The sequence below is a fragment of the Aptenodytes forsteri genome, unplaced genomic scaffold (assembly GCF_000699145.1).
Source record: "Aptenodytes forsteri isolate BGI_AS27 unplaced genomic scaffold, ASM69914v1 Scaffold70, whole genome shotgun sequence".
NCBI lineage: Eukaryota > Metazoa > Chordata > Aves > Sphenisciformes > Spheniscidae > Aptenodytes > Aptenodytes forsteri.
In genome coordinates, this window is record NW_008795690.1 from 1,796,073 (window position 1) to 1,853,405 (window position 57,333).

At 39.2% G+C, this 57,333-nt stretch overlaps 2 protein-coding genes across 4 annotated transcripts in view; both read right to left on the reverse strand.

Moving 5' to 3' along the window:
- LOC103901893 overlaps window positions 1-17,724 on the reverse strand; it is an 84,884-nt gene extending 67,160 nt beyond the window's left edge. Inside the window, 3 exon segments of the mRNA XM_009282856.2 lie at window positions 16,387-16,454; window positions 17,356-17,492; window positions 17,551-17,724. Coding sequence (XP_009281131.2) covers window positions 16,387-16,454; window positions 17,356-17,492; window positions 17,551-17,724 — 379 coding nt within the window.
- A 5,693-nt stretch (window positions 17,725-23,417) lies between these two features.
- Window positions 23,418-54,521, reverse strand: CDH5 (cadherin 5). Of its 3 annotated transcripts, none has more exons than XM_019473024.1 (13): window positions 54,351-54,521; window positions 43,272-43,350; window positions 36,676-36,877; window positions 34,053-34,341; window positions 33,847-33,963; window positions 32,913-33,077; window positions 32,303-32,490; window positions 30,272-30,525; window positions 29,554-29,696; window positions 28,604-28,728; window positions 27,434-27,542; window positions 26,888-27,133; window positions 23,418-26,063 (listed from the first exon to the last, which is right to left on the reverse strand). In XM_019473024.1, the coding sequence occupies exons 3-13, from the start codon at window positions 36,862-36,864 to the stop codon at window positions 25,570-25,572; spliced, it is 2,319 nt and encodes a 772-aa protein (XP_019328569.1). In that variant the 5' UTR covers window positions 36,865-36,877; window positions 43,272-43,350; window positions 54,351-54,521; the 3' UTR covers window positions 23,418-25,569. The 3 variants fall into 3 exon arrangements, with proteins under 3 accessions (XP_019328569.1, XP_009281133.1, XP_009281132.1); XM_009282858.1 differs by lacking the exons at window positions 43,272-43,350; window positions 54,351-54,521 and adding exons at window positions 42,309-42,372; window positions 43,014-43,053; XM_009282857.2 differs by lacking the exon at window positions 43,272-43,350.
- Window positions 54,522-57,333: the final 2,812 nt, after the last annotated feature.

Genomic DNA, 57,333 nt, shown 5'->3' on the forward strand with positions numbered 1-57,333 from the left:
CGCGGGGTGCTCGGGGCTGTGCACATAGGTGGGGGCCTGACCCGGCCCGGGGGGACTCCTGAGATATCCCGGGGCGGATTAACCCCGGCTCCGCTCCTTTCCCTCCCTTCTGCAGCCCCTGGGGAAAGGGAAGTGTTAGGGACGCTGCAGGGATTTGCTGCTTGGATAAGGAGCTGTAGGCGGATAACGGCTCTTGAAAGCCGAGTCCAGCCCAGCACTTTGGCTAAAAGGGAGGGGACTGCCTGGGAATAAACCCGCGGGGATGGACGGGATTATCTGAGCAGTGCAGAGGAAATAATTCGCCGTGGCTGGATGGGGGCCAGGAAAAGAATGTAGTCCAAGTAAGAGCTAAAACCAGTTTACAGTAGTAAGATCTACTTGTTACCAGGATCTTGGAAACGTTTCTCCTTGTGCATGATAAATGCCCTAGTGCTAGAGACGGAGAAGGTAGGGTTGCAGCGGATATTAAAGAATATAAGCTTTCATAATTGGTTGTTTACCTCTAAGAAAAGCATGTCATTAGCTGCTTAGGTAAAGAATGCAAGAAACAAGGCCTTTTTTGACATGTCCTGTCAGCAGTTTGGATTTGTTTTATGAACCAAGTCATATTGGCACTTTCTTTCTCCCATGTATGCGTTAGTCCTGCAGGCACTTGCAGAGTGGTCCCACTGGTACAACATGTGAGTGAGGGAAATGGAAATGGATGCTCCACGAGTATGTAGGCAGCCTTCTTTACTTCCCTGCTCCCGGTGGCTTTGTAGTCCAGTGAGCCAGTTCTCTCACATTGGAACACCTTTACCGTCAATATCTAGGCGGTTTAATATCTCTTTGATTCAGTAGTGATGGATTCAGAGTTGTAATGAAGTTTGGGGAGGATGTAAAGCTTGTGAACTCTCTGGTCTTTCTGTAAAAAGTTTCCTGATGTCATTGATCACCTTTTTTTTTTTCTTTTCTTTTTAAATCCAGGCAAGCATTAAGTGAGTCTAAGGCAGTTGAAATGAAGGCTTACCGGAAATTTACAAGTACATTTCGTTATGGCTCAGGGATAACTGTACCTTTTGCCAAAACTATAGTAACTTGGTTCTTAATTGACACATCCCTATCCTAAAATCCCTCAAAATGCTGCTGCAAAAGTTATCTTGTGATTAATTTCTTCAACCTCTCAGAATATTTGACTCCTTGAAAGACTCCTCTATCATTTCAATAAATGGAAACGATAATTTCCATTTCAATAAAATGGCTTCATTTTAGGGCTCTTTGTTATTTAGTTATGGCGTGAAGGTGTGCATCTATATACGCATCAGAAAAGCTGATTTTCTTTGTGTTGTTTTTCTGGATATGTGCCCCCTTTGCCTCATTCTGCATGTGAAGATTCATGTACGCATGTAACACTGTACTTAAGGATATTACATTTTAAATTTCAGGAATTTCTAATGTTTAGCACTTCTGCAAATTTTGATGATGGCATCTTTCCCAAATGGCACCTTACATTTAGCCATAGTATCAGTATTAATGTTAATCCTGACAGACTTGGAGTCTTATTTTGACTGAAACATCTACGCTTAGACTGTTACATAAGCTGACAAACTGTGGAAAATATAGAGGCCTTAGTAACTGACTTTGAATGTAGGGGAATTGCTTAGTGTTTGGTAATTCTGAAAAAAATCCCTATGTCAGCCTGGCTTTGGACCCCTTTCTGTGACAGTCTTGTCCTTTATCTCCAGTAGGAATTGCAACTACTTCTGAGACAGAAAACATTTTTTTCTGAGTCAGACAACACAATGTACAATATATGATCCATCAAAGCCTGCAGAAACATTGTCACAGTTAACAATAACTTTCTTGGTACTTATTGGTACTCAGCGTGTTCATCTTGAATCTACTTAAATGTGGTAGGTTTTGCTCACCCCACTAATTTCCAAACCTGCATCACATGCGTATGGAGATGGGGCAGTTTTTTATCCTTTTATCCTGTGTGTTTTCCACCTTTTAGGGGTTCCTTTTTTTCTCATTCAGTTGTGCACCTGAATGAAACCTGGATGTGTTGTGGAATTCAGGCCAGACTCTCGTTTGCACGCTTAGTGCAGTAATTAGTGCAGTGCCTCAGCAGTGATGTGTTGTGTCAGGGTGATATTATGCATAGTTTACATTGCTATTTGTTTCTTTTTGTTGCATCTGTGTTTCTGTTTTGGTAAAACAGATTTGTATTAAAGAAAGTTTTCCATAAATAAATTATTTATTACATAGGAGATTGCTTATGGACTGTATTTGGGAGAGCTGGAACAAAGAAAAGATATTTAGAGTTTGTGCTGCTCATATCTATTTATATTGGGTTAGCTTGTCTTTCTCATAACATCACAAAACAAGGAGGACCAAAGCAGCATCTGTCTCTGGTGGTTTATGGCCTGTGTGTCCAGTCTGAATTCTGTCACTTTCTCAAGAAAGTTTTTTCCCACCCTTTAGAAATAGGGAGTGTCACTGACTAGGAGCTCAAGTACATTTAGGTAAGGTTCAGAATGACATTCCTTATGGATGGAACTGTACAAAGTTGCCGTCCTCACTGAGTGTTTCCCAATTTACTGATAAGGGGAAATCAGTGAGAAACCCTTCCTGAAGACAGGTAACTTTATTCTTGGATGATTTTACATTTTCTTCAATCTAGGGACTTCATTATAAAACTGTACTGTTAGTACAGTCTGCTGAAGTGACAGACCTCCTCAACTCAGCTTACCATCTCCTGTGGTTTCATTTGAGATTCTTGGAGCTCAGTGCTGAACTGATGCTTAAGTGTGGTAGCTGCTATGCTACCCGCGTGGACTTTTTGTGACAGCCAATTTTTGTAAGGCAAAATAAATTTTATTGCTATAATGAGATCTCTTTTTGACTGAGAATTGTTATGTATTAGTAACGAGATGTTTGGGGGATAGTGTTCATCGCATCTTTTTTTTATGGAAAAGGTGGTAGTGAAATAAATGTCAGTTGGATTATACAATTAGTCTTAGATAAAATGCCTGAGGATGAGCAAAATTGATTAATTGTTGTTTATGGGAATAGGAAAGTCTTTTTTTGTGTAGAAAATTTTGTGCCTTGTCGGTGGTAATAGCATTGATCTAGTAGCAGTGGGATTTCATCAGTGCTAGCTGCTGTAGGAGTCTCATAACCAAACGTATGCAGATATATTTGCCTTCATGTTACTTGGCCAGGTCTTACGCCAGCTCAGCTAGCCCTGCACCTGTGCTAGACCAGCAGTGCCAGAAGTGCTGGGCATTCCCAGTGCTCTGCCATTTCTGGGCAAGCTGATTACACCAGGCCCCGGGCTAAGGTAGTACCTTGCTGGGAGTTTCCACTGTGTGGTGGACCAGGCTGTATAAATCTCTGCTTGCTGCTGAAAAAAAAAAAGAGGTCAGGAAAAGAGGGACTGGAATTTGATAGGAAGCATCTCATGCTTTCACATCTTGCTGTGTTCTGAAATGTAATAAAAAGAATCCTTTGAAGGAAAATTTTTTCAGATTATTCTCTTTTGAAAAAAACTCCAAACGTTCATTCTGTTTTCCTAAGAATTTACTTAAAATATGAAAAAAGACAGTAATTTTTGCATGGAGAGTCTTAATGCCTAACTTTTATTTTCAACTTAATTTTTGTGAAAAGCCTCAAAATTTTTGAAAGTGTTTTTCAGGTATTTTTAACATCATTTTCCATTAAATAATGGAGCAGCAGTACAAACTTGATATTTGTAGGCATAAATTTGTGCACTAGTTATTTTTTGCTGTCCTTGCTGCCATTATTCAATTGAAGACCTTTCCCATTGATCTCACAGAGCTGTGGAACAGTGTGGGTTGGTTCTGGAGGTCACCTTGTTCATCCTCTGACTAAAAGCAGATCCAGCTAGGGGAGGTTGTCCAGAGCCTTGTCCAGTTGAGTCATGGATATCTCCAAGGTGGGAGACTCAAATCTCTCTGGCCCCTATTCCTATGATAACTATCCTCATGGTGAAAATTTTTTCCATGTATCTAATCCACATTGTCTGTGTTGTAACATGTATCCATTGCCTCTTATCATTGTATCTCTGGAGAGAGTCTGTCTCCATCTTCTCTATATCCTCCTAATACGTAGCTGAAGGCAGCAGTGAGATCCCCCCAAGCATTCTCCAGGTTGAAAAATCCAAGGCACTTAGTCTTTCCTTGTACAGAGACACTCCAGTCCCCTAATCATCTTGGTTACCCTCCGCTGGGCTCACTCCAGTGTATCGGTGTCTTTCTGGTATTGGGGAGCCCAAAGGTGCCCATACTGATCCAGATGTAATCTTTCAAGTGCTGAATTGAGGGGAATAATCACTTCAGTAGAAGGAAGGCAGGAATCCAGGTAGGTACTTTTTGCATATCACTTTTCTTAAGTGATTTTTTTGATTCAGCTTCAGTTTCGTATTCTCACAGGAGAGATACATTGTGTTTGCGTTGGAACCTGCTTAGATGACCTGAGCCCCTTCTGAAGAGTGTTTTGGAAAGTCTTTTTTCTGTTAAATAATCAGTTTCACACCGAGCTCATTTCTGGAAGTAAAGACCCTTTTAAATTTCAGTATAATGACTATAAGCAATATATATTTTTTGATGTTGTTGCAATATATATTGTTTGATATTAAGTACTGTGCTTACAATTGATGAGCCCACTTGCTGCTGAATTTAAATGGAAGAGGAGCAGTTCTGGCTGATTTCAGGTTCAAGGCAACTCCTATTTGCCTTATGCAAGAAATTGTTTCACTGCCTATGGAGCTACTTGCATGAGTATAGTGAGTAGGATTAGCCTCATGTGGGCAAGGATTTTACTTTATTTTAAATGGGAGAGTCCGAGATATTACATGCATATTGTAGCTTGGATTTTAGCACAACTGCTGTATAATTCCCTTTGTTCAGGCCAGTCTGCATGTGATACTTTTGGATTTCTTGTACCAGTGCCCACATTTTAGTTTCCTCATTTTAATTGTCTTTTTTTTCCCATTTTTATGCTGTTGTTCAAGCAGGGGTAATGGGAAGCAATGAAATCAGTTATGGTTTTGAGATCTGTTGTGAATGGAATTCCTGAAGGGTTAGGATGGGTGGTTAGATTTTTAAATTCATTTCTTTATTTAATATTCACTAAATCACATTTCTAAGAAATCTTAGGATGAAGATAGTTTTCAGGTTAGCAATTTTCAAGCAATGGATTTGAATATGATCAAAGTAAAATTAATTCCCAGCAAGATCCTAAAGATTTTTTGAGTTTGGACGTACTGTAGAATTACTCACAAAAGGCAATTCCTCTGTGCTAAAAGCTGTTTTAATGAAAAGGATGGAATTTTAAATATATAAAGTTACTGCATAACATTTTTCAGCTAGCATTTGTAGGACAGGTAAATTTAGTTTGAAAAATACTTTCTAGAGGTTTAAATCAAGTGACTTAGTTCTTTAGGCATAAAATCTGTCAAGAGGAAAAATAATTTAAAGTTATTAATACAGATGAACCATATCAATAAAAAATATTTTACACCAGCACCAAGGCCCAAAGGCAGAAGTCGTGTTCTTTTACACGCCATGTAAAGAAATGAGATCTAGAATGAAGAGGCTTTTCATTCTGTTTCTATAGTTGCTATGTCAAGAAAGTATTCTATAGGAATTTTATGTCATGCCTAAATTCTCAGAGGCTCTTTTTCTGATTTTTAAAGCTACCAATTGTCTTTTTCTATGGAACAAAAGTTGCTCTTAGGCTTTGGAATGGGGCCAGATTTAGTTTCTTTTTTATTCACGTGCTTGCAGACTTTTGAGGAAGATGGTGAATTATGCTGTTGTTGCCTTCTGTACATATATATTTTTTTGAATATGTATGTAAGCGCTAGGAAATAATTGGGTCCAAGATTGTTATTGAAAAGCCAATAATATTTCCGCTAATTGTCTGTCTGTGATTTCAGTCTTCCTGATGCCAACTGAGTTAATGTTTAAGGATGTAGAATGGAAAATTTGATCTCAGTGTTCTTTTCCCTTTCATTCTGTGACTCCTTAATTAAATTTATGGTTAATTATGCAATTTATTTTGTGTTGACCTTTCAAGGACCTTAAAGCATCTGACAGTGAATGCAGAGTCTCAGGGTTTATTTCCATGAATCTTTGTATGTATTTATCATATATTTTAATGGTACTTTTGGAATTAAAGATGGCCAATGGATTGCTAACAAATAGTAACATATGTGTCCCTGGAGATACATAACTATAGATATACACAAATATATAAAAAGAAATACTGACTTATGTCGTACACAGCATTTAAAATTAGGTAACACCACTACCACCAGTAATAATAGTAATTCTGCATGTCAGAATATTACAAAACATTTTATATGTTGTATGTCCACTCTTTGACATAGTTGTCCCACTCAGTGCTAAAAATCCTGTGTTTGGGTGATCAAATCCACTTGTAGTCCCATAAAACACTGATACCTGTTCCTAAGGCGGGGGGTATCTGTGGTCTCGGGGTGGGGACCATACTTGAAAGCTGGTTCCTCGATGCGGAGGCCACGTCCTATACAGGCAGAACTCGGCTAAGGTGCAGAGCCCCGCTTGCGTGTGTCAGATGTCATGGGGAAGGAGAAAAGGAAAGTGAGGTGAAAGAAAGCTTCATACTACAAACTAGTTTCATGACTATTTAAAAGATTGGTGGTCAGTGTAACCCTTGTGGAGGTTAGGAGTTTTATGACTTATTTCTTAAATTTTACAGATGGACACTAAAGTAAAGTATTTGTCATTTACTATCAGTAATCTTCTTAAAAGAGGCTTTTGATAGAGAGCTCTTGAGGAAAAATAGCATACCCTACAGTATTATTAGTGTAGGCAAGCATATGAATCTAGCAATGCATTTGTTAACCTTAAAAACAAAAGTACAAATGAGAAAAAGCCAGTATGGCAGCAAAAGAAAATGTATATATGACCCAAAATTGATTTTATCTTTCTGAAACTGTTGTGTACTAGCAAGAAATACTTTGTGTGCCTTGGCGAAGTACAAACCCTGTAATTCATTGTCTTTTGTGTTTTACCAATGAATACACAAACCAGTATCTCTCCATTTTATTACTATTTTATTTATGAAGTGTTTGTGAATCTGTAGGACCTCTGGAAGATGGTAAAAAATTTAGAAATACGCAAAGGCGCAAAGTTCCTCACTGGAACTGTGAACGTTTTTCATAATAGTAAGGAAGAAATGCAGACTGGCAATCAAAATGCTTGGGGACGTACCCTTAGGCTCATGAAACCCTTGTGCAACTCAAACCTGGTTTCACTGGCATTGTGCATGCAAAAGTGAGGGTAAAATAAGGCCCTGGAAGTAATGCTCAGTCTTACGTAATGGTGAAGCTCCTGCCTGAGAGGAATTGCTGTAAGAAGCAGAAACCAGTGACAGAAAAGAACTTGCACAGAGGATGATTCAAACGCAGCCAGATTTTATATGAAATGGATTAAAAAAAATGTATCGGCAACCTCCGGGTTGTGTTTCTCCCTGTATCCTGACAGACTGGCACCACTTATGAAGTGAGACATATTTTTTTATAAACTATTGATGGTTAAAGTAAGGATGTAACATATTCTCTTGTTTAATAGTTCTAACCTATTAGGTGCAGTAGGATAAGCAAACTGGCAATTAATTTAAAGCCTCAAGAGCAAGAAGTTCACTTGCTAGGAAAGAGAAGTACAGTGATAAATGATTTGGAGAGGTGGGAAACCGGGGCAGTTAAGTGGCTTATGCAATTCATTTGCAGAGAAATCTAAGGAGGGCTTGGGGACAAAAGGAACAGAGCAAAGCAAAGAAAAAGGAATGGACCCTGAGGGTTTTACAATACAAAAAGATTGTACTGGAACTTAGGATAAAACTTTGTCGCTGACAGCTTGGGCATGGTGTTTAATGCAGTGGAAAGAGCAACAATACTGTGGCACAAACTAGTAAAAAGATATCAAAAAGAAATCAGATGAACTGGGTTGCTGCAGCACTTGAAAGGTTGGTGAGTGAGACCACATATAAGAGATCAGCTGCGTCAATTTCTAGTCGGCCTTTGTGTATCCTTTTGACAAAACAAGGTATTCTCAAAATTGTGGATAAAATTACAAAGGAGCAGTTGTGAATGACCACTCTAGGGTATAGGTGAGCAAAAGCCAGTACAACTGGCTTCTGTCTGAAGAGGGAAATTATGATTAAGTATCAGTGGAGAAAACAGAAAGGAATTGAAAGGAAAGGAAGCCACAAGCTGCTTGAGTTAGTGACTTGTAATCACGAAGGACACTTTTGCGTTCCTTAGTACTATAAAAGGACAATTGACTTTTATCAAAAGCCCAATAGAAAAAATGAAATGCTATGAGCACATGCACCTGAGTTGTGTCTCTGCCACTCTTGCTCTCATTACTTTACATTACAAGCTGGACAGATGAGCATGGCTTTGTTATTAATCCAAATTTGCTCCAAGCTTAACTGAAAATGTACTGACTGTCAAACAGAGACCAAAGAAAGCAAAGGGCAACTAGGCTTTATTGGGTTTTTTTGCTTTTTTGGTTGTTAGCTTGGAAATTGACTTTTTTTTAGTTCCAGTATATGCTTTGTACTTTATTATTTGGAATGGGTTAGTATTTTAGGGACTCCTTTATTCAGATTGTGGAAAGTTCTTATCAGTAACTAGCTGTCATTAAAGATTAAGGTATACACATGAACATAGTGTGCAGATTCCGACCTTAGTGTCAATTAGCTCCAATCCTGCTTTGTTTCAGAGGTCTAACAAAAAAACAGGTCCCAAGGTAGCACAAGTCTACGAAGTGTCCCAAGATGAGCATCTGTTAAATACTGTAAATGAAGTATTCGGTTTACCCTGACAGGCTTCAGCATTGAGCCTTGTTGTCGTCATGATTTGTTAAAAGATTACTTCATTTCTGGAATTTTTGGCTACATAAATCTTTTTTTTCTGTATGATCCAGCAGTTAGCTTTTCAGATCTGCTACACAACAATGTAAGCAAGTGCACTAGGAAAAAAAAGCTGTTGTTCCAGATGCCTGTATTTTTCCTTTCAGATCATTCGGCATCAGAAACAAGGATGTGATCCAGTGTTGATATGACTAGGAGCACAAGGCACCAGTAATACGGCGTTTACTTATGCATTTCTGCTCCACAGCATGAATTTGATTCCAATGCCTTACCTGGATCTCCTCCCAACAGATGAAGCTTGGCTGTGAGGAAAAGTAATGAGGGCTTTCATTACTTCTCCTTCATTTTATTTTTTTCACTACCACTAATAATATTTTAGCTATTGTATATCTAAAAGGCCTTTGGTCTTGGGAGCGTAAGGATGGTTGTCTTGGTAGAAGAAAAAATGGTCCAACAACAAAGATGTGAGGGACGTGGACAGAAATTCTGTCCCCTCTGTTTTCTCGCCCCGCTGCCTCCCCTGGTATTTCCCCAGGCTGTGTGTTCTGGCGGTGGCTGCAGCTGCACAGCTGAGTACAGGCTTGTGAGTGATGCCTTCAGTTAGCATCTCCAGTCAGCATCGTTGTCTTTTCCACTGGTGGATACCTGTGTTTAAGAATATGGGCATACAGAGGGAACAAAACTAAATAAAATCATAGTATGAACTGCTGATTTCCAAGCTAATCTAAAACTACCTCACAGTATTCCCTGCCTGTGCCAAAAAACCACTCAAGAGCCCATTTTGTAATTTCTGAGAGTAAGTCACCTTCGCTCAACCCATCATTACAGAGGAAAAGGACTCAACCTGTGCTGCCTTCTGCTTCTAGATACTGTGTGAGACATTGTAAATGAGTCTGAGAGCCAGTTGTTTTGGTTTGGTTTTTTTTTTTTTTTTAAACCAACACAATTATTCAGGCTTTGGAATATATCGAGAAGGTTGAGTCTTGCTTATTCTGGGGCACTTGGGTTGTTGATACCTCCCAAGTATCTGTAAGGGTTTTTACAGTGACACACCAAGAACTACTGCATTTTACCAAATCAGGTTCCAAAAGTTAAGCTAGTGTGTTCATCTACGTGTTGTCTGTTGGTTATTTCTTTATATCCATACTCACTATGGATAACATAAAACTCCAGGTTCAACTCCTGTTTGAAGTTGGGCTTGTAATATGTTGGCGGCAGTATTTAGGGGAAATCGGCAACAGTCATGTCAGTAGTAAACTGATTTCGGTGCCATCTGCTGGATTTTTTTCCCCCCACCTGCCACTATGTGGTGAATGAACAAAGATCAAGTTTAGCTGGTGCACAAGGCAATGTAAGTCCTGTTGTGTTCAGAAGAAGTTATTTATACAACGGTAGACTGTACTGTACAATTAGGTGTTTTCTACCTAATAAATTCATTGCATGTCAATCTTCTAAGTAATATCTATGGCCAAAATGAAGATAACACATTTATTTTAGTACTAAAGTAAGAGTCAAGACCAAAACCAAATAGCTATTAAATCTTACCATTGAGAAGATTTACTTATTTATATATATATAAAAAATAATGATTCTATATGATCTCTACTACCAGATTTTGAGACAATAGCTATGGAGCAATTGTAGCAGATTGTGCCACTAGAAAGATTGGTTGTAAACTCCCAACTTTTAAGAAGGAAGGATGTGGATTTTGAAGTTCCAGATGCATTTTCTGTCCTGACAAGGAAAATGCATTTCTTGTCTTGTAAATACAACAAACATAAATAACAGAGAAAGAATAAATACAGAGAGTGCAATGTCAATTTATCTAGTCAGTTTCCAGTGACCACACTTTAAAATGGAAGAATATGTCTCCACTCTGCTCTGAAATGTCATATGAAATTGACAAAGATATTCCCATGATAACGGTCCAGAAAATAGCTGGTATCACCACTCAAAGTGCTGCCTTTTGTTGATTTACTGTTATTTTGGCAACATGAAAGCCAGTGCCAGCTGACACACATGTGCATCTGGCATGGAAAATACTGATAAAAAATTCAGCGATAGGGCTTGATATTCAAGTCAAAATGAAAAAAATATCTGTGAATCTATGGAGAGACTGTCTCTGAGAAAGAAGGAAGGTATGAAGAGAGTTGGTGCATGCTAGAAAAAGATAGGAAGCCCTTGTTTATGTTTTATATATGTTGAGATAACACTCCTTGCAGTGACAACGATTGCAGAGTGACCATAGTTGTTGCTTGCTCACTCTTCTCGTGCATCCACCTGAGGAGTAAGCATGTGGACTACAACCTGGTTGTTGCCCAGAGTCCAGCAGGGAAACCTTCTCAAATTGTAGAGTTGATGAGACTGCGGTGTTGGTGGAGCATCAAGGCCCCGGTTTCCCTGAATACTGCTAGTTCTTTGGTGTTTAGTTTAAGTCTCAGGTGAAGCAGGGAGAGTGCAGCCAAAACACACTGAAATTTTTATGTATCGGTGATCGCTTCTCAGGGTGCAGATACTTCCTACTTCACTGAAATCTTCAAAAAGTGTATGCACATTGGCTGTGAAGCTACTAGAATGTATTATCAAAACAATAAATTGAATGTATGAAATGATCACATATTCAGTAAAAAGCACTAGGGAAATGCATTATTTAACACACTGCCTCATGATGGTGTTTAGTCTGGAGCTAAATACAGCTTCAGTTGTAATTATATATGTGCTTTACCGGTGGGGCTCCCATAAATGGATTTCAGAGCCATGCTGAGGACAGTGTTATTACACTGATTTTCTATTACTTTCAAAATCATTTTGTTTCTGACAATGTGAACTGACAACAAAATGAAAATGTGTCCCACCCACTTAGGGTTTTTTCTATGTGCTCTTTCTTTCTTTTCCCTTTAGTTGCCCCATGTGAGGGACTTGATGTAGATCTTACACTTACTAGAAACCAGTATCCAGCTGCATTTAAATTACTGCAGATGTAAGCCTGTGGGGCAGGAGCTGCAATATGAGGGAGAGTAAAGAAGAGCACTCCTTTTATTGATGGAAAGGGATTAGTGTTCCTGTAAAGTTATTTACAGAGTCCGTCTATCCTGAAGCAGCTCTTAGGCAGGCTGTACGTGAACTTGGATTTGGGAACTGCATGGTGCTTCCCTAGAAGGTCTTGTAATCTGCATGGATGAAATGGGCACGAGAGAGAGGGAAGCCCAGGGAAACCGGGCATTGTGAACCATGTCACTGGCATTATTTATGTGGGCTTGCATGTGACTTTAGAAGCTTACACAAGGTACAGTAAAAGTATACCTTTATGCCTGACATTTAATATTTCAAGTTTTATTACGTAAAGACAGCCAAGCCCAGTTAATTCACACAGAAATTCTTATCGAAGTGATCAGTTTATGAAAATTATCTTCCTGCCATTGAATGGAATTAATTGCTAATGCAAAAAAAAAGGATGTAACAAGACACAATACAATATAAAGCTGTCATATGAAGAATGTATTTTTACTGTACTTTGCTAAGTTAAAAAAAATTCGAGTGATCTGACCTTATTTATTCCTTAGAGAAATATAGGCCTACAATCATTACCTATGTTTTAGAATGCTTTGTTAAAAAATAAGCAATTAGTTGAGCAAATAGTCTACCATTATTTGACAGATCATTAGGCTGTTACATGAAAAACAGGATTATTAACAAGAAAAGTCAGAATCCTAGGGAAGCTGTAGCTAGAGATGGAATTAAGCAAAATGTCGTAATATTTAAACATGGTATTAGAGGCTGAGGACAAATGGCAGACAATTGATAATAATGTTTGTATACAAATTGGCTTAGATCATGTCTTGCCATTGAAGATGAGTCAATCTGAACCTTAAAGCTGATTGACACTGAATAGATCTGCCATTTGCAGGTCAAATTTGTGCTATGATGCTCTGTTCTTTTACAGTAGGTACTGCTGTCACCGGCATTTGTGAATTTTATGTAGACAAAGTGGGCTTGATTTCCCTGTAGGCTCTATTGCCCTATCTTCAGTTGTAGAAAGTGTCTCTTTCTTGAGTTAGGTGACATGAAGTAGAATTGTAGAAAAACAAGGCAGATAGGATTTTATGAATTTAGATAGGAGCCTCATGGTATTATTTGTAAAGATGTGGGGAAGTGTGGGTGAGAGAATTGTTTGAGTGGGGAAAAGTGTGACAAGAAGATGGGTTTGGGATCTTGTTTGGAGAAGGTGGAGATGTAAGGGAGGAGAAATGTGTGTGGGAGCATGAAGAGAGGGAACAGTTCCTAGTTTGGGAAAGTAGGATAAAGGGAAAACAAACTTGAAGCTGAGCAAGTCCAAACTGTGTTCTAAGAGGAGATGCCTCTCATTCTTTTTTTGGCATCCCACTGTCTGCTGTCATGGCTGGGAAAACTGTTTCTCTAGGTGACCCCCACTCATACTGTCTTATTCCTTCCTTTGGCTACTTCTGTAGAAATATCTAATGGGTATTTAATTTTCTCAGGCTTCTTGGTAGGGTAAGTGCTGCAGCTCTTTATTACCTAGCAGAAAAGAGTTACTTGGGTGCAGTGCAATCACATGCTCAGCATTCAATAAGAACCCTTCAGTTTCCTCAAATAAATGAGATATGTGAAAAAGATACGCTTATTTTAGATTGAGTGAAGCTCCTCTAAGCTGAATCTGAACTGCAAACAGCAGAAAAAAGGCAATTGTGCTCTCTAGAGATAAAGGCAACTGATAGGTGGAACAGCAGAAAAAACCCTATTAAAATGAGTGCATTGGAAGGAATAAGATCAAGTGCTATAATGTTTTCTATGTTGCAAACCTGCTATTGCAGCTTGAACTGTTCCCATTACAGCAAAACATTATTGAAAGGACTTAAATAGCTTGCCTAGCAGAGCAGCATGTAGTAGTATCACTGTAATTAAGCTTCCACCAGCATTTCTATGACAAACATATCTTCAGGGTCCTATAACCCAGCTTTCAAATCTTTATTTGGTGCTTGCAATATACCATGCTGTGATTTAACATTTGTCCAAAGATTATAATGTGAAACTGTGCTCTCATAGTGGTGGAGCCTTGTTCAGATCAGAGGCGCTTAGAGCAATATATATGTTCCAGAGTCCTATGGACAATGTTGACTCTATGCAGACTGTCCTGCCTGGGGGGAAATGGGCAGCTGAAATGCTGTGGGTATAGTGAAATCACAGTGTTTGTGTTCAGTAAGAGCCTTATCCCTGCATGATTAAGTAGTTGTGCAGTGCTTGGAAGAAGGCAGGAAAATAACAGTGGACTGACAGTCACAGTCTGATTCCTATTTCATCTCCTCTGCTTGAGGCGGAATGTAATCAGCGCCAGTCCCTTTCTCTCCATATGCAGTATTGGAAAGTCTGTCCGGGTTAAGAGAATTCAACAGCCACTGAACGTGCATAAGCACATGTGGGTGGGCAGAAGTTTGGATCTGCTCTCAAAATACTTATCTGATAAGGGACCTAGAGATCGCTAGTTCATTGCAGTGAGAAGAAAGAGACTCAGTAAACTTCAGTTTCTGCACACTCTGGGTGCTTAACAATGACTCAGGCAGGCATCCTCTTTATGAATGTCCTGTCTTTTTTCAGAAAGCAAGGGAGCCTCAGGAAGACTTTAGCTTCTAAAGGCAGCACGTTAACAATACTCTCATACCCAGCGTGTGAATGCAAGGATGCTTTCCTGGGCCATTGAAGGTGCTTAGCATTTTGTGCTGTTTCTGAGAACTGGTGGATGTACAGTTCAGTTTTTCTTCAGGAACTTGCTTAACTACCCTGGAGTTCAGTCCCTCCCATCTCCTTTGGGATTAATATAGATATTTCAGAGTCCCAACAATAAATAAATAAGGTATAATGTTCAGTCAGAGTTTTTGCTGGCCGTAAGTTCAGAGACTTAAACTAAAGTCTGTAGCAATTCTGGACTAAAATTTGCTCATTACTGGGCTTCATATGAATGCTGGTGTGTTAAGGCCTCTCCTTTCCTAGCAAAAAAGAAAAGTTTTGAGACATTGCCTCTTCAATACTGCCTGCTGTAAGCAAGTCTCTGAGATGAGTACCCTGTAAACCGTGCTGGTGTTGCTGTGTTACGGGCATGTCATAGTGATTCTTTTTAGTAGCTTACACAGCCACAGCTTCTATCGCTTCAGTGACAACTAGAAGTAGGTCCTGTTTATAGTGATGCAATTCTAGGCACCTTTGAGAAGCATCAAAATAAAATGCACTGCATAAACACATACAGTGTAGAACCTTGGTTGTGCATGTTACTTTTTGTTCTCTAGCTAATTCAAGTCCACTTTAGCCCCATTTGAAGTGTGTCAGCTCTTAAGTTTAAATTCTACATGCAAATGCTTCCAAGGCTGATCCCTTGGATGTTAGCCCAAGCAGCTGCTGTCATGGAAATGAAAGCTTGTCCAACTGTTCAGCTGTTCTTTGGGGTCTTCAGAACTGTCTTGGGATGAGCTTTCCATGGCCAAAGGAAATATTAACTAGAGGTAAGTGTGTTTCATGAGTCCTTTCCTGTGCTGTAAAGGATTTGAACCAGAGAGCCTCTGAACCCGGTGATTAAAAACATCAGAGGTGGGTAGAAATTAAAAAAGCTTATCTTAGATCTATGCAAGAAAAAAACCTGAGTGTTGATTATTTGTTGTGGTCTAAAATGGGATAATTTGGGCAGCTGCAATAAAGGTCTGATGTAAGTAGTATGAATGGCTAAAATAAACATGTTTCTTAGAGGCAGAATTGAAGTAATGAAAAGGCACTGAAACTTGAGTCCCTTGCCTAAATGTAAGTCTTTTTCCATTCCATATGGAGCCACATGAGATATGTTGGTCATACATTTAGCATCTCATAAAAATAAAATCTGTGCTTTATTTCTCACCAGTGTTTTCTGCATGCAGTAAATACTCTTTGTGGCTATGCCACGGATTTTAAGTGCCTAACATAGTAATTTTAACTTCCAGATGTGTACATGACTGCCTTTCTGTAACTCTCCCTCATATTAACTGTGTTACCCATCACTCTTGCTCACAGTGACCTATGAAATACAGGTTCTACTCACGCCTTCTGCTACAGGTTCTCTGTTAATTGCAATGGGAATAATACTATATACATCATGCAGAGCTGTAAATATGTGCAGGGGAGGGTGTTTTAAATATAAGTCTGTAGATTTTTTGCAAAAATCTCTTGTGCCTAGAAGTGTGCTGTAAAATAATCAATAGTATTAAAGCTTTCATCCTTAAAATGTGTAAGCATTAGAGAATGTTACTTATTCAGAATGCTTTTACGCAAGTTAACTAACCCTTGTGATGATGTGGGTGAGTATGTATGTATGGTTGCTATGGCACATGAAGGGGAAGACAATGGCCAGATAACCTTTCAGAAGGGAGTCCCACTTTGAACACTTGATGTGTAAAAGCAAAAATCTGGGCCTACATGACATACCTGAGATGAAAAGGGAAGTCTGTGTCACAGCTAGGATACGAGCCCAGAATTCTGCTCTTGCAAATAAGCTTTATTAGTGCATATTGTTTATAAGTCACAAATTTCCTCCTGAAATATGTCTGCATCAAAGGCAGTCAGCTTTGCACAGGTCTGTTCAGTGACCATTTAATGTTCTGCCAGATATCCTTCTCTTGGAAGGCCATGTGGTGCTTCCAGTTCACTCAGAAGAGATGTATGTGCCAACAGATGGGTTGTACACAGCTATGCTTTGTACAAGAATGCCTTGTCTGCTTGCCAAGTACTTGCATCAACATCCAAAAAAATCCAGATGTTGCAACAAAATCCAAGAAACAGTTCTGATTAGGGTTGATGCTTAATCATCTATTTATAAGAAGGAATTAATTGTGGAGATTGTTTGACTAGGATTGAAGAGAATCACTTAATTTTTCTAACTAACTCAAAGCTCTTTTAGTAAAGGAAGAAGAGGAGGATGGCTGTGTTCTAACACTTTTTTACGGCTCTTCAGTAAGGGTATAACGTTTTTCACTTACTCAAAGCGATCACTCTGCCTGCCATGAAGAGCAGTTTTGCCAGATCCATGCAGGTACTGAGAGACAGATCTGAATCTGTTCAAGATGTGATTACTCAGGTGACAAGTGGTCACTGCCAAATCAACAGAATGAGATAATGATTTTGTGTCAGCGTGAGACATAGCTCTGCTGCTGGGTATTTCTGACTGCCCTGCGTCTAGCCCTCTGCTAGCTTTCTAGGTGTATTCTTTGATGCCAGCTCTTTTGCACGGTTGACTTTCTTGGTGAATCCCTGCTAGCCTTGCCTTCTGCTTCTGCTGTCGGTTGCTGTTGAGTACTAGAAGGCAGCACAGCCGGACATGGCCATTGTGTGTTTCTGACCCTTGTCTGGGCTGCATTGGTCACAAAGGTTGTGGTTTTTGCTGCTCTGGATCCTTACCTGTCTGCAATTGCAGAGCTCATGTCATTCTCAAGCATGGTACTGTTAGGAGGGTAGTGCACTGCTTGCATCTGCTTACCCCCCGTGTTTGCAATGGCAAAATACTCCGGGTTTGGGAAATTGTCAGACACCCAAAGCTGGAGTAATTAGCAATGACATTTGGGAAGTTTCCGTATCCATGTGGATGGCTCTTACCCAACTGAGTGATACAGAGGAGAGCTTCATAGTCTCCCCAGCTGTGTTACATACTCGTATAATCTCTATCCATCCGCCCTCCTGTTCAAACAGTAATTCCTCAACCAGGAAGCCGCCTGCTCTGCTGTACACCAGGGCATGGTAAATGACCGTGGCAACTTCACTGACATTCATGCTGGCTGGTCTGGGAAGGTGCACAAAACTTCCCCTTGCTGCCCTTTGAGCAGGCCAAGGCTGTGCAAGCAGGGCTGCCTGCAAGTGGTGCAGGACCTACTGACCTGGGTGGAGGCTTCAGGTTGTCACTTCTGCTTGCCAATCTGCCAGGACCGCAGCTTTAGGGAGAAATCCTTGGCTATTGTCAGCTGCACGTATTGGTGAAATGCGCTCTGGTTCTCTAAAGGAGAAGGAGGCCTGGCAGGGTGGGACTTGCGGTCAGTGTGTGGTTTGCTCACAGAGCCCTGGTTGCTGGCTATGTTGCACGTGGCATCTGTGGCAGGAAAGAGGAGCAGATGGCGGCAGGATGGGACCCATGTGTGTCAGGGGAACAGATGTGTGAGCTGAGCAGGCTGAGGTGGCTCAGCTGCTGCTGAGGAATGAGGAAGCCGTGTCCCTCAGGCTAGTCTCTGCTTACAGAGCATTTGCTACAATTTGCTACTTGTATATAACATAACTTTTTGGATTGGAGGGAGAAATAACTTTTTTCCTCTCTCTCCTGTTTTTGACGTACAAATTCAGGTGCTGCTATGTTTCTCTTTCCTTCTCTCTCCTCATCCTAGCAAGATTTGCTTGCTATCAAGGAGCTGTTCTGGAGCATATTCTTATGCAAAGTTTTGCAAAGTCACCAGGCATTCAAGGGCAGGGGTGGTAGTGGGTAGGGAGTGCAGTGGGAGTGCTGGGACTCCCAACTCTCCTGCTGTGCGTGTATTGCAAACTGTTGCTGGCAATGGCAGAGGATCAGGCAGAACGTTGTGTTTGGGGAGCGGAGTATGACGTGGATGGGAGAGCTCAGTCGGTAGCATGGGAAAAAAGTAATTAAGGAGTGATTGAGGTGGGATTGGAGAGGTGGTGGCTGCTGCCAAGTCCTTTGTCATAGTGCTGCCAATATAAGTTGTACAGGTGCTCAAAGAGGTCTGTGCATTTCAACTGGGTCATTCTGCCTGCCTAAGGGAGGCTGGCTCTGCTGAGGCTCTCAATCAGTGTGGTGTCAGTGTAGTCCAGCACAGCTTGTATGTGGTTGTGTGGTGTTGGGGTTGACATGAAATAAGGAGTACCAGGCTTTTTGTGGAACAGGGGGGGCATCACAGCTGCCATTGTGCAGAGAGGGAGGAAGAGAGTGAGGCTGGAGCTGGCTGTAAGAGTGACAAAGGAGTGACCAGGCGAGGCGGTGAACTGAGAAGCAGCTGCTGAAGATGTCTGTGGGAGGCACAGCAGATTGCCAGTGTGCACAATCACTTACTCTGCCATAAACCTTTATCATAACCTTAGCCCAGTAAAATATTATAAACAGATTTTAAACTGGCGTGGGTGTTTGCTCCTATTCTTTGTGACTGACCAGCTTGAGTTTATCCTGAAGATCTGCAGACAGCATTGTTTTGGGTCCCAAAGGCAGAGCCTGCCTCTCTTACCATACTGCACACTGAGATTTGCAGAGCTGGTGGATCAGCAGAGTTACGGTAATCTGTCTAGAGGAGGAGTAGTAGGAGAGAAGATGAAGGCTGATTAAATTACTGATTACAAATACTGAATTAAAGCCACTTGCAAGGAGTCTTTGACTTTCATGAAGCCATTAATCTGTAATTGTGTGACAAGTGATTTCTGTGAATACTTTCAACTTTTAGGTGGTCACTGAAAGGTTCCTGGTACTTTTTTTTCACTGGTTTGTTTGTATGGCTACTTCAGTTTTGCTGCATGGTTATAATATAAAAATAACAAATAATCATAGAATCATAGAATAGTTAGGATTGGAAGGGACCTTTAAAGGTCATCTAGTCCAACCCCCCTGCTGTGGGCGGGGACATCTTCGACTAAATCAGGTTGCTCAGAGCCCCGTGGATAATGACTAGTGGATAATGCATGTGTTCATACACAAATAAACTCATTCAAGGCAAAACCCAACTGTTTTACAAGAGTCACTGAAAATAAAAATTATTTGGTATTGCTTGAGAAAATCCTGATTAGTAGCTGCAGTTTGGTTTGGAAGGAAAAATATTCTAAAGAAGTAGGGTTGGACAATGTCTTTATCATCAAAAACAGATTTCAGTGTCATATGACAAACTAGCAGGACTTAGTATTTGACTCCTTCTGACAAACAGGCAAACATGCCCCAAGTAGAGTGATCTGGACTGATGTTTGAATAAAGGAGACATCTGGAGCTTGCATCCTTTCCCCAAAGCTATTTCCCTGCCCTTTATGCCCTTCAAAACTCTCGCCTGAACAAGATGACTACTTTTTCCTTTATAAATTCAGGCTTTGTATCCTTTCTGGCTTCTGGAAGGGTCTGAGTATTTTTGTGAAGTCAGCGTTAAAGCATGAAACTGATTGAATTAACTTTCTGGAATTGTTAATTTTATTGAACATGAATAAGATGTTCGTGTGAGCTGATATAGCAGAGAATAGAGTGAGAAGTCAATAGAAAAACCAGATGTGTGAGTAGGAGACCGAGCCGCGGCAGGAGCTGTCCTTGCCGGAGAGCTGGGATCGAGTGCCACCAGGCGTTTGCTTGTGGCCATGGCAGCCAGTGGTCCCTGCAGCTGGAGGTTGGATTTTTCATTAGTTCAGTTTATGAAATGGCACAGTACTGACGGCATTAACTCATGCTAAATTTGCTTGTGATTTTCTGCTATTGCACTAGCGTGTGTTTTATACATCTGTGGTGTGGGACATATTGTGTACATTAAGTGCAGCAGTAAAATCTGGCGCTTCAGGTTCCTTTCAGATTTTTTGCATTTTTAGGTTCTTCAGGTTTGCTCTTTAAATGGGGAGAGGAAAGCACGGACAGTTGTTCAGAAAAGACATTTTAAAATGATGGAATTTGGACTCACATTTCAGTCTGTTTTCTCTGTACTGCCCCAGTTGCATAAAAGTAGTTTGTAGTGGCTAGTCATTGTCCCAAGAAATATCTGCAACGTAGGAGGTTTTCTGCAGGTCAGAGCAGCAGATGGCTACATGATGCCTCCTTTTGAACCTTTCCATTTGAGAATGTACTGGTTTGTAGAGGGCATTGCAGGTCAGGCCTTAAGCTCTAGTGAGGCTGCCAGAAGAGCTCCTTGGACCATTTGCAGTCCAGCTGTTATTGACTTTCTGAAAAACCTTATTTGGCTTATTTGTTAGACGTGTTTGCCTCATGAACTCTGCCTTGCTTTGTTCTGCTTGCTTTTGTAACTTCATTCAGAGCACTGGCTTTCAAGTAGAGGTTCCTTTTTAATGAGGAATGAAAGAATTGCAGAGATTTATGATTGATTGTGGCATTGATGAAAGCGTTAACTAGAATGAATTAAGAGTCTTGTGGGAAAGCAGGTCGGGCAGCCCCTCGCTGGGGATAAGTGGAAGGAAATGCTGGTTTTCCCTTTTCTTTCAGATCAGGCAGGAACAAAGTCAGGAAGCTGAGAGAGGTCAGCAAAGATCCATGGGTTTTTATTGCTCATAAAAGAGTTTTGCTGGTTTTGTTTTCTCTTCCTTTTTCTGATGCAGACTAAAAGGGTGGCTTTGCTGTTTTGTTTTCTGTCATGCTTTTTCTATGGACTAGATTTAGGCTAAATCATCCACTTTGATCTGATCAGACTCTTATTCAGTTCCTGGTAAGTCTTGATGACTTGTGCTACAGTAAAATTGTGATAGTTTCTTAAATGGGAAAGGTATCACCTTGGTGATTTCTTTTATTCCAGGAAGCATGTGAAGATAAAACCGCGGTAGTTTTATTTCTTACTCCCTCAAACTTGAAACATTTATTAAAAAAAAAATAGGAGGGAGAATAGGTCAGGAAAGATGGCGATTATTCTGTTTTTTCTGTCCTAGCCCCACCTGAAATATAATGGCCATAAATATAACTATTATTTCTAGCCAAATAGGATAGTATATTTGCATGTTTACTATCACCATGAGCATTTCCCCTGCATATGACATATGCATAGGAGTGAAAACATTTAAAATAAATGCATATAGGTGGATCTGTACTCCAAACTCTAAGCTCCAAAAAACCAGTGTGGCTTTACGTGACTTGCTCACTACAGTTAGTCCTGGCTGGATGACAGTACCTGTGCTTGAGCAGGTCTGATTGCCAGGTTGGCTGGTCCCTTCCGGTGCTATTCTAAGCCCTTGTTGCTGAAAGGAGAAAAGGGAAGAACCCACTAATTGAAGAACAAGAACTCAGAAAAGTTTGGGGTTTTTTTCCTTTTGTAACTAATCCTCCTGTTTTCACTGGATTTGCTGTTATATTCTTCCTGACAGCGTGTCAGTAGGACTGGACTGTAATCGGATAATACCCGATACAATTGTTCTTTCTTTCCATGAACAGTGGAAATTTGATTTGATAACGGGACCTTAGCTCACCTGACCTATCTGGGAAGTGCGACAGTGTGCCAGGTGTTAATATTCAAACAGCTTTTCATTGCTGCTTTGATATGTATCAAGGATTCTGATCACAAGTCATTATTTCATAAAAATTTCTAATGGGATAGGAGTAAAAAACCTTTATTAAATGGCATGAACTTCTGCATCTGAATGTAATAAAATAATAGTATATGATATATTTTTAGGTATAAGAGATTAAAATGCATATTAATTAAAGGAATAATGAATACCTTTATGAAAATCTCAGCTACAAGTTGCAAGTAGCTGTTTAATCAAATTCTTTCTATGGAAGAATGCATTTCATTATAACATAATTAGCACATCTATTGTGTTTTTAATACAACTTGTGCTAAAGTGTGTTTGATCTGGAGTTTGCTCATGGCAATTAGCAGTGAAGGAATTGAACTTTTTTGCTTTATTCCAGGCTTTGTAAATTATAAGTGCCATATCTGGGGAAAATTGATGTGATTTTTTTAAAGCACTAGAATAATCTTGGGAATATATTGGGGTAGTCATTATTAGCAGCGAAAAGAAATGGTAAGAAACTGTGCTATCTAAAGGTGCAAATTTAGGGGTCTTTTTTCTGTCACAGGTGTGTACTGTTCTGTCATGTCATATCTAAATCCTGGACTGTGAGAAAGCTGTAGCTTTTTGTGTACTACAGAGTAATCCTGCTTGCATATGTCTGTAGCAGCAGATCAGAGAGGAAGAAGAAGATAGCAGGCCAGGGGCTGGGGTGGTGGTGCTGGGGGTGTCATCCTTTTTTCCCATTGAGGTACCACTGATAGACCACTCAGGTAGTGGGCGTATGTGTAGTTCCCTCGCATGTGAGTGGTATGTACTGACCCAGGGTGTTAGTACTTTCTGTTCTACAGTGTGTCCTTTACCATTTGAGAGGAGTACTTTTCCAGTAGGAAAAAAGGGCAGGATATCAGTAAACATGGTGGTTCAAAATCACCCTGATGCCTGGCTGCTAAAATACCAAACATCTGCTCGGAAATTGAAAGCATCCTGTAGCACTGGCAGACACGAGTCCTCCAAAGTCCGAGGGTTCAACCTCACCAGCTGCTGAAACCAGACTGCACTGTTGGGGCTTTTCTCTTCCTTACCCCAGGAGCTTTACTGACAGCTTTCCAAAGAGTGGGAGAAAACTTCTTTTACAGAAAGTCCTTTGGTGAATTTGTGTCTAGTCTGAGTTTGCTTAGAGTGTAGATACCAGTGTTTTTATGGTTGAGTTCACTGTGGTACAAAGCCTGGTATTGTCTTCTGTGTGAAACTCATTAATGCACAGAAAATCCAAACTTGAGATTGGCTTTTATGTAGTTAAAAAAAAAATACAGTACAGGAATATAAAAAGAAACTATCCAGTGCAAACATCTTTATGCAGTGAAATTGATACAGTGTTCCTTAAAATAGCTTTATAAAACAGGCTTAAAAATAGTGATTACAGGTAATACTATCTGGATGATGCTTACCAAAGTACTTTACTTACTGCACTAAATAATTTTATGACTAACTTTACCTGTTGATAGCCAATACCTTAGTTACTGATGAAAACCTTAAACTGTAAGTATTATTAGTTAGCATTCTTTATAATATACTAACATGTGAAACCTCAATAGCATACATTGTTGACTGGATTAAGAAAAACAGAAGAGAATGAGCACATTAAAAATAAAACCAAGGCTGTCATCCCCAAAAGTACTTCTTTTATAAAGGATGTGATCCAAAGCTGATTTGACTGATGGGCAGAATTCTACCTAGTTTTCCTTTAGTTCATATTTGAAAATTTGAGTGATTGCATTATTGATGATAGTAGGGTGTTAGTGTCCAGCTAAGTATTGTATTGGATAACTTTTTACAATAGTGAGGACTAATGTGAGACCATATTATAATGCATTGCTGTTTCCTGCCAAGAAAGCATTTTGGAGAAAGGGAGTGTAAATTAGAGATGACATGAATAAGTGAAAAGCAAATTTATGAGGTTCCACTATACTGGTTTAGGAAAAAAAAAAAAAGATTTAGTGTTATTTGGTTAGCTACCAAATTTAAATAATCGAATCAACTAAACTAATATATACAGCTCCAGCACGGATTCTGCAAAATTGAGTATCTGTGTGGTAGGCCTCTGTTCCTGTTGAAGGCAACGGGAATCTGCATTGCCAGAAGCCAGAGACAGGCCATTGTCCTAAGAGACCTGCTTTTTACAAAATGTATTTGGCTGGGTGACTTCCTGCATGCGAAGTTTCATTCTATTCATTCTGTGGCTCTTCGTCAGGTGAGAAACTAAACGCACGCTTACCAGGGACATAGTAGTTGCAACTCCAAAACCTTAGTTATATTTGCGGTTCTTTCATGCAGAAAAATGTGTGGGTGTGTAGCATTCCGGTTTGGAAGTCTACAATATCTTCCTAGGTGGAAAATACCTGTTTTACAGTACCTGCTTAGAAAAAAATCAAAACAGTTTCACAGTAATGAGGCCCTTCATTTGTTTGTCCCTGAAAAAAATACAATTGCTTTAATAACATTGAATAAAAAACCTATTCAACCTCTTTAGAAATCTAGAGAGACCTATGTTGCCATCTAGAGAGATTTACAGTATTGGAGTCTTAACATTCCCCTGATCTCCACATTTCCTGCCCTGCAGGATATGTTCCATTGAGTAACGCCGAGATCCCATTTACAGAAAGAAAAAACAATTTTGCTGCTAGCTAGAGCAAATTCTAGCACGCCAGAAAGGTGCCTGAAATCATCATCAGGCTGTTAAAAATGACAGATGAAACCAGATTGTGCATGTAAAAATCCTGTCTAATTTTATCTTTAGTAACTCATATATGTAGTAGAAGACTATAAAGCAAGAATAATTAATAGATTGGAAAGAAAGAAAAATCATGCCTTTTTTTGAAAGTGATGGAATAATTTCTAATATTAAGTGATAGACCATATGTTCCTCCTCTCCTCTGCTGGGTAAGCATAAGCGTGGAATATCAATAAAGATGTTACAAGAGGGCCAGGCAAACCAGCCGGCTAGAGATACAGGAGGTTATTCAAAACATTCCTTCCCAAAGCCACCGAACGCCTCTGTTCCAGTGGATGGTGACCTTGAATGCAGGTTGATGAAAACAGTACAGGAGGAGAGGAATGAGCGAGAAACTGGGGACAAAACCACTTTTTAAGGAGAAGTGTCTATCTGGATAGGGGGAGGAGTTGTGTCCTAGAAGACTCGAGCAGGTCCTCGAGCAGCAATTTTGGGGAAAGAACTGAATATTAGCAAGGATAGCAGTGCTGGGGGAAGTCAATGTATGTGATCTGTGTGTTTCTTTTTAACCCTACTGCTGTTTGAAATCCTGGTATGGCTTGGGTGAAGAGCTGTGAGTTCTTCTTTGGCCATTGGCAGGCTCTTGATGTCTATCTGTAGTGGGAGGGAGAAAATTCATGGCTAATTTGAACTTAATACACAAAATCTTCACTTGGTTCTGATCCATACAGCTCAGCTAACATTTTAAACCTGGGTCCCCAGTCATTTAGAAAGTCATAATCAATATCTGAGTCTGAGGAGCCTGATTCCAAAGAACTGAGAGATTCTGCAGTGGACTCAGCACCTTCGTAGCCATAAATGTGAAGTGTGTCATATGGCAGCAAATCCCTGTCATTGTCGGCTTCATCCTTCTTAACCTCAATCATCATTTCCATTTCTCCAGCACCAGAAGTTATATTTCCAGGAGGCTTTTGGACTTGTGCATATGGAGAGGGAACTGCTTCCAGCTTTATACCATTCTTGCGGACAGAGTTGAGTACAGATACGTCATAGCTGGTGGTATCCATTTCACCACCACCTTCTTCATCATAAGTGACAAGCTGCTCATGAATCTCTGCCACATTCCTCCCAAGACCGCTCAAATCCTTCTTGTGTCTCTTTCTTAGAAGAATTAGCAATGTGATTACTGCAAAGAAAGCTTAGATGAGCACGTGTAAATAAGAGAAGTAAGGAAGTAAAACAAATTGCATTTAGGATATGTAACACAGTCTGAAGTGTTTTTTTTCCAGAGTGAATTTTTTTTAACACATATTTATTAAAGAAATAGTTTAAAATACTGATTAACTGTAGGATTTGTATGTTCTCAAAGCAGTTCAGTCTGTACAGGAGTTGTACAACTGACTCTTGAGCTGGAATCACAAGTACAAATGCATAGTGTCACAGGTTCATTGAATCAATTACTGCCTTGAACTGGTAAATCTTTTAATGCTAGGCATCAAATGCTACTTACATGGTAATTGCAAACGAGGCCTCTTCTCAAGAAAGAAAAAATACTGCCCCTTCTCTGATAGATTCCAAATACAGCAAATAGGTACTGGTCTGCTGATTTGTTACAGATTTATTTATGTATGTATGTTCACTGTACTGTTTAAAGGGTTTACAGACCAGTTCAGCCTTTGGAAACAGGAATCCTATTGTTATTGCCCCAGCACAAAATTCCTGTTTTATAGCTGCATGTGAGTCTGGTAACAGTAAATCAAGTATATTATGCATACATGCAATAACCTTTCCAGTGACTCAGCCTTTCCAATAGAATGAACAGCTTTGTAGCTGAAACTATGCTAACAGGCCACAGAAAAAGCAGGTGAGAAGAATCAAATAGTTACAGTATTTCTGCCTTTGTGACCATTGTATAGCCACAAAGCTTTTGTAGGTCTCAGTTAAGAAAAAACAAAAGAAAACAATCCCCACATTTTAAGTCAGAGAACATTACAAAAGTCAAATACTCACCAATGATTGTGAAGATACAGATAAAAATTGCCACCAGTGCTTGTATACTAACTCCAACTTGTTCAGCTCTTTCCTCACAAAAAGTGAAGTTGCCTTTTTCATTACACTTGCAGACACTGATGACAAGTGTATTTGTGCTGCTGAGCTCAGGATCACCATTGTCTGAGATGATGACGGGCAGGTAGTGGATTTTGGCAAGTTCACGATTAAACTGTCCATATTTGACAGTGATATTAGCTGTGTTATCTGGAAGAAGTAACGACATCTAATTAAGTGATAATCTCTACCAGATTTTCCTTACAGATTATCAATCAGTTGGTACATCTTCCCCTTAGACAGGGGAAGAGCCAGCCTTTAGGGAACCCAGTGAAACTTGGGTGGCAACAAACACCATTTTTTTTCAGTAAGCTAAGCCTTTAAAAAGAAATTGTTACTTAGGTCAGTTAGACCAATCATAGGTCATTGCTAGAGCTTTTCTCCCCTCTGTCCTAGTGCCTAGTGCCTCACTTTGGCTAGCTGAGAAAATGCATTGCAGGGATACGCTACCGTAGTTCTCAACCAAGGAGAAGTTGCTATCTTCTGTGGCCAGGGAGTATTTGAAGAAACCTCTAGGTGATATTTCATCCTTGTCAGTAGCTGAAATCCTGATGATTACCTACAAAGATGGAAGAGGTCATAATTTTCAGTGTACGTTGCCTCCAGTGATAAAACCGCTTACAGTATTTAAGTTAGAGCTGGGCTGTGTATACTGTATAACCCTTCAGTAAAGGACAGGACAAAAATATCTTCTGATGCTCCTCCTCAAGTTCTTTCAAGGCAAGTAATTTCCTTGTAGGTCTTCAAAAAGAGCAGTCTTGCCCCTTCGTTCACAGGTGGGAAACAAAAGAGGAAATCTTGTGTAATTAAAGCATAAAAAAAGTCTTATGCTCAAAGACATACGGCTCATTTAAATACCTAAGATGGCTGTCTTCTGAAGTGTTCAACTTACTTAGAAGTATGACTCTCATTCATTGAATGTCATTGAGACTGCCACTCCTGAATTACATGCTTGTTTTTGAAAACCTCAACCTGGGGTAGATTAGATGTACAAAATGTAAAAAAAAGTGTATGATTATGTCCCAAAGGTATTTTAAAAATAAATTAAAGGTGAAATAATATCTTGTGTGTTCTAACAGATTCCATCAGAAAGTCCAGTCTGTGACAAAGTCTCTTAATTAAACAAACATTACAGGCTAAATACTTGTGTGTGAGGCCAAACATCTAAAACCACAAATACTAATACTATTGTGCATGCAGATACTTGCACTCTGATGAATACTACAATAATGTTATATGCAGCAGTGTTTCTCTTAGTATTGTGAAATGGTTTCATTCTCAGTATCAAGTATGAACATTTGTGTGATAAAACTGAATTGCTAATTTTTGCTCTTCAAGGCTTGACTGTACTTCACTGTTCAATTGCTAATGCACGTACATACTTAAAAGCTTGGAGGGAGAGGAACTGTGCAGCCCATGTGCGTAAGCAGATAAAAGCCAATATTCCAACAGTGTGTAGTCCTGAAGAGAGATTTCTGACCACTGACATTTTGGAAATCAGTGAAATGATCAGGTGCTTGGGTATGAAAACTGAGACTAACTTTTATTAAAAGACATCTTTTGCTTGAGCTTGCAAGTAGATAATTCAGGTTTAAGGGAAAACTCTTCCTCCTGTCTCACCTTTCCTGGTGCAGCATTTTCACACACTCTGGGTTCCTCAGGATAAACAAGTTCTGGAGCATTATCATTTTCGTCAGTAACTATTACGTGAACTTGGGCATGTGATTCTCTGTCAGAAAGATGGCCTGAAATGACAACAACAGTAGTACAGGTCTCTGAGATGTCTGGAATCTCAGTGCTATCTAGCCCCCCCTTTCCACTGTTTGTGTCCACCTCTGTGCCTCCTGCATGCTGAATATGGAGAGTTTCCATCATTAATTTAAACTTTTCCTTTGACAGATTCAGATATTTTCCTAAAAACTCTCCTATTGGGCTAAATCATCAAGGATCTATGAGGAAGAAACTGACAATTGTTTGTGGCTTCCTGATTCTTCACACTGTGTGGCTATGGGATCCAGCATTGTTCTCTGGCACTAAGGCAAAAGGCACAGAACAGGCCATGTCTAGATTATTAAATATCTTTCACCCTCCAGAAAAGGCCGGCCTCCCCAAAACCAACTCGGGACTGGCCCCCCGGGCCTGCCCTGCTTCCTGAACCCAAGCGAAGCTATGCGGGGATGCCTGTGCAGCGATGCTCCCTGGGCGGCAGTGTGGGAAGGGGATTTTGTAACTATGTAAGTGGGTGAAGCTGGCTGGGATGTTTCTGCTCTAACCACAGGCTTATCCCTGTTTTCCAAGCTGTTTCCTCTCCTCATGCCCTTTTTATTCCTTGTAACAAACTGAATGCATTTTCATAATAGCTAGGGGCCGAATCTTAAAACTGTATTTGACCTATTTGTAGGTACTCATTTGATTTGGAAGATTATTGTGCAAACTCTGCAAGCATCCCTTTCATTCATAGCTTGGTGGAAACAGGCTGTCAGGTTGCGGCTTTCCTTTTTGGTAAGCTACAGTCCTGCTGTAAAGTTGTACACTGATTTCTTTCAAATAGGGAAGTGGATAGCACTTACCATCTTCAAGGATTTCCTGAGCCGCTACAGTGATGTTGTATGAGGAACTGAATTCTCTGTCCAGGGGCTTGGGAAGCTGAATAATTCCAGTATCGGATACCCTAATATAGTCTCCATTAGGACTAGCTCTTCGTCGAATAAATCTGTTTTTTTTTTTCAAAAGAGATATGTCAATGCAAGGGTGATAATACTGTGTTTCACTTCAGTTCTTCATAGTGGAAGGTCAGAGAGTTCTTGTGTGACAAATTACGTTAATATCTTGACCAGGTGGTCTCAGAATATTTCCCTAAAATTATGCAAGCTGTGAGAGCGAAATATATCCGTTGGAAAAGTTTCCAGATTATTGTCTTTTGCTGTTTCAGAAGTCTCTTTTCTTTTCAAAGCACATGCTTGAGAGAGTTATTACGATAAAAAATGTAACAATAAATTATAACCATGTAAAGATATCCAGGATTATGCATTTTCCTGTATATATGCAAATGTTTTATCAGTAAGTTTATGTGGTAATTACATGGGTAAATGTAATTTATGTTCAATTTGTTGGTTACCATATATATCCATGGCTGCAGTGCCGGAAAAATCAAATTGGATTTTTTTTTTTTTTTGGCATGCAGATTCTGAAAAATAGGGCCAAAGTCTCAGTTCTTTGTCAAATTCTTGGAATTGTTAAAGAATTCTCCACTTTAAAACAGAATTACTAAAGCTGGTGTCGTGTTACCTGATTTTCCGTTTAGCTGCGTCAGGGTCGTGTGCCCAAACTGAACCGAGTGTTCTTATTTCTGGATCATTTTCCCTTACTTTAAATTCATATGGTAGTTTAGTGAAGACGGGAGGCTCATCAACATCAGTGACTTCAATGGTGACTGTTGAAATGCTCCTAGAGCCACCGGATTTAAAATAACGAAGATCAACTGTGGGATCTGTTGCTTCAATGTCAAACCTGTATTCTGCTACTTTTTCGAAGTCCAGGGGCTAGAAAAAAGACAAACACAGATATTCTTCCTTTGGAGATGTCTAAGTAAACTTTGCATTAGCTATCTATGCAAATTTAAGCTCTGTGCTCTAATTCATGTTTGGAAATATTACTGAATTGCATCTTAGCTGGACTCCTGGGAGAGCATTTCCAAACTGAACTTCTTTTTCTTAGAGTGGCTTGAGCAACTTATGGTTTTGAACAGATTCATCCAGTATTCTAAGTTCAGCAAGTATTTCTTGGTTTAAATAATTTTCTTTTTATAATTCTGTAGCTACCAAAACTTGTTTAGCTCCTTTTTCTCAAAGGTTGGGGACCAGATTCTCCTCTTCTTGACTAGGCTTTCTGTTCTGAAGTCATTCAAGGCAGACTGCATAGCTGCACTGACTGATAGCTGGGGCATCTAGTGATAAACGACATCCGCTTCCTTGTTTTTCCCATTGACTGAGATTATAAAAGGAATCACACAATGGAGGGAAGGCCAGGAGCTAGGGCAGTAAGACATGCCCAAGCCATCACTCATTTCAAAGTTTGGGTCCCTTTGCACTATCGCCCAAGATTATAAAAGCACCGTGAAATACACAGTAGTTAATTGTGGTGACTCTTTGTTTTTCTCTTTGAGTAGACATTGCAAATGGAAGTGATAGTGCTTATCTAGCAGTTGAAATTTTATCTCACATGACTGCATATTTAAAATTATGACATGTGCATGGCCAAAAGCATGTTACAAAACAGTGGGGTGAACTTTGCCCACTGTGTGTTAAAAGATGAGCTGATTCGAAATCACCCAGTGTGTGTATGTGTGGGGTCTCTTACTGCTCCTCCTCTGGGCAGAAGTTGCAAGCAATGCATTCCTCAGGTCCTGGAAAGACCAGGGGAAGGGCTGCATTTGGTGAAGGAAAGCTGCTTACACCTAGTGTGACCACAGCTGAAGACTTTACTGCCAGTCTTGGAATAGTTAGTACTTCTTTTCCTTAAAGCTTTCTCTTCTTCTTAATGACATTTCTAGTCTTAACAGTGACAGAGAGACATTTGGAAGTGAAAAACACATTCCTGTCAATCTGAGGATTACCGGAGGTGATTCATAGTCCTCCTTCCTCTTTTTTTTTACTGTAAGTCAATGAAATCAATGAACTCTTGGCTTGGCAGTGCTCTGCATAATGCAGGAATGTCCCTTGGTACAAATCAAGTAGGTCTGAGAATTAAAAAACAAAGAGCAAACCATAATAAAGGCTCTGGAGAGTCTGGGCCCTCTTAAAGAGTTATAAGGAATTAGTGTGGAAGCTCTGAAAACACCCTGAGGAAAGTAAGGGAGCTGTGGCTCAGATTGGAGCAAGTGCCAAACTGTAAAGAGCACTTTTAGAAGAGTGGTCAGGTGGACTTGTTCACATTTTCTACTTTGGTTTCACTTGGACTGCAGAAGGGAAATATTCTTTGACTGGGTCAGTTGGTTCAACTCTTAAAATCACTGACTCTTTAAAGCATCCAAGTGTCTGAAGTTTGAGAGGAGCCCGAAGTGCGCAACGTGAATATCTGACATAGTCCCTATTGCACTCTGCAGTAATTCTAGATTTTCCCACGCCTGGCAGTTGAAATGGACTAGTAAATCACCAGCTCTTCTCACAGAGCTTACAGAACAGGGTTTTCAGGATGAACGTATTTCATGCCAACTTCCACGCATTTCCATTTTTTCCTGCCGCTAGTCCCAAACTGAATCAAACACTCTTGTTACACATGGAAAAACAAAATAATCATCTTTGCTACTGGGAAAAGTACCTTCTTTGGCCTAATGATTCCTTCATTTGTGAATGGATTTGCTACGATTTCAAAGGTGTCCCTGTAATCTCCTCTGACAAAACTGTATTTTGTATTTCTATGTTGTGGTTCGTCAACATCTTCTACTTTGACTCTGCCAACTTCTCCTCCTACTGAAATGTTTTCAGGAACTTTAAAGTGAAATGATGCTGTTAAAAAAACAACAACAAAACAACAAAAAAGACATAAAGAGTGTGTACATGGAAGTTAGAACTTAGTTAAAAATTGTTCTTAGTTTATAGAAATACAGAAAAATATTTCATTGAGAATTCAATATTATGTATTTCTACAGACAGCACTTTGATGTATTTTTTATAAAAGTATAATTAATTCTCAAAATTGTCAAGATCTTGTGCAAAATGATGAAATTAATACTGATTTTTATTTTCTCTCTAGGTGTGTGTCACCCAGGAAAGGTAGCTAGGGCTGAAATACAGAAGACCTTCTGAATATGTAAGATTCTTTTGTCCACTTTTAAGAAAAGTTGAATTGTGATGAACTCTGACATAAATTCACTATAGTAGTGTCAACCCTTGGTTTCCAAATGATACAGCACTTGCGTTATACTTACGGTGTTTGAATACTGGGAAGTTGTCATTGATGTCGGTTAAAGTGATAATGACTGTAGCTGTGCTTGAATCCCCAGAAGACCCTGGTGCATCTTTTGCTTTAACAATAATTTCATATGTTGATTGGTTCTCTCTGTCTAAATCAGCCCTTGTTGTAGAAATCACACCTTTGAAAAGATAACATTGAATATGATTAGATTTTGCAGCATGTCCAACACCTCTTAATTTTGACAGGAAATTTTTGTCTTATGCCACACATTCAGCTTTAAGTAGCATTTTTACAGTGGTATTTTTCTAAGGCTAGAAATGTTAGAAATATTTCTACATGGCAGAATATTTGGGAGATATTGTACAATACATTCCTTTAAACTGATCTTTGCTGCTTAGAAGCAGTCTAATGATGTCTAAACTTGGTCACTACAGCATCTAGAGAGTTTGTCTGAGCACCTCTTTGTCTGAGTTATTTGCTCCAGAGGACTAGCACAGTTACAAGAGATACTGACATTATTTTTAAAACTCTGCGAAATTTAAACAAGAAAGTTTAGGAAAGCAAAGGCTTGAGTTATTGGTTATTGAATGCTGCTTCAGAATTTATCTATTCCCTTTTCCTGTTTGGTCAAAGGAATGGTATCTATGCTAAACTGAAAACATGAACTTATATTAGCTCCTAGTCAGTCTCTTAATCAGTGGGGCAAAAATGACCTTTTATCTTCTCGTTTAGTTCATGGCACCTGGTATCCCGACTTTATTAATTCATACCCAGATGCAGACAGTGGCATTGTGTGAGTGTGAATGAAAAATCTTTCTAAATTATAGCTAAAATTATATTTTTGAATTATTATCCCCCTTGTCCAGAATGAAAGAGGCTTAAAACTGCATTTTCTTCAAAGTGTAAGGCAAGGACAAAGTGTAAGGACATTTGCGTATCTGACCTACCGGAGTCATCAACTGTGAAGTATTCGTCTCCTTTAATGACTTGGTAGGTAACTGTGGCATGACCTGTAACTGTTGGGTCATCAGCATCTACAGCTGTCACTTTGGTGACAGAGGTTCCTAGAAAAGGATTTTCAAACAGCATATTTAGTATAAATTCTACTTTTTAACCAGAGACATGAAGGGAAATGAGTGATGGAAGAACGTACCTACTGGTGACATTTCTGGGACAGATCCATTGAAAACTTTTTGCACAAACACAGGGACATTGTCATTAATATCATAAACCTTGATAATGAATTTAGACGGGGGTTCCAGTGACTGGTTGTTCCTTCTGTCAATAATGAGAGCTGTCAGTTCATACTCTGCTTTCTTTTCTCTGTCTAGCCTCTCAAATGCATATACATCACCACTGGTTTCTTCCACTTTAAAAATGGTGTTGGCATATTCACCTTCAATAATATACTTAGCGTTGTTGTTCCTTACACTTGATGTGATCTAGAAGGAAAGCATAATTCAAGGAGATAAGTGGGCTTTGGCATCCGAATGCAACACAGTTTCTACCAGAAGATACACACAAATCAGGACTTCTTCAGACTCAGTTTGAAACCAAAATAGCCATCAAGACTTTTGATGTCAGCTGGAGTATTACTGAACAGCACCACAGCAGCTACAACCATGCAGGGTTATAGGACGAAACTTGTATCCAGACTGAAACTTGCTTGTTTATATATCAAGAAGCATTTTTTTTAGACCACATCTCATATTTCCTAAAGATATAAATTGTTCATGCAGTTAACACATACAAATCATTAACCTCATTATGTCTGAAATAACACGCGCCACCACATTTAGTTTGAGCTACTCTTGTTTGCAAATAACCTTCTGAACTTAGCAGAGATTTTGCTTAGATTTCACAGAATTACAGAATCAAATCTATATTCACAGCTACTGACATTATTCAACATTAGTCTCTATTACTTAGCATTTAGCAGAATTCCCGCCATAGCTGACAGCTTTCTTGTGTTTAGTCAAATGCAATTTTTTTAATAGTCAGTCTTTTGGCTCATGCTATGATAGTAAAATTAAATTTCTACCCAATAGATTTTTAAAATTCAAGATTACATGCAATGAAAAAGGGATGGGGTAAAAGGAATGAATGTTAATCAGTTTTAAAATGTAATTTAATCCAATCCCAAATGGTTTTTCACATTGTTTAATCTGCAGATAATCTGATGATTCTTCCCTTTCTATACCTTCACCCATCTAAGGACACTGATAGAAGGTTTAAACCACATTTTTCCATGCACTATATCAGCATTCTTATTTCAGCAAGCTGTTTATCAATAATTGCTGTGTTTGACCAAGAATTTCTAGTCTTTTGTTACTGATGTTATCATAAATTGCAGCTGTTTGGTATTCACAATTTGATTTATCCTGTAGTTGTCATTTACTGTTGAACATTCTTTCATTTCTGTTTTCTATTTTGAAATGTGTCATTAAAATTTTCTTCCTTCATTCCACATACTTAAGCATGCTTCTGGCTGCTGGGGCTGCTGAAGAACAGTTTACAACTCTGGAGATGTAACATGGGGTCTTTGAGACCCTTGTCTCAAAGATAGTATAGTCTGTGCCTTCTCTCTCAATTTTTATTTACTTATTCTGTGTAAAAGGTATAGACTTCCAAGATTGCCTTTTCTAAAACTGAGGATGAACATACAAAGGAAAGCATCCAAGGTCATGAAAGATAAAATCAAAATGTATCAGCATATTCCTGCAGCTGTCACTCAGTTCTGCCACGTTGCTGCTGTGGCCTTTTTTAAAGGGTTTATCAAGTGTTCAATCCTGCAAATGCAATGCACTGAACACAGCCATTGCAAAAGTAATCAGAAGCATTCCACTGTTGAAAGACCACAGAGCACAGTACAAAGTGAATTACTCTTATTTAGGACAGCTCCAGGAATAGAAGCGTTCTCCTCAATCTGCTACTGAATTGGTCTGAAATGAAACAGAGATACCCTGTGTTAGCTGAGAGTACCCTATGGCCTCTTTTCTCTCTCTCTCTGGTGCTTTCTGCCAGTGAGCAGCCCTGATCCAGAAAGGTCTGTTTCACTTTGCCTAGACAGCCTTGACAGATGCTGATTGTTGTACATGGGAGGAAAATGTACAACTGCATTTATCTGAAAAGTGTCAAAGTAGTTCAATTTGAAAGACTACATTGGAAGAACTTTGTCTGGAAGATACGCAGTTAATCATAGGATTTTATGAGCGCTGCCCTGAAGAAAATGAGTTTGCAAGCAGGTCAATGCTAGTTATTATTTTTAAAAATTATTTTCTTTCACTTTGTGAAACAAATTTTTTGATTGTGTAACAGTATTCCTAAACATAGCACTTTTGTTTTGTGTCCAAGCTGAGAGATGTAAACTGTATGTTTTTTAATGCATATGTTTTTATTAGCTGATCTTCTAGGTTTTTGAAAGAATCTTGAGCTGCCAGAAAAATATTGACATACATCAGCTGCCAGACTTCCTTCCTAACTGTGCACCTGCATGCAATGCCATTGTTTCTGCACTGCAGATGCTCCGTACTTGCCATTCTCTAAAATTTACTTGTGGTCTTCAAAAGAATTAGAATCCCTTTGACATTATTCTTGATTTACTCTGTGTCCACATTCTTAAGATTTTAACACGTTAATATGTTGGTATTAAGTCCCATTTCTATTTCCTTTTTTTCTCTTCTGTTCTGCCTAGACTGCAAACAAGTAATACTTTTCAAGATACTCATTTGCTGTCTGCATTTCTAATTATTCATTGCTAACAGACTGCTATTTACCTTGCCAACATGGTGTGGTAATGGTGTATCAATCTCTTCTTTGATATGCATTTGGTTCCATATCCAGTCTCTCTTCAGTCGTTTATGACTGGCATTGTTTGAAGAAAAGTTTTGGTTTGTTTTCTGACTTTCTTTGTCAGCAAATGCTGGAGCCAAGAACAATGAGAAAAGTAGAATAAGGTGGTTCATCTTCTTCTGTATCCTAGAAAGTTAATATAAAATATGAAAACTATATAAATAACAGCAGAATCATATTAATCAGAGAGCACACATAGAAGTGCAAATGGACTTTCCTTCTATAGGAAAGTTTGGATACTTTCTGTATTTCTTTTCATCTGCCTTAGCATCAAAATTTGAAATATCAAGCTTCTTCCTTCCATGACAACTGTAAAAAATGACAAAAATATTTTAATGAAATAAAAAATGTGCAAGTTTTGAAAACTAGCATAAAAGCCAGCATCCACTTGAGCTACCATAGTTAATCTGAAGAGAAGATTCAGTAGCAAAGATCACCCGTTGTGCATTGCAGAAAGTGTAATCTGGCTGCAGAGCATAGCTCATGGGGAGAGTAGCCATGGGAAGTAACACTAAGGCTGAGCCAGATCAAAGTTCATGTTAACTCAACTTGAAATGAAATGTTGCAGCTTGACAAACCCAAATGCAATGTTTTGACTTGCCCTGACACAAAATACGCTGTAGTCAATATCTTCATATGGAAAATATTGATTTAGAATAAAATCTGTTTTTTTTGGTGGAAAAAATGTTTCATGTGAAATTTTCAATCAATTCCAAGTACAATGTAGCAAATTGTCTTGCTCAGAGAGCTCATTTATTGATTCAATTCCTTGTCTTTTGAAACATTTGAAGACACATAGGAAGTTCCTTTATCCCCTATTCTCAGGTTTTACCATCTACAAAATGATAATTTGTGAAATTATTCTCAGGTGAAACCATATTTTTGCATCATATGTTAATATTAGCAAACTCTAGGCCTGACTTTCATATCAGATTGAGAAGTTATTTTAATGTAGCAAAACTGATTCATTTTCTTACTAAATTTCCCCTTCCCAATATAAAGGACTGTCAGGGAACTTTAACACTCAAGTAATCAGACTTTAAATTACACATAAATGACTTTCCATTAGCTTTTAGGAGCTGTCAGCATGCACATCAAAAATAAAACCATTAATTGTGATAGAGAAGTTGATATCACACAGGTTGCTAGATGCGAGATTAAATTAATATTTTCGGCAGGAAGGTGCTGAGACGTTTCCAAAATTACTCTTTGGTAACTAGGCAATCAATGTTATCCTGTGGTGCAGCATCATTGTCAGTAAAAAGATTTTATTTACTATGAAATTTTGCTTTCCTGTACTTTTTTCTCTTCTACATTGTTGTACATAAGCTGAGGAACATTATTCTTTGTAATTGTGTAGGAAATGACCATTATTGGTGGCTTTGAAGTTGCTTTTTAGTAGCTGAGCTGTGTTTTATATGGTTTTATGGATCCATGAAAAACTTTTTAATTTAGCTAGTTTTTTGTATTCTATGCACTTACTTTGGCTCTGAATATTTTTAGAATTTTAGAAAAATGAGTAAGATTTAGTTGTTTTGCTTTGTTTTATTTGTGTACATGAACATTCTACAACTGGAAACTGGAAGGCATTGATATGATTCTGTTGTGGTCGCATAAGTCTGTCTTTTATTCATAAAATTACAAAACATGATAACCAAAGGAAACCAGTTGGTTTACGTCAACTAGTACAGGCTGTAGTTTTGGAAAAAACAGACTGTAGTGTTTAAAAAGTAATTTTCTCTTGTTGCTCTGGTACAGTGGAGATCTCCTGTGCTGCTGTAGTGAAGAGATTAGTTGGGAAAACTGAGGACAATACTGCCCGCTCCAGTTGCCATTCATTTCATTGGAAGTGATGCATTTACAAACAACCTTGCAGAAAGCATTTTTAAATTAAATAGTCAAATCTCTGCTAAAGCATACTGGTCTCAGTATGAATCTACTTTGTAAAGAGAAATTTTGTGTCTTCCAAGTAATATTTTCCTAGTATTTGCCTCTCTTTTTATTAGTGCTCAATTCGGAGCCTGCCCTCTGTCAAACTCCTCAGGGTACTTCTCTTGCTGTTGCTGAGAGTGATTACTAGTAACAGCAACTCCAGGACCTTTGGTATCCTCATACAGGGGCACTGCTTATCGGAAATTGAAGGCTCAAATTCATAACAAGTGTACCGTTATCTGCATAGGAGCTCTGGGACTGTGGTCATAATCCTGATTATTCCTGAGGATCCATGCAGCATATGCAGACTCTCCTTTGAAGTAGGTGGCCTGTACATGTTTCACAGTTCAGGCCTTGTTTGAAAGCTTGGCTATTAATACAGAAAGCGCTAGACTGAATCTTTTTAAATATATGCACATTTCAGCTGAAGCTTAAGCTACCCCTTCCACTCAGCAGCTCCATCTTTGTGTTCTTAGATTTTTAAGGTGGCTTCACTTCCTTTAACTCCTCATTAATGGATTCCGTGTTAATACTTGTCCAGCCTCCTTGGTAACTTAACGGTTCCTTTGTGAGCAATTTGGTGGAGTTTGGTCTGCCCTCTGGTATGCACTGTAGGTCAAACACAGACTGAGATAGAAGAGCCTCTTGCAAAAAATGACTTCTGCTTTGTCTTTGGCATCTTTCAAAATTTCTCATTTTGATAGAAGTACCACCGCACACTCGAGCACTTTGCATGCTGTCTTTTCTAGGGACATTTGATGTGCATTGCTCCATAGGACAGTCTGACTCTGAGAACACTTCCTCTATGATACCATGCAAGTTTTCCATTCAGCAGCTGGAAGTCCATTGCTGTTGAATCCGTAGCTGAATTCATCGCAATATTTAAGATTTGGCTTTGGCAGCACATACAAACACTTCAGAAGCAGGACCCTGACGAGCAGTAACTGCATAAGGGCACTGTCCTGGTGTGAAGGCCACGTTCCATGGATGTTAGCTCTTGACAAGCTATACTAAATGCTCTCTCTTTTTCTGGCCATGATAGTTTTCCTTTCCAGCAGATCTCATTTGAAATGCCAGAGGTAGTAGCAGAAGAGAGATATTCCCATGCCTGAGCAGGGGAGTGCATTCCCATGGAGTCAGAAGCAAGAAAGTTTCTGTGGGATGGCAGGTGGATGAAATGTAGGGATTGGCTCTTTGTTTCTTCTCATGTCTGCTGTGGCAGCCAGGACTGAGAAAAGGAAGTAAGATGCACCCTTATGACCCTCGTGGCCACATGCTTCTGGAGAAGGGGACAGCACAGCATGCGCTGCGACTGATCTGTCCCATGCATGGCTCTCCCTGGCATGCTGCCATGAGGTCCCATCCCTGGCCTACGTTAATGCACAGTCTCCAGTTACCCATCTGTCTCTAACTGATTAGACCAATAATTCAAACTTTCTTCAATTTAAGCAGGGACCATAAATATCCCTTAAAGTTAGCAGGTGAATGGTTTATTCAAATAGCTAAGTTTCTTGCTTTGCTCTTAAATTTTCTTTCAGCAAATTATGGGTTTTTCCACCAAGATTATTCATTTTATGTGTTGAATTATTTTAGCAAATAACTCTTGGTCTGCAGGGTACTATAGACGGTTAACTGAGAAATTCTGGTATTCAAACTGATTTATGTGACACATGACTCATACGGTGTAGTTTCTTCTCGCAGATTGGGAGTAATTATTAAAAAAAGTCAGGTGGAGATACAGACAATACTGTACTAATTAAAAGTTTGCATTTTACAAGTTGTTTTGGTAAGTAATCAACTGTAAGGTTGATGAGCAGCTAATATGAATAAGGTCTCCATGTAATGAAAACACATTTGATGAAATATTCTTATGAACATTTGTGGGTTTTTTTTCTGGTATTTGCCTCTTACCTGGTTTACTTCTCACTCTAAAAATGTATATTAATGCTTATACAAAGTTAGTTTAGTTATCAAAGAAATTTGTTCTATGCTTGCATGTTAAATAGAAGGTTTCTGTATAATACCAGGTTTCCGTATGGACTCTGGCAAATGAGGAGACAGTTGTAGCTGAAATGATGTATTTTTCTGGTTGATTGGACTAAAATCTTATGCTAATCTTTGACAATTTTTGTTTTTTAGCATCTAAAAAACAGAAATAGTGCTAGAAATAGTGATAAGGAACATCCTAAGAGAGAAATTTGCCTGAAGTGGCTATCATACACCAGAAAAGAAATATATTTTAAAAGGCTTGTGTCCGTATTGTTCAGATAATTTGCATACCTGATTGTCAGAAAAACTGGAAAAGAAATTATTGTTGATGATTGAGCTGGAAACTTAATTATTATTTTTGCTTACAGTATCTTGGTTGGAATCTGAACAATGCAAATGCAAATGAAAAATCCCATGCAAAAATGAGAGTTTCATCAAAGCAGAAACTATTAACAAAATTACTAATAAATCAACACGATAGGACATAATCTATTCCATTCCACAGTACTGGAAATTTTGCTGTTTCTGGTTGTTCATCAAACCTCAGCTGTCATGCCTGCAGCCATGTAAATGTAGGGAATACTAAATATCTGAAATACTGTATTCAATCAACTGGGAGAGATACGGAGCTTGAAGGAGGGCATTTGCTCGGCTTAACCTGCCCTTGCTGTGGGTGTGGGTGCGGGCCATGGCCCTGCAGTGTCCCTGGGAGCGGGGTGCTGGGATGGGTGCGTGCCTGCGGGGATGTGCTGGCTGGGCTAAAAGAGAAAGAAAACTAAGAAAACATTCTTCACAAAAGTTTTTTCAGAAAAGTTGACTTTGGATAGCTTTAGTTTAGTTTAATAAGTATTTTCTGACTATCTTTGCCCCTCCTGTCTGCTGCACCCTCCCCAGTATTCCTAAGTAGCTCTGTGCCAAAAATTCTGTTGAATTTGCAGTGGATTAAACCCCACAATACAGAGTAGACAGCACTTCAAAATTTTTTTTTCAGCTACAAAAAATTTACTTTGATACAGCATCTAAACACCTCCAGAATTACTATGCTCAATGAAGCCATAATAGATAAAAAGAGAGCAGAATCTGACCCAGTGTCAAGTAACAAAATGACTCTGAACCACCCTGCCATACAGAATCCATTTTTAACATTAATTTCTCATCTATATGATGTTTAAGACCAAAGGTAAATGTGTGAATGCAGTAAGCATTAAGAAATAGAAAGGTAACATACCAAATGCAGGAGGGGGATAAATTATCTTTTTCTTTGCAATGCCTGTAGTTTTGGTAAGCAGGCAAAACATTATTGAAAGAAAATAGTCCTAGCAATACTTAACGCAGCCTCTCAGGGACCTTAAATGGCTGTGGAAACATGAATTGATAAAGCCTCCTCATTTCTCTGTGAAAAGAACTGCAGCTAGATAAAAAGCGGTATCTCTTTCAAAAGGTACATTTGAAGCACAGAGGACTTAAGTTTGTGTTTGCCATCTTCTGACAGTGGACCAGGGTCAGGAGTAACAACAGTCTCAGATTTTGTTCTCCCAGTTTCTTCATCTCATAATTAGACAACATTGCTCTAACCAGCTTCTAACAAACCGAGAGAAACACGGCAGCAAAGTAATGACATAGGTATAATTGTTACCTTCACTCCAGTTTCTGCTTGGCATCTAAGTTGCAAAACTGTGATCCTCCTTTGCTCCCTTGAGCTTACAATGTGAGAAGAGTTGAGGGCACATAGTAAGTACAGTGAGAACGGGAACTAGGGTAGGTCTTCAAACTTTAGTAACATCACTTAAAAAAACTGTCTAAGTAAATTGTGCAACACTTGACTTAGAGCAATCATTTTTTTGTTGCATTTTCATATATAATTTGTTTTGGGTGGTTACTCAGTGTTTCTCTTACTTCTTATTAAAGCTGTCTTGTCACGTCCTCCACAGTGTACAATGATTCTTTTAAAATAGGCCTTTCCTGAGAGCACTGTGCTGCTTTTTCGTTTCCAGATTATTGAGCTGATTTAAATGGGCCTAGGGCCTGACTACCTGGTATTATATTTTTGATTGTCCTTATGTCGATTTTATGCATCTGAGAAGTGGTTTCCACTGATGACTAAACAGTCTGGAGTACAAATGTCCACCTGAAAACTGATTATAAAATGACTTTTTATATGCATGATAGTACCTTTGAGTAAATAGCCACTTTGATGACTAAACAATCTGGAGTGCAAATGCTTGCCTGAAAACTGATTATAAAACGACATTTTATACTTGTGATAGTGCCTTTGAATGAATAGCCACTTCAGCAATATCTTAACTAAACTTGCTACTTAAAAAAAAAAAACACACGTCACTCAGTATTGTGAGAGCACTCTTGCTTGCATTTGGTGCTGTTCAGTTCTTGGTGTTGATGCTGCAGCACTGTATATCGATACAGCTGAGGAGATAATTCAGCACTTCTGATTTTGGCTCTGGTTTTGGCTCCTCATATTTTTTCCCGGGAAAAAGAGAACAATTCTAATCTGAAAGTTCTTTGTGATTTCAGCTCCCAAGTTTCTGGTAGGTCTGGGGAAAGTGTATTAATGATTTTTTCCCCTGTCTGTTCAACTCACCAGAAAAGTCTCTCCTGGATGATACAAAATACAACTTCATCTCATGGGTGGATGGAGTCCTCAACCAGGACAGATGCCTCTTTCAGAAATGAAGAAATTTGGTTATAAAAGATCTATAAATACTTACTATGTGTGCGTTAAAGATTCATTGCCTCGTGGAAAGCAGGCAGCCAAATTGGTCTCCCAGTCTTTCTGTTATCTCAGATACAGAACTGGCTAAAAATAGGGGAGGCAAGCACTGGTTTGGCTTTTTTTTTTAAAGAAACAAAGCCACCCTCCAAGCTAGTGGGTGAGAGCTTGTGCACTGAAGATGAGTGAGCAGCAATAATGAAATCTACCTGAATGTCCTCCCAGAGCTTCTTGACACCCCTGTTTGCATTTTAGCAAATGACTTGCTGACTCCAGGATTAAAGTGCTGCAGTAAATACTGAGAGAAGGGCATATGAAAAGGCTGAGTGTGAACTGAAAATAAGAAATGTATGGTCTAAGAAGACATTTGCTGTAAACAGAATGATTTTAGAGAAATGAGTGAGGAAGAAAGTTGTAAGAGGTCACAAAGGTCTCCTTTGTTCCTTGCCAAGAAGCTTTTATGGAAAAGGGATGTATAGATTTGCAGTTTGTTTGCTAGAAGTCACCTCACCACAGATCTGAAAGAGAAGCAGGATGAGTCAGGTGCAGGATCTGATCTTGCATCAGTAAATTCTCCTGACTTTACTGTAGTTTGTTTTACATCAGTGATGTGCCTGATAATATTTTAGCTGGGTAGGTGAACAAAAATGTTGGCATGAGTGGGGAAAGACTAGCCTATAGAAGGCTTTGCTTATTTTAATCTATGAACAGTGCAGTACTACAGATGCAGTCAGCCATCATAGTAGGCCAGAAATATTGTGCTTAGTGCTCTTGTCCATCTTGGCTCTGAATTGCTCTGAATCTGACCCATTATATACAGGCGTGACCTCCAGGACAAACAGGGAAATAATTTTGTTGGTAGTGCAACTTCAGCTCAAACACTGTTCCTTACAGCACTAACCTTCAAAGGTATCCTGATAACTGTATCAGTAGAATCATAACATTTACTGCCTGTTAGCTGGGTGTGCAAGACATAATCACAATCTCGCTTTGGCTCACAAAAATCCTTTGCTAAAAATGCTGATTTAGTTAAGAGAATTCAGAGGCAGGTCTGTTGGACAGTCAAGCACCAAGGCCCAAAATCTCAAAGGTAGGAGGACATTTAACTTTTGTTGATTTCTCTCAATTTCTAGTTAACCATATCTTAATGTGTATTTTCCAAAAACTTACAAAAACATGTTTGCAGTTTGGAGAGTGCTGTCTACGTTCCTACATGACTCCTATCTGGTAAAGAATGGATTAGTTATAAAACTATTGAATGTGTGTTGCTGGTGTAAGTTCAGATTCAGTTTCCTGTTCACAAATACACATTTGTTTGGCTTAGATCTTGATTTACCTGTACGTAACACCTGTACAGCTCGGAATCAGCTCAGAATTTGGCTTCTGTTAGACTTCAAGAAAACCCCAAACAACATCTTTTTCTGGGAAGATTTGGAAGAGATGGGCTGATAGATTGTGACTAGTTGTTCTGTGTTCTTTAGGGACTGGTAGCCTTTTGTGGATAGTGTTAGTTTAAGTACGTCTGGGGATCTGAAACATTTCTGTTTGTGGAAATGAATCCCATACATGATCTAATAAAACATGTGACTGTATTTCTATGTACCTGTATAGTATGTACAAAAGTATGCAACTTCCACATACATCAGAGGGAAGCTAGTTTTTTTTTTTTATGCAGCACATCAAAAATTTACATAGTGAAGTTATCCAACCAAGAGGGACTGCTTCTGTGTTTCATGTGCACAAGCTATGATTCCTATTCTAATCATTGATTAAATCATTTTTCTATCCATCTATAGTAACCTGTTTTTTATCTGAGTTTCTTACTTGCAAATCTGATAACTGAGAAGCAAATTAAATACATGTTTTAATTACTGGGCTGGTCTCTTCATGGACTTTAAGGAAGCATTATTTCTGGATTAGATGAATTAATAATTCTTGAATCAGTTCTGTTGTTGAAATGACAGTGCACCGTTTAAGTGAGGGTTGTTTGCTGTGGTGAGGATGACATATGTGATGAAGGTAAAACAATACTTTGAAATCATTAAAATGGGTGGTGAGAGCACTGACTTTCTCCTCTTCTCATCAGATCAGTTATGCAGTCTAATTGTTGTTTTAATGGATGACTGTTTTCCTTTCATATGAGCACCCTGGTATGTCTAGCAAGTAATCCACCAGTCTTAGTAAAACTGCTGGCTGCATACCTCACCCAGGAGAGAAATACGTATGAAGGTCTATCAGAGCCACACTGAATCATTAGGTGAGTTTTAAGAATCTTCCTCATTTCACACTCTCAGCATGCAGATCATGTATCATGCCAGGTGCAGAATCAATGTCTTTACTCATTTTTCATATAGTCATATAATGCTTTACTACAGAAACTGCCTGAAGTGACCCCAAAATGGATTAGAGTGCTTTAAAGAAGAAGCAAGTGGTATTGTCCAGTCTTTCCATGCTTAAAGCCTTTTACTTCACATACACATATACTAGTACAAAATATAACAAGGGATAAAATGTGCTTAAGCACAGTGCCCAGTATAAACCCAGCTGCTAAAATATTTTGAAGCTCATTTGTGATTAAATTATTAAGCCAATTTGTGACACTGTTTCATAACAAATAAATATATTATCATAAACAGAAGATTTTGTCAACATTAGTTGTTGACAGCATTGAGTTTAAGGTCATAAGCTACTCTCCTATAGCTCTTTACAGTGTCTGAGCTTTGGGAGCACGTATATGAGGGCTGAATGACTCCTAAGGAGCAGGAGTATTCCGGTGTTTAGTGAGTATGCTCAAACCCACAAGCAGAGTTTGGGTGTTGGTACAGAATATTATCACCTCATCGTCATTGTGTCATAAAGATTCTGTGCTTTGTTGATTTAGAGCGTTCCATTTTTTAAAATCAGGAAGCTCATAGTACCTATGACTAGTATGATTTATTTGCTTTGCAGATGTTGCAGGGGTGAAACTAATAATTAAATGACAGAGAATTTGTTCTTGGCCACACATCTTTTGATGACAGTTGCCAAATGCTGTTGCAATCGGAGCTATTTTGGGGGGTTAACTTTGCATTAAATACAGCCCTTCTGTTCTGAAGTGAGTTAATAAGATGGGTGGGATGAACCCTGCATGCATAGTTTGGAACTGCAAACATTTTCCCCTATGAATTCTTTGTCCAAAATATAAAGCAAAGAGGAAAATATCTCCCATCCAGATTAATTATTGATAAGGACAGATGCTGAAAATAGTGATGAAGTGCCAGTATTACAGACAGGCAAAGAGCTTGTTCTCTTACTTGTATCCAAAAAGTAGTTTCAGGGATGATCTTGCAGTCAGGTGTACTCACTCCTACAAAGGATCTCATTGACTTTGAAGAATGATTGAGGCTCTGTCAGTCTCAGTGGCCTATTTACGCAGCTGTAGATCCAGCTTCTTTCTCGCTTGCTTTGAGCCAATTTCCTTTTGCTTAGCCCAAACTGTGGTGGCTCTGGTAGGAGAGACAGAGGTGCAGGTGTCTCAGCACTGAGCCTCCCTCATCCTCAGCACCTCCCACGCTCAGACGATGTTATTGATTTTTGGGAAGCAGGGGTTTGGGTGAGAAGGGAACAAGGGAATCCTCCAAAAATTATTTGGCTCATCCCAGTGCAGAAGCGGAACAGTTTGGATATATTGGAGGTGTTTGTGATCACTAAAAAGATTTCTCAAGCATGTCTAACCAGAAGCTTTGTTTCCTACAATAAATTGTGTGCACATTTCAGAATTGATCTGTTTTGATACTGCCCCCTGACACAGAGATTAGCCGAAGCTGTCACTGAACATTTAAGAGTTTGGCCAAGCTGAAACAAAATAAGGTACACTATGAAATCAATGTATTATAGAGATTTTTCCACTTCCCCTTTGTTTCCAGATAAAGCCTTAATATCAGTGAGGCTTCCTAGCACAGAGCGCCAACTGAGTAGCTTTGTTTAAGGAAAAGTCCCCATCCTTTGAGGAACTGCATGCAATAAATATCTTTTTTTTTTTTTTAAAGTACAATGTAGCTGTGTTTACAGTAGATAAGATTTTTTTGACATTTTCCTTCAACAGAAGCTCAAGAGCAAAAGTATCTGTCTCGAACACAAGCATCATGCACAGGTCACAGTAATTGATATTTATTGTACTAACAGTAATCTGAAGCAGAGAAACCATGTTTAGCTGGCTGTGTGTTCTGATTCCTTTGTCCAGGTTATTCTGCTGGGTAGCATGCAATAATATCTTTTTTTTTTTTTTTTAAAGTACAATGTAGCTGTGTTTACAGTAGATAAGATTTTTTTGACATTTTCCTTCAACAGAAGCTCAAGAGCAAAAGTATCTGTCTCGAACACAAGCATCATGCACAGGTCACAGTAATTGATATTTATTGTACTAACAGTAATCTGAAGCAGAGAAACCATGTTTAGCTGGCTGTGTGTTCTGATTCCTTTGTCCAGGTTATTCTGCTGGGTAACTGAATGCATTAGTATTTCCTCTGAAAATTAATTTTGTGGCAGATAAAGAAAGCATGTACATATACATAAATCTCTTGTTTTCTGGCTGGGCAAGAGGCTAAAAAAACAGGGTGTGCCTGGATATATTTTGTTTGGTAATTAGTATTCAGTATTTTTCTCCCTTTTTAAAATGTCTAATTCAAATGTCAGTTCATTCTTCTCTATTTCCTGCCCTTCTTCAACTAGACTTCCAGACCAGGCTTAATTAACTTTAAGACCTTTTCTGCCCACCCCTATAGTTACAGTCTTTTCCTGGAACATTTCCATTGTTATAATCTCCATGTGTTTTGAGATGATACAAATGATATTATTACTGCTCTTACGAATTTACAATGAGCCTTTCAATATTTTTACTTACAGCTTAGCTCTTGTCGGGAAAATCTCATCTTCAAATCAAAATAAAACTAGGGAAGCAAATTTCCAGCTTACAGTGCTGATAAAGGGAAGCTGGAGGGCCTGAAAATTCAGGCCTCAGACATAAGGGAGCTTAAAAAGATGAGGAAAGCTGTTGTAAGTTTTGTGACTTTTTTTAGAGCTAGACTTTTTTTGTGTATGGATTTGGTTCCACGTGGGAGTGATTGTGATTTAACACAGCGTTGTGTTGTGTTTTGCTCCATTATCTATGCACTGGCTTAAGCAGGTCATTAGTCTGATTAATTTTACAACCCCAGTCCAGAGGCAATGAGAGAACCCGCACCCAAGGAGAGCTTGCTTCATGCAACAGATTGCAACCATAGTAGGTGCTAGTTCAACATGTAAGACTAGTGGCAGGACTGACCCTGTTTCAAGGCAGGCCATGCTTTTGTTTACATGTGGTAAGAAGTCTTTGTGAAAGTGAGAGCTGGGGGGCTTTCAGCTGGCTGACCCGGAGACATTTCTGCTCACAGGTCTTCTCAAGCCAGCGCCCAGGATCTAGGCTGGTGGCTGCTGCTGCTGCCCTGCTGGGGCTCAGTGTGGTAAGCCTGCATCCCCCGGGAGCTGACAGCTTTAAAGTAACGTGACAGTTTGGGAAGTTTTTATTCACAGCAGTGCTGCACTTGTGGGTTAGCTGGCTGAATCCGAAACACAGCTGGAGATATTTCTTAAGCTGAGGTGGGAATTTTTTTTTCTCCTTAGTGGTTGTGTAAGTGGAATGTTTATTTCTCCCACAGCTCATATTTGAATCACGGCCCCTGAAAAACCCTTTCTTGTGCGAATGAAGCCTTTCTCTTCATTTAAAGAAGCTGAAGATCAATCCATATAAGGCAGGTAATACAGATCACCATTTCACAGAAGGAAAATGATGCAATATATTCCAAAGAGAAATGTGCCCCTTTCTTCCTGTTTGAAACTTAAGTCATCTCCAAGTGCAATTACTGGAGGATTCAGTATCTATTCTAATCCTAAACTTTTACCAAGGCTGCTGCTGGCAAATCTAGTGTACAAAGCAAATGTGTTTGTTAAATGGTGCCACATATGATGGAGCTCTGCAATAGCTTTGTCAATGTCAAGTTCACATTATTGTCTTTATAAAATGAACCCATTACAAAAAGCATTCCTGCTTTTTGTGCTCTCTGCTTTCTGCCCTCGCTTCTTAACTTCTGTGCTGGTTACATGTTTTAGGTGGAGTGCATTGGTAATCTGGATGATACGAAAATGTGCATAGTGTAGCAATATTTGTTTATGCTTTCAAGACAGCCTAAACCCCTAAATTAACAGTACTGAGCAAATAGACAATATATACTATTTCACTGTAGGTTTGGATTCATAGATTAGGTGGTGAAAAGTCTGATACCTTATTAGTAGTATTGATTGGTTGGCCTTTACCCTAACATGAGTAAACTGGTTCTCTTGCAGAGAGATCATGTATATCTGAAAGACGACAATAAAAGCCAGTAAGATAATGCAAATCTCCTCTGAATTCAGGTCTAGGACTGGAGGTAGGGGGAGGGAGTATCCCACAAAAAGAATGGAGAAGCTAACCTACAACTCTGTGCCAGTGGAGATTCTACCGATGAAGCTGAACCTATCGCAGGAACAATTCCCATCAATAGCAGGATTTCCTATCATTTGCATGAGAGCAGCATTAGGCCCTTAGTCTCCTCAAGCGGTATGTTGTAAGGTAGACTTTGCACTCCTAGAGGATTTCCAGAACACAAATTCATAGCAGATAGCATCATAAAAGGAAGGGGAAAAGGAAGACTGATCCTACCAAAGCATTGCTTAGAAATGTGGACAAAGGCAAGAGAAGGAATTCAACTGTATCCTCCAGACGTACTGTGGAAGTGGAATTTCCCTTTACACTGTCATACACAATAAGGATAAGGGCCTGTGTGTGCTGCAGATAACCCACCTTGCGCCCTGTGAACTTTGCCAGGTGTCAGGAGGACTATTCCAGATGTTGCTGGTGGGCCTGGGGAGAGAGGAGGTTGCAGAGAAATGGATGGCTTCACTGGGGGCAAAGCCAGATAGGCTATTGCTAATTTGTGGAGACTGATGGTAGGCTCTTTAAAAGAATGTGTAATAGAAACGGGGCTCTTTCTCCTAAAGTTTTGGCAGAGGATGGTAGTGAAATCCCACAGGAACAGGAGGGTTTTGATGACAACTAGACTGGGACAATAAAACTGACCGATTTGGATTTTGAGAAATGAAGAATTTAAAACATTTCTGCTTTTGGTCTACCTCTAACTATGGTGGTGCTCTGTAATAACTTGCATTTCAGATGGCAATGTTAGAGCAGAAGAATACTCTTTCCTCTCCACTGGTCTTTTGGAAAGGTCCCCATACAATTTCTGCAGTGTGTCCCAGGTAACCATGCTTGCCTTTTCTCTAAAATACCAGTCATTTTTCACTATAAGTTCTGGACCCTTTAATGGATGATACTTGATAACACTTTCACATGCAGCTCCTAATCTTTTGTAAGACAGTTTTGCTGTCTATCTCACACAAAAATACTTGTCTGGAGAAAAGTCTGCCAGAGTGTCCATCCAGCTGCTTGACTCTTTCTGGTTTAGCGATTGAAAATCTTTACTTGGATATACTCAGAGTACCAAAACTGAAGTGTAGGCAGTGTTAACACCTGCAATGGATGGCTAAGTTTCCCCTCTGCCCTTCCCCTGTCTTTTCCCAGCCCTGGAAAACTGTTGAAAGCTCTTGAACTGTTCCAGTTCCTGTGGATGTTCGTGGGCTTTAACTAGCACCTAGGAGGGCTGTACCCCAAATCTTCTCACTGTCTGCCCAACAGGCAGCGTATAGCAGCATACATACAAAATAGACCCGTGGCACAAATAACATCCATCTCAGAAGTATGTTACAGAGAGAACTTAGAATATTCAGCAAAATCTTACATTCAAAATATAGCTAGTTCCACGCTTATTGACGAATTTGAAATTCAGATCAAGAGTGAAGCTCAGGTTCTCATTGAATGAAAGGGCTAATTTGTATTCTTGCACTGAAGAACTGTAAACAGGTTCTTCACAATTTTTTATTTTTTCTATTTCAAGATCAGACTCATTGCAGAATTTAGGAGGGAGGTGGCACATGCATTGGTGAGTGATGTGCATTCATTTTGCACATCATTATTCCCAGCGTTAGTCCTGTTAGTGGGATTCCTGGGTTTGCAGTGGGCTTTGTACTTGGGCAGAGGACAGGCCCTGGAGCAGGACGCCTGCAAGTTTCTTGGCAGCAAAAATGATGGCTCCTGATCATGACTGTGGCACCAGAGTCTTGTCTGCTTTCTGTGTTTGCAGTGGAAATATACCTGCATAGGCCCTTCGAATGGAATAGGGTGCTGAACTGAAGTCCACAGATGGATCGAGCAAACTCTCATCATGGATCAAACTAGTATCGAGCTCTGGATTTGCTAAAGTCTGTTCTGTAGTTCAAATTCTGATAAGCTCTTCAAAGGCATGTGTGGGGAATTGTTTTACCTTAGTGATTGTGAGCTGGGCATCTCTCTGTCCTAGCAAATCTCCGGTTTACACAAATAATCACTGTCTGCTGTGTTCTAGGGTAGAAGGGAAACCAGTCATGTCAGGGCTAAACTTTGAGGGATTTTTGATTTGTAAACCCACAAGGATAACAAAGGGAAAGCCACTTGATTTTAAAAAAATACACCAAAATATTTTCATGGCCAACAAATTTCTCACAAAGGCAGAGAACCTCTTATTTTCTTCTTGGCACTGGCATTTGAAACTCTGAATTAAACTTCTGGAACCTGAGCAAAAACCGGAATTATGCATGCATGACAAAAATAACCATGATGATTCCTTACAGAAAGCTCAGCTGCTAGACATAATCAGTTACCTCTATTCTGTGAACCTCTGCTTTTTTAGAAAATAGAAAGTATTAGCTGGCCTGATTTAAGCCTGTAGTTCTGTAGACATTTACCCTGACAAAAAAAAAAGATTTTTTAAAAAGTTTTTCTATTTTTCATTTGAAATACTAATTGAAGTAATTGATTTACAGATGTACAGTGAAGTCCTTTGTTCCATAAGTGCTATAGAGGACCTTCTGAACCATCCCCAGTGTTTTTTACCTATATCCTGTTTTCAGTTCTGTTTCACTCAACAGAGGCAGGATGTGAAGCAAACATGGCAACAAACCTGGTAACTGTTTGGGTGGAACTTTCTCTGCCTAAGCTGCCCCTTTAGCACTGAGCCCTGCATCTAGCGCTCTGCAAGCTGCAGATTGCTAAGTGACGTGTAGCTATTTCATGGCATAATTTCAGGGTTAGCATTTGTTTTAAAATGTTTAAGAACTAGTTTTATGATTTTATGTTAAAGAGCAAACCTTTGGGAAATACTTCTTGTTGCAATGCAGTGCAGCTGTAGAACTCCAAAAAACAAAGGCCATTTTTGTGGACAAAGCAGGAATGATTTATTAATTGAGTTTATCTTTTGCTTTCAAATTCATTTGTTTTATTGTTTGTAACTTCACATTCTTCTCTGTAGTATACTGTACTATTCTAAGGCTTTCATATGCTAAATTAATCCTGTGTCCTTTTCTCCTGTTGGTCACCCTTTATTTAAGGATAAAAAGTAACTCCTGGAGATACCGCAGATAAATTGCAAGTCAGCATTTCTGTGATTTGTTTCTGGTATATTGGTTGTTGTTAAAAGGCACAAATTAACCTAAGATGAGAAGCTTTTGTAAATCATTGGAGTATCCTTGCTTTTGTCTAATATTTTTTCCTACATTAACATCTATAATACTGTATGCTTTTACAAATGCTGATATAATGATTTATAATCAGTGGAGGCAGGGACACATTGATTAACTATACCTTTGTTAACTGCAGTAGCAACCAACTTCTAATGTTTTCGGTAGCTAAGAATGGAACAGATTTTCATACAGAAATTCGTCTTCTTCCATATCTTTTTTCCTTGCATTTCGTTCCTTCCTTTATCTTTATTACAGCGTGACAACCAGCACAGTAAGGTACTGTGCATGCTGACAGTCCTACTATTGCAGAATAGAGTTCTTACAGAGAAAGCAGTATCAGTTCATCTCTTATGCATAAAATGCTTTGTCTCTGCAAGCTGTACAGCAAACTTGTTAGCTCAGGGACTTGCTACACTATCTTTAGGATAAGATAAAAGCCTTTTCAATGAACTTTTTGTATCAAGCCACTGCTCATAAAATACCTTGTCAGAAAAAATGGTTCTTTTTGGACCACTGAGATCAAGAAACTTCTAAAATAAGAATTGCTGGTCTTTTAGAACAGGGGCTGTAAAACCTGGTAGTCCAGGGTTAGGGTGCTAAAGTACCTGGACCACTTTAAACTTGAGATTTAGGAGACCAAGTCACTGACGTGTTTATGTAAACTCCCCTCTAAGCCTTAAACAAATCTCTTAGCAGGAGATATACGCCAAAGCTGGCTAGTATACATGGTGGCTTTCACTTCCTCTTGGCATTGGTCACAATAAAGCCATAGCACCTTAAAGACAGATACCAAGTCAACCCCCACTTTGATAAAACATATTGCATCAAGTCATAGCACAGCTCACTCAAAACAGTACTAAGCCTGTAACTGTCCACACTGCAGGTGAAATCCTTTCCTAAAGGGTTTACAGGTGCAATTTGCAGTATCATTTCTGTCCCTTTTCCATTATGCATCGGCAACACAATCTAAATATTACAAAACAGAACTACAAAAAAGCATAAAATATCTCTTCTTTTAAACAATCTAGGAATATTGTGGTATAGCCAGCGATTTTCCTCTTCCATTGTCAATTGTAAACAGCTCTGCTGTTGTCTACACTTAATTTGGTTTAAGTGCCATCAATGTTAGGCCCAAAGGATTCTGTGGATATGTATAAAATTCATAGCCTGTCTGCTGGTATTTCTTAAATTATTTAAGACATTAGAAGAGCTTTTTGGTGGAGGTAAAAAACCTTTGAAATGAACTTCATAGCTGAAGGACAGCAAATACTGTTTATCCCTTACCTGAATCAGAGTTGGTGGAGCTTCAGTTTGTTCCCAAATCAGGCAAACTACAATCAACAGTATCCCAAAATGTTAAGCAGTATACAGAAAATGAAGATCAAACAGAAAAATCCACTTCTCTTTTCATTAAGCAATATTGGGAGTGTTCAGCTCTCCAGTCTCCAAGGTTTTCCAGCTGGGAGTCAGCCTTTTCCCATCCTGCATCCCGGCATCCTGTTATTGTTCCAAGTCTTAGTAATACAGTGAGAAAAGGGAGTGGAGGAAACAAGATAAACTTAGCCTTATTATTGCTATACCTACTTATTTGTTGCTGACTCTAATGAGGGAGCTGAATAAAAGGAAATTGTCTCTGAGAGAAACACAAAAGTTGGTATGTTATTTAGTATCGTTTTATAAAGAGTTTTAGGAGTTAGCAAACATCTGAATGGTACTTTTAAATAGTGTCTGATACTTGATCAGTACAGACTATGCCTGTTTTGCACACACAGGATTTTCAAAGCAGTTTGGAGATGTCCTATCTATAAGGATTTTTATACCTGCAAGCAAAAAAGCTAGAGCCCTCATATGAATGAGACCACGTTCCTGTAAAGCTCTGTCAGCGCTGGATGTAAAAATGAAATTTAACAGTATTTTTCACAAGTAAAATTACGACCCCAGAAGCAAGACAGTGTAGGTGGGCCTTCCAGAAGGAGAAAATGTTTGTAACATCTTGATTATGGTTAGTTTTAAGTCTCAAGACCACTCAGGGCAGACAGAAGGGAAAGATTCAGCATTTGTGTTACATTCCTGAGGCTGACTTGCTGGGCAGTGGTAGCCTGGGGGAGGCTCACCAAAGCGCAGGTGTCAGTGTCTCTAATACTGTCACCCACATAAAACTGAAGTCAGGATAGCGTTCAGTGAGCCCAACCTGATGAGCCAGTGGGCTTCTCTACAGCCTAGCCTGAGTACACAAGCCCTTCTGTGGGACTGTGATGCATTCTTCAGTGCCACCTGCCATTTTCTGACCCCTATCTGCATGTTAAGCTGAATGCAAAGGTGTATCTCTGGCATTGTGCAGTACAAATGGAAGAGGAATTTTCTTACTAAATAATGCAGAAGGAAATCTGAGAAGTGTGGGACTTAACTCAAAACTCACTTTTTTTGAAGCAGTTATAATAAATGTAGGCAAATGTTCAATGTATCTTAAGTAGGACTTTAAATAATAATGTTCTGCAGTTAAATACTCTCTTGCCCCTATTTGTCATCACAGTCCAGCACAGGTGATGGCATTGATTTCCTGGCTTGCTGGAAGGCTGAGGTTTGTTAGATTGTTTCACATTTTTATGATGTACAGCAGCAAAGATGAATGGCTTTTTAAAAACTTTGTTACATTATTTATTCAGAAAAGTTATGCAACTAACGAGGAGACATTTTTCAAAGTCTTACATAAGGAGACCAACTAGAGTTAAATTTCCTTACACGAAAATAAGCCGTTCCTGTGTCATAGCTGAGAGAAGAGCAGGGAGGATGTTGATAGGAGTTTTCCAGGGAACTGCAGTTATCTGGTCAGGATGCAGCTCAGTGATAATCTGGTACCCACAGCAGACAACAGTCCCAGATACGGTTTACTTTTGCAAATGACTTCAACTGTATTTACAACCGTTGCATAGCCTTTGATGTTCATATCTGTGGACTTGGGAGTAAGCGTGCTATTTAGCAAATGTAAACAAAGGAATGAGGATAAGGGAGCCCTTCACGTCCACTGCTCAGAAAAAGAAAAGAGAAAACCCCTATGTTCTCTATGTATGCCCTGAGGCAACAGGCCTAGATTATCAAGGTCTGTTTTGATGCCTGCTAAATAAGCTTTGTATTAGTTGGCTTGTTTTATCTCTACTGAAAAGTTCAGGGAAAGAAGTGAGAAAGTTTCTAAAGGCATTTTCAGCATGCTCTGCTTCAGAGCTCAATAGAATAACTGAAAACCATTTATAAGCTTGGAGGAAGATACTTTCATTTAAATTTTAGAAAACTGATTTAATATCTCAAAACCTTCCACCTTATGCTTTATAGATTTCATCTCTGCTGAACTGATTCTTTAAGTCTTCTTTCTGGCGATGAGAAAACGTCCACTGAAATTTTACCGAATGAAGAACCTATCTTTGCAGCCCACTCCAACAGGTGGCAAAGCTCCTAATGGTTCAGGCCACCCCACACCCAGACTGATTAATTAGTTAATCACGTTAATCTCAGACATTTGCACTGCTGTGCTTCCTAGGCAGTGAATTTCAACACATTTTCAAAGATGCTAACTCAAAATGCTAGCAAGCAGGTTTTCTTGTAGATCTTAGACTTTCAGACTTCTTTCTCTTTATCATTAGGGCCAAATCATAAGACTTTGGAAAAATTCCTTGGTGACTGGTGTCTTTTGCGAGCAAGGTGGTAATGTTTTAAACCAAATATTATTAATTCACACCAAGTTTTGCTAACGAGAAACATCCTGTGCATGATCAGACAACATTGGCAGGTATACTTACCTTTTTAGGTGCCTCATTTTATGTATGAAATCTTATTTAATAGTCAGACTTCTGGAAGTGAAAGGAATAGGTAAAAAATGAATAGAATCCTTAGCATCTAACAACTTTCCACTACTCTGTGTGACTCATTGATGGAGCTGGTGGCACGAGTAAAAGGAGTGATAATTATTTACTTGGCATTTCACAGTGTTTGTCTGCTCTTCCTTTTTCCAAATGACACCAGGCCTTTTTCATTGGTCTGTTCAGCACTGCTGTACAAGTTTTCTTCCATGTTATATGCAGCTGTCCCTACTGGATCATTTCCTTTTTTCCCTGAGGTTTTCCCACAGATCTTCATTAGCTGCTATTTTTTGACTTTGTGGCACCTAGGTTAGATGTGTCTGGCTCAGATCAGCATCTGTTTCTATGAAGCTTTATAGTGTTAGCCTATGTTATTTAAATGCTGGTGTCTGGCCAATCTTCCAGACTACTTA

Coding starts and splice junctions, on each gene's coding strand:
- CDH5 (XM_009282857.2), bottom strand. CDS start 36,864: ATGAACCACCTTATTCTACTTTTCTCATTGTTCTTGGCTCCAGCATTT. Junction 28,729..29,553: donor TCAGGAAATCCTTGAAGATG/GTAAGTGCTATC, acceptor TTGTCATTTCAG/GCCATCTTTCTGACAGAGAA. Junction 27,543..28,603: donor AAAATGCTGCACCAGGAAAG/GTGAGACAGGAG, acceptor CCATCTTTGTAG/GTAATCATCAGGATTTCAGC.